At 48.2% G+C, this 72,089-nt stretch overlaps 2 non-coding genes across 2 annotated transcripts; both read left to right on the plus strand.

Annotated features, from left to right (window-relative positions):
• The first annotated feature begins 26,637 nt into the window (after window positions 1-26,637).
• Window positions 26,638-26,709, plus strand: TRNAH-GUG (transfer RNA histidin (anticodon GUG)). The gene has a single exon. It is a non-coding gene; the product is annotated as a tRNA-His (tRNA).
• Window positions 26,710-41,612: 14,903 nt separating this feature from the next.
• On the plus strand, window positions 41,613-41,684 carry TRNAH-GUG (transfer RNA histidin (anticodon GUG)). The gene has a single exon. It is a non-coding gene; the product is annotated as a tRNA-His (tRNA).
• Window positions 41,685-72,089: the final 30,405 nt, after the last annotated feature.

A 72,089-nucleotide genomic window follows, 5' to 3' on the forward strand; every position in this document is an offset into this window, starting at 1 on the left:
GGGGGGGGGTTGTGTGAGAAGGTAGCCTCTTTCTAGCCTTGTTACCCCCACTTTTGGCCTGTTTGTGAGTGTATGTCAGGGTGTTTGTCACTGTTTTCACTGTCTCACTGGGATCCTGATAGCCAGGCCCCAGTGCTCATAGTGAAAACACTATGTTTTCAGTATGGTTGTTATGTGTCACTGGGATCCTGCTGGTCAGGACCCCAGTGCTCATAGGTTTGTGGCCTATATGTATGTGTCACTGGGACCCTGTCACTCAGGGCCCCAGTGCTCATAGGTGTGCATGTACATGTTCCCTGTGTGGTGCCTAACTGTCTCACTGAGGCTCTGCTAACCAGAACCTCAGTGGTTATGCTCTCTCATTACTTTTAAATTGTCACTAACAGGCTAGTGACCATTTTTACCAATTTACATTGGCTTACTGGAACACCCTTATAATTCCCTAGTATATGGTACTGAGGTACCCAGGGTATTGGGGTTCCAGGAGATCCCTATGGGCTGCAGCATTTCTTTTGCCACCCATAGGGAGCTCTGACAATTCTTACACAGGCCTGCCACTGCAGCCTGAGTGAAATAACGTCCACGTTATTTCACAGCCATTTTACACTGCACTTAAGTAACTTATAAGTCACCTATATGTCTAACCTTTACCTGGTAAAGGTTAGGTGCAAAGTTACTTAGTGTGAGGGCACCCTGGCACTAGCCAAGGTGCCCCCACATTGTTCAGAGCCAATTCCCTGAACTTTGTGAGTGCGGGGACACCATTACACGCGTGCACTACATATAGGTCACTACCTATATGTAGCTTCACCATGGTAACTCCGAATATGGCCATGTAACATGTCTATGATCATGGAATTGCCCCCTCTATGCCATCCTAGCATAGTTGGCACAATCCCATGATCCCAGTGGTCTGTAGCACAGATCCTGGTACTGCCAAACTGCCCTTCCTGGGGTTTCACTGCAGCTGCTGCTGCTGCCAACCCCTCAGACAGGCATCTGCCCTCCTGGTGTCCAGCCAGGCCTGGCACAGGATGGCAGAACAAAGAACTTCCTCTGAGAGAGGGTGTGACACCCTCTCCCTTTGGAAAATGGTGTGAAGGCAGGGGAGGAGTAGCCTCCCCCAGCCTCTGGAAATGCTTTCTTGGGCACAGATGTGCCCAATTCTGCATAAGCCAGTCTACACCGGTTCAGGGACCCCTTAGCCCCTGCTCTGGCGCGAAACTGGACAAAGGAAAGGGGAGTGACCACTCCCCTGACCTGCACCTCCCCTGGGAGGTGTCCAGAGCTCCTCCAGTGTGCTCCAGACCTCTGCCATCTTGGAAACAGAGGTGCTGCTGGCACACTGGACTGCTCTGAGTGGCCAGTGCCACCAGGTGACGTCAGAGACTCCTGCTGATAGGCTCCTTCAGGTGTTAGTAGCCTATCCTCTCTCCTAAGTAGCCAAACCCTCTTTTCTGGCTATTTAGGGTCTCTGTCTCTGGGGAAACTTTAGATAACGAATGCATGAGCTCAGCAGAGTTCCTCTGCATCTCCCTCTTCACCTTCTGATAAGGAAACGACCGCTGACCGCGCTGGAAGCCTGCAAACCTGCAACATAGTAGCAAAGACGACTACTGCAACTCTGTAACGCTGATCCTGCCGCCTTCTCGACTGTTTTCCTGCTTGTGCATGCTGTGGGGGTAGCCTGCCTCCTCTCTGCACCAGAAGCTCCGAAGAAATCTCCCGTGGGTCGACGGAATCTTCCCCCTGCAACCGCAGGCACCAAAAAGCTGCATTACCGGTCCCTTGGGTCTCCTCTCAGCACGACGAGCGAGGTCCCTCGAATCCAGCGACGCTGTCCAAGTGACCCCCACAGTCCAGTGACTCTTCAGCCCAAGTTTGGTGGAGGTAAGTCCTTGCCTCACCTCGCTGGGCTGCATTGCTGGGAACCGCGACTTTGCAGCTACTCCGGCCCCTGTACACTTCCGGCGGAAATCCTTCGTGCACAGCTAAGCCTGGGTCCACGGCACTCTAACCTGCATTGCACGACTTTCTAAGTTGGTCTCCGGCGACGTGGGACTCCTTTGTGCAACTTCGGCGAGCACTGTTTCACGCATCCTCGTAGTGCCTGTTTCTGGCACTTCTCTGGGTGCTACCTGCTTCAGTGAGGGCTCTTTGTCTTGCTCGACGTCCCTTCTCTCTGCAGGTCCAATTTGCGACCTCCTGGTCCCTCCTGGGCCCCAGCAGCCTCCAAAAACGCCAAACGCACGATTTGCGTGTAGCAAGGCTTGTTGGCGTCCTTCCGGCGGGAAAACACTTCTGCACGACTCTCCAAGGCGAGAGGGATCCGTCCACCAAAGGGGAAGTCTCTAGCCCTTTTCGTTCCTGCAGCAACCTCAGCTTCTTCTGTACAGTCGAAGCTTCTTTGCACCCACAGCTGGCATTTCCTGGGCATCTGCCCATCTCCGACTTACTTGTGACTTTTGGACTTGGTCCCCTTGTTCCACAGGTACCCTAGATTGGAAATCCAAAGTTGTTGCATTGCTGGTTTGTATCTTTCCTGCATTATTCCTCTAACACGACTATTTTGTCCTTAGGGGAACTTTAGTGCACTTTGCACTCACTTTTCAGGGTCTTGGGGAGGGTTATTTTTCTAACTCTCACTATTTTCTAATAGTCCCAGCGACCCTCTACAAGGTCACATAGGTTTGGGGTCCATTCGTGGTTCGCATTCCACTTCTGGAGTATATGGTTTGTGTTGCCCCTATCCCTATGTTTCCCCATTGCATCCTATTGTAACTATACATTGTTTGCACTGTTTTCTAAGACTATACTGCATATTTTTGCTATTGTGTATATATATCTTGTGTATATTTCCTATCCTCTCACTGAGGGTACACTCTAAGATACTTTGGCATATTGTCATAAAAATAAAGTACCTTTATTTTTAGTATAACTGTGTATTGTGTTTTCTTATGATATTGTGCATATGACACTAAGTGGTACTGTAGTAGCTTCACACGTCTCCTAGTTCAGCCTAAGCTGCCCTGCTAAGCTACCATTATCTATCAGCCTAAGCTGCTAGACACCCTATACACTAATAAGGGATAACTGGGCCTGGTGCAAGGTGCAAGTACCCCTTGGTACTCACTACAAGCCAGTCCAGCCTCCTACAAAGATGCTCTTGTGGAAGGTGTAGTTTTGGCAGATTGTCTTACTGCTGAGCAGAAAGACCATTGCATAAATCTCCTAGGACAATTTTCAGAACTCTTCTCTACTGTGCCAGGCACCACTTCTTGGTGTGAGCACACTATAGATACTGGAGACAGTTTACCTGTCAAAAGTAAGATCTATAGGCAGCCTGACCATGTCAGGGACTGCATAAAGCAAGAAGTTCAGAAAATGTTGGAACTAGGAGTGGTTGAGCACTCTGACAGTCCATGGGCTTCTCCTGTGGTACTGGTACCAAAACCCAATTCTAAAGATGGAAAGAAAGAAATGCGGTTTTGTGTAGACTATAGAGGTCTCAACTTGGTAACCAAAACTGATGCTCACCCTATACCCAGGGCAGATGAGCTAATAGATACACTGGCATCTGCCAAGTATCTAAGCACTTTTGATTTGACTGCAGGGTATTGGCAGATCAAATTATCAGAAGATGCTAAATCTAAGACTGCATTTTCTACCATTGGAGGACATTACCAGTTTACTGTAATGCCTTTTGGTTTGAAAAATGCACCTGCCACTTTTCAGAGGTTGGTGAACACAGTCCTGCAAGGGCTGGAAGCTTTCAGTGCAGCATATTTGGACGATATAGCTGTCTTTAGCTCCAGCTGGGATGATCACCTGGTCCACCTATGGAAAGTTTTGGAGGCCCTGCAAAAGGCAGGCCTCACTATCAAGGCTTCAAAGTGCCAGATAGGGCAGGGTAAGGTGGTTTATCTGGGACACCTTGTTGGTGGGGAACAGATTGCACCACTTCAGGGGAAAATCCAAACTATTATTGATTGGGTTCCCCCTACCACTCAGACTCAGGTGAGAGCCTTCCTAGGCCTCACTGGGTATTACAGGAGGTTCATTAAGAACTATGGCTCCATTGCAGCCCCCCTTAATGACCTCACATCCAAGAAAATGCCTAAAAAGGTATTGTGGACAGCAAGCTGTCAGAAAGCTTTTGAGGAGCTCAAGCAGGCCATGTGCTCTACACCTGTCCTGAAAAGCCCTTGTTACTCTAAAAACTTCTATGTCCAAACTGATGCATCTGAATTAGGAGTAGGGGCAGTCCTATCACAACTTAATTCTGAGGGCCAGGATCAACCTGTTGCTTTTATTAGTAGGAGGTTGACCCCTAGAGAAAAGCGTTGGTCTGCCATTGAGAGGGAGGCCTTTGCTGTGGTCTGGGCTCTGAAGAAGTTGAGGCCATACCTGTTTGGCACTCACTTCATTGTTCAGACAGACCACAAACCTCTACTTTGGCTAAAACAAATGAAAGGTGAAAATCCTAAATTGTTGAGGTGGTCCATATCCCTACAGGGAATGGACTATACAGTGGAACATAGACCTGGGAGTAGCCACTCCAATGCAGATGGACTCTCCAGATATTTCCACTTAGACAATGAAGACTCATCAGGTAATGGCTAGTCTTATTGTCCTTCGTTTGGGGGGGGGTTGTGTAGGAAAGTACCATCTTGCCTGGCATGTTACCCCCATTTTTCACTGTATATATGTTGTTTTAGTTGTATGTGTCACTGGGACCCTGGTAACCCAGGGCCCCAGTGCTCATAAGTGTGCCTGGATGTGTTACCTGTGTAGTGACTAACTGTCTCACTGAGGCTCTGCTAATCAGAACCTCAGTGGTTATTGTAGGAGGCTGGACTGGCTTGTAGTGAGTACCAAGGGGTACTTGCACCTTGCACCAGGCCCAGTTATCCCTTATTAGTGTATAGGGTGTCTAGCAGCTTAGGCTGATAGATAATGGTAGCTTAGCAGAGCAGCTTAGGCTGAACTAGGAGACGTGTGAAGCTACTACAGTACCACTTAGTGTCATATGCACAATATCATAAGAAAACACAATACACAGTTATACTAAAAATAAAGGTACTTTATTTTTATGACAATATGCCAAAGTATCTTAGAGTGTACCCTCAGTGAGAGGATAGGAAATATACACAAGATATATATACACAATAGCAAAAATATGCAGTATAGTCTTAGAAAACAGTGCAAACAATGTATAGTTACAATAGGATGCAATGGGGAAACATAGGGATAGGGGCAACACAAACCATATACTCCAAAAGTGGAATGCGAACCACGAATGGACCCCAAACCTATGTGACCTTGTAGAGGGTCGCTGGGACTATTAGAAAATAGTGAGAGTTAGAAAAATAACCCTCCCCAAGACCCTGAAAAGTGAGTGCAAAGTGCACTAAAGTTCCCCTAAGGACAAAAGAGTCGTGTTAGAGGAATACTGCAGGAAAGACACAAACCAGCAATGCAACACTGTGGATTTCCAATCTAGGGTACCTGTGGAACAAGGGGACCAAGTCCAAAAGTCACAAGCAAGTCGGAGATGGGCAGATGCCCAGGAAATGCCAGCTGCGGGTGCAAAGAAGCTTCGACTGGACAGAAGAAGCTGAGGTTTCTGCAGGAACGAAAAGGGCTAGAGACTTCCCCTTTGGTGGACGGATCCCGCTCGCCTTGGAGAGTCGTGCAGAAGTGTTTTCCCGCCAGAAGGACGCCAACAAGCCTTGCTACACGCAAATCGTGCGTTTGGCGTATTTGGACGCTGCTGGGGCCCAGCAGGGTCCAGGAGGTCGCAAATCGGACCTGCAGAGAGAGGGGACGTCGAGCAAGACAAAGAGCCCTCACTGAAGCAGGTAGCACCCGGAGAAGTGCCAGAAATGGCGGCCGCTGCGAGGCAGAGGTAGCGACCACTGACCCTCGGGTAGGTCGCTCCCCTGCTCACGCAGCGCCACCAGTCCCTGACTGCCCTCCTCACCGTTCTCATCCTGTGAGTGTGTGCGAGTGTCCCCCCTCTTTACCCGTGTACCCCGAGTGCTTGTGCTGACTGACTGACCGGAATCCTCCTTTCTTCCCGTGTATCCCGTGCGTGTCCCCCTGAGTGCCGTGTGCCCCCTCCTGCCGTTCTCCCTCATTTTCAGCCCCTCCCTTTAGAGTTTTACCTGGCCTCTCGCCGTTTTCTTGCCGGCGTTCTTTTTGCCGCCTTTTTCGCTGCTTTTTCTTTTCCCGCCTCCAGATTCCCCCGCCCGCCCGCCTCCCGCCTCCCAGCTGACCCCTCCTCCCCGGCTACCCTTAAATGGCGGCCGCTGCGAGGCAGAGGTAGCGACCACTGACCCTCGGGTAGGTCGCTCCCCTGCTCACGCAGCGCCACCAGTCCCTGACTGCCCTCCTCACCGTTCTCATCCTGTGAGTGTGTGCGAGTGTCCCCCCTCTTTACCCGTGTACCCCGAGTGCTTGTGCTGACTGACTGACCGGAATCCTCCTTTCTTCCCGTGTATCCCGTGCGTGTCCCCCTGAGTGCCGTGTGCCCCCTCCTGCCGTTCTCCCTCATTTTCAGCCCCTCCCTTTAGAGTTTTACCTGGCCTCTCGCCGTTTTCTTGCCGCCGTTCTTTTTGCCGCCTTTTTCGCTGCTTTTTCTTTTCCCGCCTCCAGATTCCCCCGCCCGCCCGCCTCCCGCCTCCCAGCTGACCCCTCCTCCCCGGCTACCCTTAAATGGCGGCCGCTGCGAGGCAGAGGTAGCGACCACTGACCCTCGGGTAGGTCGCTCCCCTGCTCACGCAGCGCCACCAGTCCCTGACTGCCCTCCTCACCGTTCTCATCCTGTGAGTGTGTGCGAGTGTCCCCCCTCTTTACCCGTGTACCCCGAGTGCTTGTGCTGACTGACTGACCGGAATCCTCCTTTCTTCCCGTGTATCCCGTGCGTGTCCCCCTGAGTGCCGTGTGCCCCCTCCTGCCGTTCTCCCTCATTTTCAGCCCCTCCCTTTAGAGTTTTACCTGGCCTCTCGCCGTTTTCTTGCCGCCGTTCTTTTTGCCACCTTTTTCGCTGCTTTTTCTTTTCCCGCCTCCAGATTCCCCCGCCCGCCCGCCTCCCGCCTCCCAGCTGACCCCTCCTCCCCGGCTACCCTTAAATGGCGGCCGCTGCGAGGCAGAGGTAGCGACCACTGACCCTCGGGTAGGTCGCTCCCCTGCTCACGCAGCGCCACCAGTCCCTGACTGCCCTCCTCACCGTTCTCATCCTGTGAGTGTGTGCGAGTGTCCCCCCTCTTTACCCGTGTACCCCGAGTGCTTGTGCTGACTGACTGACCGGAATCCTCCTTTCTTCCCGTGTATCCCGTGCGTGTCCCCCTGAGTGCCGTGTGCCCCCTCCTGCCGTTCTCCCTCATTTTCAGCCCCTCCCTTTAGAGTTTTACCTGGCCTCTCGCCGTTTTCTTGCCGCCGTTCTTCTTGCCGCCTTTTTCGCTGCTTTTTCTTTTCCCGCCTCCAGATTCCCCCGCCCGCCCGCTTCCCGCCTCCCAGCTGACCCCTCCTCCCCGGCTACCCTAAAATGGCGGCCGCTGCGAGGCAGAGGTAGCGACCACTGACCCTCGGGTAGGTCGCTCCCCTGCTCACGCAGCGCCACCAGTCCCAGACTGCCCTCCTCACCGTTCTCATCCTGTGAGTGTGTGCGAGTGTCCCCCCTCTTTACCCGTGTACCCCGAGTGCTTGTGCTGACTGACTGACCGGAATCCTCCTTTCTTCCTGTGTATCCCGTGCGTGTCCCCCTGAGTGCCGTGTGCCTCGTCCTGCCGTTCTCCCTCATTTTCAGCCCCTCCCTTTAGAGTTTTACCTGGCCTCTCGCCGTTTTCTTGCCGCCGTTCTTTTTGCCGCCTTTTTCGCTGCTTTTTCTTTTCCCGCCTCCAGATTCCCCCGCCCGCCCGCCTCCCGCCTCCCAGCTGACCCCTCCTCCCCGGCTACCCTTAAATGGCGGCCGCTGCGAGGCAGAGGTAGCGACCACTGACCCTCGGGTAGGTCGCTCCCCTGCTCACGCAGCGCCACCAGTCCCTGACTGCCCTCCTCACCGTTCTCATCCTGTGAGTGTGTGCGAGTGTCCCCCCTCTTTACCCGTGTACCCCGAGTGCTTGTGCTGACTGACTGACCGGAATCCTCCTTTCTTCCCGTGTATCCCGTGCGTGTCCCCCTGAGTGCCGTGTTCCCCCTCCTGCCGTTCTCCCTCATTTTCAGCCCCTCCCTTTAGAGTTTTACCTGGCCTCTCGCCGTTTTCTTGCCGCCGTTCTTTTTGCCACCTTTTTCGCTGCTTTTTCTTTTCCCGCCTCCAGATTCCCCCGCCCGCCCGCCTCCCGCCTCCCAGCTGACCCCTCCTCCCCGGCTACCCTTAAATGGCGGCCGCTGCGAGGCAGAGGTAGCGACCACTGACCCTCGGGTAGGTCGCTCCCCTGCTCACGCAGCGCCACCAGTCCCTGACTGCCCTCCTCACCGTTCTCATCCTGTGAGTGTGTGCGAGTGTCCCCCCTCTTTACCCGTGTACCCCGAGTGCTTGTGCTGACTGACTGACCGGAATCCTCCTTTCTTCCCGTGTATCCCGTGCGTGTCCCCCTGAGTGCCGTGTGCCCCCTCCTGCCGTTCTCCCTCATTTTCAGCCCCTCCCTTTAGAGTTTTACCTGGCCTCTCGCCGTTTTCTTGCCGCCGTTCTTTTTGCCGCCTTTTTCGCTGCTTTTTCTTTTCCCGCCTCCAGATTCCCCCGCCCGCCCGCCTCCCGCCTCCCAGCTGACCCCTCCTCCCCGGCTACCCTTAAATGGCGGCCGCTGCGAGGCAGAGGTAGCGACCACTGACCCTCGGGTAGGTCGCTCCCCTGCTCACGCAGCGCCACCAGTCCCTGACTGCCCTCCTCACCGTTCTCATCCTGTGAGTGTGTGCGAGTGTCCCCCCTCTTTACCCGTGTACCCCGAGTGCTTGTGCTGACTGACTGACCGGAATCCTCCTTTCTTCCCGTGTATCCCGTGCGTGTCCCCCTGAGTGCCGTGTGCCCCCTCCTGCCGTTCTCCCTCATTTTCAGCCCCTCCCTTTAGAGTTTTACCTGGCCTCTCGCCGTTTTCTTGCCGCCGTTCTTTTTGCCGCCTTTTTCGCTGCTTTTTCTTTTCCCGCCTCCAGATTCCCCCGCCCGCCCGCCTCCCGCCTCCCAGCTGACCCCTCCTCCCCGGCTACCCTTAAATGGCGGCCGCTGCGAGGCAGAGGTAGCGACCACTGACCCTCGGGTAGGTCGCTCCCCTGCTCACGCAGCGCCACCAGTCCCTGACTGCCCTCCTCACCGTTCTCATCCTGTGAGTTTGTGCGAGTGTCCCCCCTCTTTACCCGTGTACCCCGAGTGCTTGTGCTGACTGACTGACCGGAATCCTCCTTTCTTCCCGTGTATCCCGTGCGTGTCCCCCTGAGTGCCGTGTGCCCCCTCCTGCCGTTCTCCCTCATTTTAAGCCCCTCCCTTTAGAGTTTTACCTGGCCTCTCGCCGTTTTCTTGCCGCCGTACTTTTTGCCGCCTTTTTCGCTGCTTTTTCTTTTCCCGCCTCCAGATTCCCCCGCCCGCCCGCCTCCCGCCTCCCAGCTGACCCCTCCTCCCCGGCTACCCTTAAATGGCGGCCGCTGCGAGGCAGAGGTAGCGACCACTGACCCTCGGGTAGGTCGCTCCCCTGCTCACGCAGCGCCACCAGTCCCTGACTGCCCTCCTCACCGTTCTCATCCTGTGAGTGTGTGCGAGTGTCCCCCCTCTTTACCCGTGTACCCCGAGTGCTTGTGCTGACTGACTGACCGGAATCCTCCTTTCTTCCCGTGTATCCCGTGCGTGTCCCCCTGAGTGCCGTGTGCCCCCTCCTGCCGTTCTCCCTCATTTTCAGCCCCTCCCTTTAGAGTTTTACCTGGCCTCTCGCCGTTTTCTTGCCGCCGTTCTTCTTGCCGCCTTTTTCGCTGCTTTTTCTTTTCCCGCCTCCAGATTCCCCCGCCCGCCCGCCTCCCGCCTCCCAGCTGACCCCTCCTCCCCGGCTACCCTAAAATGGCGGCCGCTGCGAGGCAGAGGTAGCGACCACTGACCCTCGGGTAGGTCGCTCCCCTGCTCACGCAGCGCCACCAGTCCCAGACTGCCCTCCTCACCGTTCTCATCCTGTGAGTGTGTGCGAGTGTCCCCCCTCTTTACCCGTGTACCCCGAGTGCTTGTGCTGACTGACTGACCGGAATCCTCCTTTCTTCCTGTGTATCCCGTGCGTGTCCCCCTGAGTGCCGTGTGCCTCCTCCTGCCGTTCTCCCTCATTTTCAGCCCCTCCCTTTAGAGTTTTACCTGGCCTCTCGCCGTTTTCTTGCCGCCGTTCTTTTTGCCGCCTTTTTCGCTGCTTTTTCTTTTCCCGCCTCCAGATTCCCCCGCCCGCCCGCCTCCCGCCTCCCAGCTGACCCCTCCTCCCCGGCTACCCTTAAATGGCGGCCGCTGCGAGGCAGAGGTAGCGACCACTGACCCTCGGGTAGGTCGCTCCCCTGCTCACGCAGCGCCACCAGTCCCTGACTGCCCTCCTCACCGTTCTCATCCTGTGAGTGTGTGCGAGTGTCCCCCCTCTTTACCCGTGTACCCCGAGTGCTTGTGCTGACTGACTGACCGGAATCCTCCTTTCTTCCCGTGTATCCCGTGCGTGTCCCCCTGAGTGCCGTGTTCCCCCTCCTGCCGTTCTCCCTCATTTTCAGCCCCTCCCTTTAGAGTTTTACCTGGCCTCTCGCCGTTTTCTTGCCGCCGTTCTTTTTGCCGCCTTTTTCGCTGCTTTTTCTTTTCCCGCCTCCAGATTCCCCCGCCCGCCCGCCTCCCGCCTCCCAGCTGACCCCTCCTCCCCGGCTACCCTTAAATGGCGGCCGCTGCGAGGCAGAGGTAGCGACCACTGACCCTCGGGTAGGTCGCTCCCCTGCTCACGCAGCGCCACCAGTCCCTGACTGCCCTCCTCACCGTTCTCATCCTGTGAGTGTGTGCGAGTGTCCCCCCTCTTTACCCGTGTACCCCGAGTGCTTGTGCTGACTGACTGACCGGAATCCTCCTTTCTTCCCGTGTATCCCGTGCGTGTCCCCCTGAGTGCCGTGTGCCCCCTCCTGCCGTTCTCCCTCATTTTCAGCCCCTCCCTTTAGAGTTTTACCTGGCCTCTCGCCGTTTTCTTGCCGCCGTTCTTTTTGCCGCCTTTTTCGCTGCTTTTTCTTTTCCCGCCTCCAGATTCCCCCGCCCGCCCGCCTCCCGCCTCCCAGCTGACCCCTCCTCCCCGGCTACCCTTAAATGGCGGCCGCTGCGAGGCAGAGGTAGCGACCACTGACCCTCGGGTAGGTCGCTCCCCTGCTCACGCAGCGCCACCAGTCCCTGACTGCCCTCCTCACCGTTCTCATCCTGTGAGTGTGTGCGAGTGTCCCCCCTCTTTACCCGTGTACCCCGAGTGCTTGTGCTGACTGACTGACCGGAATCCTCCTTTCTTCCCGTGTATCCCGTGTGTGTCCCCCTGAGTGCCGTGTGCCCCCTCCTGCCGTTCTCCCTCATTTTCAGCCCCTCCCTTTAGAGTTTTACCTGGCCTCTCGCCGTTTTCTTGCCGCCGTTCTTTTTGCCGCATTTTTCGCTGCTTTTTCTTTTCCCGCCTCCAGATTCCCCCGCCCGCCCGCCTCCCGCCTCCCAGCTGACCCCTCCTCCCCGGCTACCCTTAAATGGCGGCCGCTGCGAGGCAGAGGTAGCGACCACTGACCCTCGGGTAGGTCGCTCCCCTGCTCACGCAGCGCCACCAGTCCCTGACTGCCCTCCTCACCGTTCTCATCCTGTGAGTGTGTGCGAGTGTCCCCCCTCTTTACCCGTGTACCCCGAGTGCTTGTGCTGACTGACTGACTGGAATCCTCCTTTCTTCCCGTGTATCCCGTGCGTGTCCCCCTGAGTGCCGTGTGCCCCCTCCTGCCGTTCTCCCTCATTTTAAGCCCCTCCCTTTAGAGTTTTACCTGGCCTCTCGCCGTTTTCTTGCCGCCGTTCTTTTTGCCGCCTTTTTCGCTGCTTTTTCTTTTCCCGCCTCCAGATTCCCCCGCCCGCCCGCCTCCCGCCTCCCAGCTGACCCCTCCTCCCCGGCTACCCTTAAATGGCGGCCGCTGCGAGTCAGAGGTAGCGACCACTGACCCTCGGGTAGGTCGCTCCCCTGCTCACGCAGCGCCACCAGTCCCTGACTGCCCTCCTCACCGTTCTCATCCTGTGAGTGTGTGCGAGTGTCCCCCCTCTTTACCCGTGTACCCCGAGTGCTTGTGCTGACTGACTGACCGGAATCCTCCTTTCTTCCCGTGTATCCCGTGCGTGTCCCCCTGAGTGCCGTGTGCCCCCTCCTGCCGTTCTCCCTCATTTTCAGCCCCTCCCTTTAGAGTTTTACCTGGCCTCTCGCCGTTTTCTTGCCGCCGTTCTTTTTGCCGCCTTTTTCGCTGCTTTTTCTTTTCCCGCCTCCAGATTCCCCCGCCCGCCCGCCTCCCGCCTCCCAGCTGACCCCTCCTCCCGGCTACCCTTAAATGGCGGCCGCTGCGAGGCCGCGCAGCGGACGCGCGCAGCGGGCGCGCCGCTGGCGCGCCGAAGGCGCGCCTAAGGCAAGCCCGTCTGCGCCCGTCCGCGCCTGGACCGCGCCTAGCGCCACAACCCCTGGCCCCCGCGACCCCCACCTCCCCCGCCTGACCCACAACTCCGCCTTCCTCACTGCTCTCAACCCCGGCCGCACGCCGGCCTGCTGCCACGCCACCCCGAAGCGGACCCACGGACCCTTCACCTGCCGCAACTGCCATTTCACCTGCCTACGAACTCACACCACACCCAACAGGAACGACTCGCCCAGAAACAACCTCAACTGCATCCTGGTCAACACCAGATCCGTCCACAGGCACGCCATCGAACTGTGGAACCTCATCGACTCTACAAACCCGGACATCGCCTTCCTCACCGAGACCTGGATGAACCCCTCCTCGGCACCCGACATCGCCATAGCCATCCCCGACGGCTACAAAATCATCAGGAAAGACCGCACCAACCGCACCGGAGGAGGCATCGCCATCGCCCACAAGAGCTCCATCCGCATCTCAACCTACACCGACAACTCACTGCCCGACGCCGAGCACCTCCACTTCTCAATCAACAGCGACCCCAAGACCACCCTCAGAGGCACCCTGATATACAGACCACCAGGACCACGCACAAAGTTCAGCGAAGACATCGCAGACTTCATCAGCCCACACGCACTCCCGTCCACCAACTACATCCTCCTAGGGGACCTCAACTTCCACCTGGAGAATCGCACCGACAACAACACCACCGCCTTATTGGACAACCTCGCCAACCTGGGACTGAAACAACTAGTCAACACCCCCACCCACTACGCCGGACACACGCTGGACCCCATCTTCTCCTCCAGCAAACACATCTCTTTCAGCCACACCACTGTACTCTCCTGGACAGACCACAGCTGTGTCCACTTCAGCTTCAAGAAAACCAACGTACACCACCACGCCCAACAACCACCAAGAAGACAGTGGAACCGAATCTCCTCGGAACAACTCATATCGACCCTCTCTCAGAACCCACCCACCAGCACTACAGACCCCAACGAAGCTGCCAACAACCTCACGAGCTGGATCTCAGACTGCGCCAACCTCCTGGCCCCCCTGAAGACCCAAGCAAACAGAAACAGCCACAAGAAAAATTCCTGGTTTACCCCCGACCTCAAGGACTCCAAAAAAGAATGCCGCACCCTCGAGAAGACTTGGCGCCTCAACCAGACCGCCGAAAACATGTCTGCTCTCAAAAACGCCACCCGCAAACACCACCAACTCCTCCGCGCAGCACGAAAATCAGCCTTCCAGAACAGACTAGACAGCAACGCCCACAACAGCAAGGAACTATTTGGCATCGTCAAAGAGCTCTCCAACCCCGACGCCGAAAACAACTCCATCCCTCCCTCACAGGACCTCTGCGACTCCCTCGCAGCTTTCTTCCACCACAAGATCACCGACATCTACAACAGCTTCACCACAACCAACTCGAACCCTCCACCGGAACCCGCCACCGACAACACCACCATCCACACCTGGAACTCAACCTCCACTGAGGAAACCGCCCGCGTCATGAACTCCATCCACTCAGGATCACCATCCGACCCCTGTCCGCACCACATCTTCAACAAAGCCGACAACATCATCGCACCCCACCTCCGAGACGTCATCAACACATCTTTTTCCACCGCCACCTTCCCGGAGAACTGGAAGCACGCTGAACTGAAGGCCCTCCTAAAGAAACCAACAGCAGACCCCACCGAACTCAAAAACTTCCGGCCCATCTCGCTCCTACCGTTCCCCGCCAAAGTGATCGAGAAAATCGCCAACGCTCAACTCACCACCGCCCTGGAAACCAACGACTCACTCGACCCCTCACAGTTCGGCTTCAGAGCTAACCACAGCACCGAGACCGCCCTCATCGCAGCCACGGACGACATCAGATCCCTGACCGACAAAGGAGAAACCGTGGCCCTCATACTCCTGGACCTCTCTGCAGCATTCGACACGGTCTGCCACCGCTCCCTGATACGTCGCCTAAGCAACGCCGGCATCAGAGGCAAGGCCCTGGAATGGATCACCTCCTTCCTCTCCGGAAGAACTCAGAGAGTCCGCCTCCCCCCCTTCAGATCCACGGCTACGGAGATCATCTGCGGCGTCCCCCAGGGATCCTCCCTCAGCCCCACCCTCTTCAACATCTACATGACCCCCCTGGCGAACATCGCACGCAAACACGGACTCAACCTCATATCCTACGCAGACGACATCCAGCTCATCCTATCCCTCACCAACGACCCCACCTCAGCAAGAACCAGACTACACGAAGGCATGAAGGAAGTAGCGAACTGGATGACAGACAGCCGGCTTAAACTGAATACAGAGAAAACGGAGGTCCTCATCCTCGGCCCTACACCTACCGCCTGGGACGACTCCTGGTGGCCTCCTGCCCTAGGCAGCACTCCCCAACCCACCGACCACGCACGCAACCTCGGTTTCATCCTGGACTCTTCCCTCTCCATGACCAGACAGGTCAACTCGGTGACCTCAGCATGCTTCAACACCCTCCGCATGCTCCGCAAGATCTTCCGCTGGATCCCCACCGACACCAGGAAGACCGTCACCCACGCCCTCGTCACCAGTCGCTTGGACTATGGGAACGCTCTGTACGCCGGCATCACCATCAAGCTACAGAGGAAACTACAACGAATCCAGAACGCTGCTGCACGACTTATCCTGAACATACCCCGCCACAACCACATCTCCGGACACCTGAGGAAACTCCACTGGCTCCCAGTCAACAAGAGGATAACCTTCAGACTCCTCACCCACGCACACAAAGCCCTGCACAACCGCGGACCAGAACTCATCAACCACCGCATCTCCTTCTACACTCCTCCTCGCACCCTACGCTCGACCGGACAAGCCCTGGCAGCCGTACCACGCATTCGCAAAGCCACTGCCGGAGGCAGGTCCTTCTCTTACCTAGCAGCGAAGACCTGGAACTCCCTTCCCAGCCACCTTCGCGCCATACAAGACCACCATCACTTCAGACGGCAGCTCAAGACCTGGCTCTTCGAGCATTGAACCCCCCCCCCCCACAGCGCCTTGAGACCCTTACGGGTGAGTAGCGCGCTTTATAAATGCGACTGATTGATTGATTGAAACGGTGCTCGCCGAAGTTGCACAAAGGAGTCCCACGTCGCCGGAGACCAACTTAGAAAGTCGTGCAATGCAGGTTAGAGTGCCGTGGACCCAGGCTTGGCTGTGCACAAAAGATTTCCGCCGGAAGTGCACAGGGGCCGGAGTAGCTGCAAAGTCGCGGTTCCCAGCAATGCAGCCCAGCGAGGTGAGGCAAGGACTTACCTCCACCAAACTTGGGCTGAAGAGTCACTGGACTGTGGGGGTCACTTGGACAGCATCGCTGGATTCGAGGGACCTCGCTCGTCGTGCTGAGAGGAGACCCAAGGGACCGGTAATGCAGCTTTTTGGTGCCTGCGGTTGCAGGGGGAAGATTCCGTCGACCCACGGGAGATTTCTTCGGAGCTTCTGGTGCAGAGAGGAGGCAGACTACCCCCACAGCATGCACAAGCAGGAAAACAGTCGAGAAGGCGGCAGGATCAGCGTTACAGAGTTGCAGTAGTCGTCTTTGCTACTATGTTGCAGGTTTGCAGGCTTCCAGCGCGGTCAGCGGTCGTTTCCTTATCAGAAGGTGAAGAGAGAGATGCAGAGGAACTCGGCTGAGCTCATGCATTCGTTATCTGAAGTTTCCCCAGAGACAGAGACCCTAAATAGCCAGAAAAGAGGGTTTGGCTACTTAGGAGAGAGGATAGGCTACTAACACCTGAAGGAGCCTATCAGCAGGAGTCTCTGACGTCACCTGGTGGCACTGGCCACTCAGAGCAGTCCAGTGTGCCAGCAGCACCTCTGTTTCCAAGATGGCAGAGGTCTGGAGCACACTGGAGGAGCTCTGGACACCTCCCAGGGGAGGTGCAGGTCAGGGGAGTGGTCACTCCCCTTTCCTTTGTCCAGTTTCGCGCCAGAGCAGGGGCTAAGGGGTCCCTGAACCGGTGTAGACTGGCTTATGCAGAATTGGGCACCTCTGTGCCCAACAAAGCATTTCCAGAGGCTGGGGGAGGCTACTCCTCCCCTGCCTTCACACCCTCTCTCAGAGGAAGTTCTTTGTTCTGCCATCCTGGGCCAGGCCTGGCTGGACCCCAGGAGGGCAGATGCCTGTCTGAGGGGTTGGCAGCAGCAGCAGCTGCAGTGAAACCCCAGGAAGGGCAGTTTGGCAGTACCAGGGTCTGTGCTACAGACCACTGGGATCATGGGATTGTGCCAACTATGCTAGGATGGCATAGAGGGGGCAATTCCATGATCATAGACATGTTACATGGCCATATTCGGAGTTACCATTGTGAAGCTACATATAGGTAGTGACCTATATGTAGTGCACGCGTGTAATGGTGTCCCCGCACTCACAAAGTTCAGTGAATTGGCTCTGAACAAGGTGGGGGCACCTTGGCTAGTGCCAGGGTGCCCACACACTAAGTAACTTTGCACCTAACCTTTACCAGGTAAAGGTTAGACATATAGGTGACTTATAAGTTACTTAAGTGCAGTGTAAAATGGCTGTGAAATAACGTGGACGTTATTTCACTCAGGCTGCAGTGGCAGGCCTGTGTAAGAATTGTCAGAGCTCTCTATGGGTGGCAAAAGAAATGCTGCAGCCCATAGGGATCTCCTGGAACCCCAATATGGGTACCTCAGTACCATATACTAGGGAATTATAAGGGTGTTCCAGTAAGCCAATGTAAATTGGTAAAAATGGTCACTAGCCTGTTAGTGACAATTTGAAAGTAATGAGAGAGCATAATCACTGAGGTTCTGGTTAGCAGAGCCTCAGTGAGACAGTTAGGCACCACACAGGGAACACATACATGCATACCTATGAGCACTGGGGTCCTGTGTGACAGGGTCCCAGTGACACATACATATAGGCCACAACCTTATGAGCACTGGGGTCCTGACTAGCAGGATCCCAGTGACACATAACAAACATACTGAAAACATAGTGTTTTCACTATGAGCACTGAGGCCTGGCTATCAGGATCCCAGTGAGACAGTGAAAACAGTGACAAACACCCTGACATACACTCACAAACAGGCCAAAAGTGGGGGTAACAAGGCTAGAAAGAGGCTACCTTCTCACACAACCCCCCCCCCCCCCCCAAACGAAGGACAATAAGGCTAACCTTGGCCAGTTGAGACTTTATTGTCTAAGTGGTGATAAGTAGAGAGTAGCTCTGCAATAGACTGGTTACTCCCTTTATCATCCACTATATGGTTACTTCCCTGTAGGGATGTAAACCACCCTGTTTGAAGTTTTTTAGCTAAGCAACAATGTGAAGATGTATTTTCAGAGTTTCTATCAGTAAGTTTTAGTTTAGAGCAGTGGGAATTGTCCACTGAACCTATTTGTAGTGATGGAAATGCCAGACAGGGATGCTGTCTCAGAAAAGCCATAGCTGGGCAAAAACTTTGTCCATCTGGCTGGAAGAGAGAACAGGGATGCTGTTTCTCTTGAGTTGGAGCAGGGCAGGGATGCTGTCCTATGAGCTCCTCACTAGGGCAGGGATGCTGTCCTAAGTGTTGTGAGGTAGTGCAGGGTTTCTGCACTAAAGTTTCTCTGGGAGGGTTGGAGGGATGCTCCATGTTAACTAAAATGGTGCTGTTTTTCTCACCAATGTTAGTTATCCCACAGAGAGGTACTTCCACCTCAGGGAGTCCAGCTTTGCCAGCTGATGATTCCCTTGGAACAGGTGCCACCCCAGGAGAGGTTTCTCCCACCACAGGAATAGTATCCTGAATGGTAGGGTGGTTAGGGGATACTGTGATACCCTTTTTACCTGTTGATGGAGAGGGATCCTGAGTTTTCAGGCCTTCTCTCCTTTGCTTTTTCATTTCACTTGAAATGAGAGGGAACAATTCCTCAGGGATGCCCAGCATGGCTGCATGGGCATAAAACTCTACATCAGCCCAACCTGAGGCCTCTAGGTCATTACCTAAGAGACAGTCTACAGGTAAGCTAGGTGATACCACCACCTGCTTAGGGCCAGTAACTCCACCCCAACTAAACTGAATTATAGCTAAGGGAAGAAACTTAGTGGAGTTATGGACATCAATAATCTTATACTGTTGTCCAATGATGTGTTGTTCAGGAGGCACTAGGTTTTCAGTCACCAAAGTGAAACTGGCACCTGTGTCCCTGTAGGCCAAGGCCTCAACACCATTTATTGAAACTGTCTGCCTGTACTTATCCATTGTAAGGGGACAAGCAGCCAGTGTGGCAAGGCCAATGCCACTAGGTGTGACAGAAACTGTCTTGGGACTGATTACATCAGTTTCCACTATGGACCCATAAGTGAACCCAACTACACCCTTTGCTTGACTGTTGCCAGCAGTCCCACCACTAGTACCACTACTGCTAGGGGCACTAGAGCTTGATGTATTAGTGGTGGTAGGCTCAGGGGGTTTACCTGGACAGGACTTATCCCCTGGCCCATGGCCTCTATTTTTACACACAAAGCACCAAGGCTTTTTAATGTGTGCAGGTTGGGAAGAAGAGGAAGAATTTGTTTTATCCCCACCCTCTGAAGAGTGTTTAAGATTTGAAGTGGGATCTTTGGTTTTACCCTTATCCCCATGCTTATCTTGAGATTTTTCACCATCTTTCTTCTTATTGCCATCTTTGTCACCCCCTGTATGAACTTTTCTGTTCACCCTTGTTCTGACCCATTTGTCTGCCTTCTTTCCCAATTCTTGGGGAGAGGTCAGATCAGAGTCTACCAGGTACTGGTGCAACAAATCAGACACACAATTATTAAGTATATGCCCTGTCAGGATTGTGTTATACAGGCTTTCATAATCAGTAACTTTACTGCCATGTAACCACCCCTCCAAGGCCTTCACTGAATGGTCAATGAAATCAACCCAGTCTTGTGAAGACTCCTTTTTGGTCTCTCTGAACTTTATCCTGTACTGTTCAGTGGTTAAGCCATAACCATCCAGGAGTGCATTCTTAAGAACTTGGAAATTATTAGCATCATTTTCTTTCACAGTAAGGAGCCTATCCCTACCTTTTCCACTAAATGATAGCCATAGGATAGCAGCCCACTGCCTTTGAGGGACATCCTGTACAACACAGGCCCTCTCAAGTGCAGCAAACCACTTGTTAATGTCATCCCCCTCCTTATAAGGGGGAACTATCTTGTGCAGATTCCTGGAATCATGCTCTTTTGCAGGATGACTATGGGGAATACTGCTGCTGCCACCATGGGTATCTAAACCCAACTTCTGTCTTTCCTTCTCTAATTCAAAAGACTGTCTATCCAAATCCAGCTGTTGCCTTTTAAGCTTCAGTCTGGTTTGTTCCACCCTCAACTTATTGAGTTCCCTCTCTAACATTCTGTCATCAGGGTTGGTGGGAGGGACATTTCTAGAAACAGAGCTATGATGGGAATGAACAGAAGGAGACCTGTCCCTTACAGAAGCCAACTTAACAGCTTGGTTTACAGAAACATTACTACCAGTATGGTGAGAATACATGCTTTTGCTATGATGCGAGACAACACTATTTCTTTGGTGTGGCTCATCATCATTACCATCTATGCTAGATTGTCTAGTAATGGGCAGGCTAGAAAGTTTCTTTCCTGAATCTTTTCCTGGGGGAGTCCCTGAATCAGATTGGGAACTATTAGGTACTTTTTCAACAGATGGGCCACCTCTGGCCTTATCCTGTTCTCTAAGCATGTTAATTAACAGTTCCAAGGCAGGATTCTTCCCTACACTCAAACCTCTCTCTATACAGAGACTCCTTGCTCTTTTCCAGCTAAGGTTGTCATATGCAAGTTTGGACAGATCAACACTTTGGCCTGTGCCAGACATTTTTTAGAGAGAGTTAAAGTGATAGAGAAAGAGACAAAAGTTTTCAGAACTTTTTGGAAAGACAGAAAAAAACTTTTTAAACTTTTAAGAACTTTTTGAAAGTTTAGGAGTACTTTTCAGCACTTAGAAAAGAGTAAAAAGAGGAAATGCAAAACTTTTTGGCTATGTGTATATACACTGACCTTGTTTTGTATATTTTTCTCTTATGAAAAGTAAAATGACAAGAGTGGTAAGCAGTCCCTAGCACTTATCCCACCACTGCACAACCAATGTAGGAGGCTGGACTGGCTTGTAGTGAGTACCAAGGGGTACTTGCACCTTGCACCAGGCCCAGTTATCCCTTATTAGTGTATAGGGTGTCTAGCAGCTTAGGCTGATAGATAATGGTAGCTTAGCAGAGCAGCTTAGGCTGAACTAGGAGACGTGTGAAGCTACTACAGTACCACTTAGTGTCATATGCACAATATCATAAGAAAACACAATACACAGTTATACTAAAAATAAAGGTACTTTATTTTTATGACAATATGCCAAAGTATTTTAGAGTGTACCCTCAGTGAGAGGATAGGAAATATACACAAGATATATATACACAATAGCAAAAATATGCAGTATAGTCTTAGAAAACAGTGCAAACAATGTATAGTTACAATAGGATGCAATGGGGAAACATAGGGATAGGGGCAACACAAACCATATACTCCAAAAGTGGAATGCGAACCACGAATGGACCCCAAACCTATGTGACCTTGTAGAGGGTCGCTGGGACTATTAGAAAATAGTGAGAGTTAGAAACATAACCCTCCCCAAGACCCTGAAAAGTGAGTGCAAAGTGCACTAAAGTTCCGCTAAGGACAAAAGAGTCGTGTTAGAGGAATACTGCAGGAAAGACACAAACCAGCAATGCAACACTGTGGATTTCCAATCTAGGGTACCTGTGGAACAAGGGGACCAAGTCCAAAAGTCACAAGCAAGTCGGAGATGGGCAGATGCCCAGGAAATGCCAGCTGCGGGTGCAAAGAAGCTTCGCCTGGACAGAAGAAGCTGAGGTTTCTGCAGGAACGAAAAGGGCTAGAGACTTTCCCTTTGGTGGACGGATCCCTCTCGCCTTGTAGAGTCGTGCAGAAGTGTTTTCCCGCCGGAAGGACGCCAACAAGCCTTTCTACACGCAAATCGTGCGTTTGGCGTATTTGGACGCTGCTGGGGCCCAGGAGGGTCCAGGAGGTCGTAAATTGGACCTGCAGAGAGAGGGGACGTCGAGCAAGACAAAGAGCCCTCACTGAAGCAGTTAGCACCCGGGTAAGTGCCAGAAACAGGCACTACGAGGATGCGTGAAACGGTGCTCGCCGAAGTTGCACAAAGAAGTCCCACGTCGCCGGAGACCAACTTAGAAAGTCGTGCAATGCAGGTTAGAGTGCCGTGGACCCAGGCTTGGCTGTGCACAAAGGATTTCCGCCGGAAGTGCACAGGGGCCGGAGTAGCTGCAAAGTCGCGGTTCCCAGCAATGCAGCCCAGCGAGGTGAGGCAAGGACTTACCTCCACCAAACTTGGGCTGAAGAGTCACTGGACTGTGGGGGTCACTTGGACAGCGTCGCTGGATTCGAGGGACCTCGCTCGTCGTGCTGAGAGGAGACCCAAGGGACCGGTAATGCAGCTTTTTGGTGCCTGCGGTTGCAGGGGGAAGATTCCGTCGACCCACAGGAGATTTCTTCGGAGCTTCTGGTGCAGAGAGGAGGCAGACTACCCCCACAGCATGCACAAGCAGGAAAACAATCGAGAAGGCGGCAGGATCAGCGTTACAGAGTTGCAGTAGTCGTCTTTGCTACTATGTTGCAGGTTTGCAGGCTTCCAGCGCGGTCAGCGGTCGTTTCCTTATCAGAAGGTGAAGAGAGAGATGCAGAGGAACTCGGCTGAGCTCATGCATTCGTTATCTGAAGTTTCCCCAGAGACAGAGACCCTAAATAGCCAGAAAAGAGGGTTTGGCTACTTAGGAGAGAGGATAGGCTACTAACACCTGAAGGAGCCTATCAGCAGGAGTCTCTGACGTCACCTGGTGGCACTGGCCACTCAGAGCAGTCCAGTGTGCCAGCAGCACCTCTGTTTCCAAGATGGCAGAGGTCTGGAGCACACTGGAGGAGCTCTGGACACCTCCCAGGGGAGGTGCAGGTCAGGGGAGTGGTTACTCCCCTTTCCTTTGTCCAGTTTCGCGCCAGAGCAGGGGCTAAGGGGTCCCTGAACCGGTGTAGACTGGCTTATGCAGAATTGGGCACCTCTGTGCCCAACAAAGCATTTCCAGAGGCTGGGGGAGGCTACTCCTCCCCTGCCTTCACACCATTTTCCAAAGGGAGAGGGTGTCACACCCTCTCTCAGAGGAAGTTCTTTTTACCAATTTACATTGGCTTACTGGAACACCCTTATAGTTCCCTAGTACATGGTACTGAGGTACCCAGGGTATTGGGGTTCCAGGAGATCCCAATGGGCTGCAGCATTTCTTTTGCCACCCATAGGGAGCTCTGACAATTCTTACACAGGCCTGCCACGTTATTTTACAGCCATTTTACACTGCACTTAAGTAACTTATAAGTCACCTATATGTCTAACCTTTACCTGGTAAAGGTTAGGTGCAAAGTTACTTAGTGTGAGGGCACCCTGGCACTAGCCAAGGTGCCCCCACATTGTTCAGAGCCAATTCCCTGAACTTTGTGAGTGCGGGGACACCATTACACGCGTGCACTACATATAGGTCACTACCTATATGTAGCTTCACCATGGTAACTCCGAATATGGCCATGTAACATGTCTATGATCATGGAATTGCCCCCTCTATACCATCCTGGCATAGTTGGCACAATCCCATGATCCCAGTGGTCTGTAGCACAGACCCTGGTACTGCCAAACTGCCCTTCCTGGGGTTTCACTGCAGCTGCTGCTGCTGCCAACCCCTCAGACAGGCAGCTGCCCTCCTGGGGTCCAGCCAGGTCTGGCCCAGGATGGCAGAACAAAGAACTTCCTCTGAGAGAGGGTGTGACACCCTCTCCCTTTGGAAAATGGTGTGAAGGCAGGGGAGGAGTAGCCTCCCCCAGCCTCTGGAAATGCTTTGTTGGGCACAGATGTGCCCAATTCTGCATAAGCCAGTCTACACCGGTTCAGGGACCCCTTAGCCCCTGCTCTGGCGCGAAACTGGACAAAGGAAAGGGGAGTGACCACTCCCCTGACCTGCACCTCCCCTGGGAGGTGTCCAGAGCTCCTCCAGTGTGCTCCAGACCTCTGCCATCTTGGAAACAGAGGTGCTGCTGGCACACTGGACTGCTCTGAGTGGCCAGTGCCACCAGGTGACGTCAGAGACTCCTGCTGATAGGCTCCTTCAGGTGTTAGTAGCCTTTCCTCTCTCCTAGGTAGCCAAACCCTCTTTTCTGGCTATTTAGGGTCTCTGACTCTGGGGAAACTTTAGATAACGAATGCATGAGCTCAGCCGAGTTCCTCTGCATCTCTCTCTTCACCTTCTGATAAGGAAACGACCGCTGACCGCGCTGGAAGCCTGCAAACCTGCAACATAGTAGCAAAGACGACTACTGCAACTCTGTAACGCTGATCCTGCCGCCTTCTCGACTGTTTTCCTGCTTGTGCATGCTGTGGGGGTAGCCTGCCTCCTCTCTGCACCAGAAGCTCCGAAGAAATCTCCCGTGGGTCGACGGAATCTTCCCCCTGCAACCGCAGGCACCAAAAAGCTGCATTACCGGTCCCTTGGGTCTCCTCTCAGCACGACGAGCGAGGTCCCTCGAATCCAGCGACTCTGTCCAAGTGACCCCCACAGTCCAGTGACTCTTCAGTCCAAGTTTGGTGGCCTAAGTCATTGCCTCACCTCGCTGGGCTGCATTGCTGGGAACCGCGACTTTGCAGCTACTCCGGCCCCTGTGCACTTTCGGCGGAAATCCTTTGTGCACAGCCAAGCCTGGGTCCACGGCACTCTAACCTGCATTGCACGACTTTCTAAGTTGGTCTCCGGCGACGTGGGACTCCTTTGTGCAACTTCGGCGAGCACCGTTTCACGCATCCTCGTAGTGCCTGTTTCTGGAACTTCTCCGGGTGCTACCTGCTTTAGTTAGGGCTCTTTGTCTTGCTCAACGTCCCCTCTCTCTTCAGGTCCAATTTGCGACCTCCTGGGCCCCAGCAGCGTCCAAAAACGCCAAACGCACGATTTGCATGTAGCAAGGCTTGTTGGCATCCTTCCGGCGGGAAAACACTTCTGCACGACTCTCCAAGGCGAGAGGGATCCGTCCACCAAAGGGGAAGTCTCTAGCCCTTTTCGTTCCTGCAGAAACCTCAGCTTCTTCTGTCCAGTCGAAGCTTCTTTGCACCCGCAGCTGGCATTTCCTGGGCATCTGCCCATCTCCGACTTGCTTGTGACTTTTGGACTTGGTCCCCTTGTTCCACAGGTACCCTAGATTGGTAATTCACAGTGGTTGCATTGCTGGTTTGTGTCTTTCCTGCATTATTCCTCTAACACGACTACTTTGTCCTTAGGGGAACTTTAGTGTACTTTGCACTCACTTTTCAGGGTCTTGGGGAGGGTTATTTTGCTAACTCTCACTATTTTCTAATAGTCCCAGCGACCCTCTACAAGGTCACATAGGTTTGGGGTCCATTCGTGGTTCGCATTCCACTTTTGGAGTATATGGTTTGTGTTGCCCCTATCCCTATGTTTCCCCATTGCATCCTATTGTAACTATACATTGTTTGCACTGTTTTCTAAGACTATACTGCATATTTTTGCTATTGTGTATATATATCTTGTGTATATTTCCTATCCTCTCACTGAGGGTACACTCTAAGATACTTTGGCATATTGTCATAAAAATAAAGTACCTTTATTTTTAGTATAACTGTGTATTGTGTTTTCTTATGATATTGTGCATATGACACTAGGTGGTACTGTAGTAGCTTCACACGTCTCCTAGTTCAGCCTAAGCTGCTCTGCTAAGCTACCATTATCTATTAGCCTAAGCTGCTAGACACCCTATACACTAATAAGGGATAACTGGGCCTGGTGCAAGGTGCAAGTACCCCTTGGTACTCACTACAAGCCAGTCCAGCCTCCTACATCCACTCCACTCCATCTCACACAATATCACTCAATGGCACTACATGCGCTCTACTCTATGCCACTCTACTGCACACTACTCTATGCTGTGCCACTCTACACTACTCTCCTGTAGGCCTTTCTACTCTATGCCACTTTTTTCTCTGCTCCTCTCTACACCACAGTGTCACTCCATGCAACGCGACAGTATGCTACTCAACTCCACAACACTCTACTTCATGCAGTCCGACTCCACTCCTCCTAATTCTTTGCCACGCCTCTCCATGACACACTGTTCTCTGACTCTATGCCATTCCATGCCACTTCACTCTACACCACACTATGCCACTCTACACCACACTACTTTACTCAATGCTACTCTATGCCATTCTATGCAACCTCACTCCTCTCTACCCCACTCTGCTCTATGCCACTCCATTCCTCACAATGCTATTCAACGCCATGCCAAGGCACACCACTTCATTATATTCCACTGTATTCTATGACACATTACGTCACTCTACTCTTTGCACTTCAATCTACTCCCTTCTATGACCCTTCATTCATCACCACTCCATTGTTTGCTAGTCAAGTTTACGCCACTTCATTCCACACAATGCAACTCTAAAGCAGTATGCACCAAGCAGCTGAATGTGTCTGAAGAGACATCCAGAAAAGAAAAAAACAACAATATGTGGGGGCCTGTTCCGAACCCCTCCTGGCCTGGAGGAGTTTGGTCGGCCGTGGATTAAGTTTTTGCAGTGTTCACTTCCCCGACCCAGCACTCATAGAACACTTGAGACTTGCAGGGCAGAGTGGTGGATCTTGTTAAGAAGTCTGGGCTTCTTGGTTTATGGGGAGTCTTGTCACTGGAAGCAGAGAGGTAAATATTTGCTGTGATCTGCTACTCAAAGAAAAGACCCTGATCTAACTTGAAAAGATGGGTTTTAAACAAATGCTAAATCTATCCACTCCACGGACACTGTGACCTTTTTTAAGCCTATCAGAGCCACACCAGGGTAGTCTTTTCAGAGCCCAAGTAGCTCGCCGTGATCGTATAGTGGTTAGTACTCTGTGTTGTGGTCGCAGCAACCTCGGTTCGAATCCGAGTCACGGCATTGCGGGTGGAAATGTTACGGCAGTTGGGCAGCATTTTTATTCTCACTTCTTAATATTTACATGAGTTAAGAGCTTGAACCTAATTTCAACGGTGAAATTAAATGTCTTTGAAGAACGCGTTAACAATGTTATTATTTATTTCACCTTTCTGCGCTTTTACGTTTGTGGCGGTCCTGATGTGAAAAGTATAAGCTACAGTTTGGTTTCACGGGACCCGGTCAGCAAGAGGGATGGATGTCTGTGTCTCCTGTACCTGCAGCGCCGAGGCTCCTGTACTGACGCGGAGTAGCTTTCAATGTTGAAAGGGATCCTGCTAGTCAAATATCAGTTTTTGCAGCAATTCAGGCCGCGAAGAAAAAAGGTCTAAAAATAAATATTTGTATAGAAAGTAAGACTGAGCTCCCAAGGGTCTGAAAGAAAGAGGCGACGGAGAAGGACACTGAGAGGCGCAGTCACCCAATCAGCGTTTGGCTTCATCATCCCGCACCCGACGGATCACCGGGCAGCTAGAGGGAAAGTTTTAAAACTTAAGCCAAGTTTATTAGTCGTGGTCGAATCGTGAATTACACAATTACGCTCCTTTGTGGAATTTGGAGTAATGTGGGGAAAGACATCTACCCAAGAGCGGAGGAAAAGAGCGCAAGCAGCGGCTGTTGTGCCAGTTCTGTTGCATTTAGAGCGATTTTCTTGTGCAAAGTGTATATCAGGTTCCTTTCGGATCTGAGCGTGTATTTTGCACCAGGAAAATAGCCTTGTGTAATTCTGTACAACCTCGCATAATGTTGCTGTAATTTCGCGTAATTACACTGCAGTGAGTTACACTGGTTACGCCCATCCCTACATTTGACTCATGTTTAACAGAGAGGTCCGTCCATCCATTGATCCATTCATCTGTCCATCCATCTTTTTGCCCGTGTGCCTGCTTATCTATCTGCTCACCTACCTGTGCGTGACTGTGAACCTGTCTAACACAGTGTTGATGCCTGGCTGCATGCTTTGTTAACACTATAACGCTCATAGGGACATTGAGGAGGACACCTTGGCGCTATGTTTTTTTTTGGTATGAAGCAACCGTTTTCAAATCCTGACAGTCCACACAAAGTTGATCATATCTGATCCCATTTTCGTACCAACAGCTGCTTCTCTATATACTTATCGGTCCACGTCTATTACTACATGTGCTTTCTATTTACCTTTCTATTTCAATCTGGGTATCTGCCTTACTGCCTATTTCTGCCCATCTCTGTTTATTTTAACACTTTAAAGCCTACATGCTGACTACCAAGGTCTTTGTGGCGTGGTTCTTTCTAAAGCAGGCGCGTGTGATTTACAGCGGTTTCTGTGAAGCTGATTATATCTCATCCATGATTTACTAACAGCTACATACCTGCCTTTCTGTCTACAAACCTGTACAGATGCATCGGTGCATGTGGCTTATTTATGACGATCTGTTAAACCTTCTATCCGTCCTTCTATCTGTGCAACTGTCTTACAGTTCCCCCTCTTTTATGTTGTTACAACACTATTTGTTAAACAAACCTTCACAGTCAGAAGGGCTTCCAGGCGCTGTTATTTATTAAAAAAAACTGCAAAGAACACCAGTTTATGCAATGTTGATGACATTTACTTCACCCCTTTATTGTTGCATTAATGGGTTTTCAAGTCACAAAACGGGTCCCTGATGAAGCCCAAGTGGACTTCTGAGCTGCTGTAGCTCTGTGGGGTCTCCAGCTCTCCTAGGGCCTCAGATCTACCACTACAACAACAGCCATACCCTAAGTTGTGCAGTAGATTTTTTATTTTTTTTATTTATTGGTATTTCAGATGGTACATATTATTCACAGGATTGTAACAGGTTGCAGAGCTGTATGAATCTCCTTTCCATGACAACTTTTGAACAGTTACCCATTACTGCTATTATATTATGTTACCACCACGCTGAGGGCTGTTCCTTGCATAAATCTGTAAGCAGGCTTGTGATCTGTAGTGTGGGCCTCCTGTGGGTCTCCGGTTCAGTGCTGTATGCCCATGGAGCAGGGTGGTCGGATCCCACCATTTCCAGCTCTGGCACGTCAGGTACTCATCATCTCTTATTACAACAAATAACAAGCAAGCCAAACAACTTGCCCAGAAACCGAGACCTAACTATGCATCGTGTGAGTGTGTCTACAGCTGTATGGGGCCCAGCCGGGGGGGGGGAAGGGACCCAGGGGAACCCTCCCCAGTGTATGACCTTCCAGGGAGGTCTAGGAGAGGTGTGTTTGTCGTGCTCCTAACTCCGCAAGTTAAGAGGCCCATCTGCATCGTCATCATAGTCATATCAGGAGTGTTCCATGCTCCCGCCACCTCTGCCCATAGGGGAGCTATCTGTCTGTTCCTCAGCCCTCTCATTTCTTCCCTCTGAAGTGCCCTTTCTTCTGCCTTGCCAAGGAAGTGATGTCTGCTTATAGCACGTGTCCTACTTTTATAATGTTTTCAGGGCACTTCGCCCACTTCATATCTAGCCAAAATCCTTTAGCACTGGGAGACCACGTGTCTGCTGAATATCTTACCTCCACCATTGGGGGTATAAAAGGTGTACTTTGGCTCTGTTGTAAATTATTATATAGGGCTCAATTTGGTTGGGTTGTGAATTGCTGTCAAGCTCTAAATCTCAGAATTCTCTTAGTCACACCTTTTTATGTCTTGCGTACACAGTGAATGTGCTGTGAGACATATTGTTTAGAATTCAGTGGGCTTACCACACGCCCATAGCTTACTTACCATTAATTGTCTTCTATGTCACTCACATTTGCAATATTTCGATTGCTTAGCTCCCATAGACTGAATCTTCCTTTCTTGTGTTCATTCCTCCATGGAGGATGGACCAAGTACATGTGTTCTTTTCGTCTTTCTACAGTACGCTATTTTTTATATTTTAAAAGTGTTTTCGTATCATTCTTGGATGTGCAATGTGCTTTCCAACATTCATGACAAGCATACAGCTTATTTTTCACCCTAAACACCGTCTCTATTGACACTTTAGTTACTTTCTCACACTGTATTCCTCTGCATGACTATACTCGACTCCCCTCAGTGCCACTGTACTCTACACTGTGCAACTCTATACCACTCCACTCTACTCAGTTCTACTCCACTCTAATCTACATTGTTCCACTCTATCACTCCACTCTATGCCACTCTAATCTATGCCACTCCACTATACGCCACTTCACTCCACTTTATGCTACTCCATTCTATGCCACTCCACCTGTCACTCTCTGCTATGCCCCTCTACTCCACTCCACTCCACTCTACTCTATGCCACTTCCCTTCATTCCTCTCTACGCCACCCTACTTCATAGAATGCCACTTTATGTGACTCTATGCCACTCTGCTCTACATCACTCTAGAATACTCAACTGAACTCTACTCTATACAATTCCACTCTACTTTACTCCTCTCCACTCTATGCCTCTCCACTCTATGCTACTCTACTCCAGTCTACTGTACGCCACTTTATTTGATCCCATTCTACTCTACGCCACTGTACACCACTCAACTCTATGCCACTCTACTCCGTTACACCCCTCTCTACTCTACGCTACTCTACTCCATGCTACTGTACTCCACTCTAAGCCACTGTACTCTCCACCACTAAGCTCTATTCCACTCTACTATATGCCACTCCATGCCACTCTAATCCACCCCACAGAATGCCACTCTACTCTATGCCACTCCACTCAACTCCATGCCATTCCACACTTTTGCACTCTACCCTACTCTGTGCCTCTCCATTCCACTCCATGCCACTCCACTCTATCCCACTACGCTCTACTCTAGTTCACTCTATGCCATTCCACTTTACTCTCTCCCACTCTACTCTATACTACTTCATTCCATGCCACTTCACTGTACTCCACTCCACTCCATGTCACACAATATCACTCAATGGCACTACATGCGCTCTACTCTATGCCACTCTACTGCACACTACTCTATGCTGTGCCACTCTACACTACTCTCCTGTAGGCCTTTCTACTCTATGCCACTTTTTACTCTGCTCCTCTCTACACCAAAGTGTCACTCCATGCAACGCGACTGTATGCTACTCAACTCCACAACACTCTACTTCATGCAGTCCGACTCCACTCCTACTAATTCTTTGCCACCCCTCTCCATGACACACTGTTCTCTGACTCTATGTCATTCCATGCCACTTCACTCTACACCACACTATGCCACTCTACACCACACTACTTTACTCTATGCTACTCTATGCCATTCTATGCAACCTCACTCCTCTCTACCCCACTCTGCTCTATGCCACTCCATTCCTCACAATGCTATTCAACGCCATGCCAAGGCACACCACTTCAATATATTCTACTGTATTCTATGACACATTACGTCACTCTACTCTTTGCACTTCAATCTATTCCCTTCTATGACCCTCCATTCATCACCACTCCATTGTTTGCTAGTCAAGTTTACGCCACTTCATTCCACACAATGCAACTCTAAAGCAGTATGCACCAAGCAGCTGAATGTGTCTGAAGAGACACCCAGAAAAGAAAAAAACAACAATATGTGGGGGCCTGTTCCGAGCCCCTCCTGGCCTGGAGGAGTTTGGTCGGCCGTGGATTAAGTTTTTGCAGTGTTCACTTCCCCGACCCCAGCACTCATAGAACACTTGAGACTTGCAGGGCAGAGTGGTGGATCTTGTTAAGAAGTCTGGGCTTCTTGGTTTATGGGGAGTCTTGTCACTGGAAGCAGAGAGGTAAATATTTGCTGTGATCTGCTACTCAAAGAAAAGACCCTAATCTAACTTGAAAAGATGGGTTTTAAACAAACGCTAAATCTATCCACTCCACGGACACTTTGACCTTTTAAAAGCCTATCAGAGCCACACCAGGGTAGTGTTTTCAGAGCCCAAGTAGCTCGCCGTGATCGTATAGTGGTTAGTACTCTGTGTTGTGGCCGCAGCAACCTCGGTTCGAATCCGAATCACGGCATTGCGGGTGGCAATGTCACGGCAGTTGGGCAGCATTTTTATTCTCACTTCTTAATATTTACATGAGTTAAGAGCTTGAACCTAATTTCAACGGTGAAATTAAATGTCTTTGAAGAACGCGTTAACAATGTTAATATTTATTTCACCTTTCTGCGCTTTTACGTTTGTGGCGGTCCTGATGTGAAAAGTATGAGCTACAGTTTGGTTTCACGGGACCCGGTCAGCAAGAGGGGTGGATGTCTCTGTCTCCTGTACCTGCAGCGCCGAGGCTCCTGTACTGACGCGGAGTAGCTTTCAATGTTGAAAGGGATCCTGCTAGTCAAATATCAGTTTTTGCAGCAATTCAGGCCGCGAAGAAAAAAGGTCTAAAAATAAATATTTGTATAGAAAGTAAGACTGAGCTCCCAAGGGTCTGAAAGAAAGAGGCGACGGAGAAGGACACTGAGAGGCGCACTCACCCAATCAGCGTTTGGCTTCATCATCCCGCACCCGACGGATCACCGGGCAGCTAGAGGGAAAGTTTTAAAACTTAAGCCAAGTTTATTAGTCGTGGTCGAATCGTGAATTACACAATTACGCTCCTTTGTGGAATTTGGAGTAATGTGGGGAAAGACATCTACCCAAGAGCGGAGGAAAAGAGTGCGAGCAGCGGCTGTTGTGCCAGTTCTGTTGCATTTAGTGCGATTTTCTTGTGCAAAGTGTATATTAGGTTCCTTTCGGATCTGAGCGTGTATTTTGCACCAGGAAAATTGCCTTGTGTAATTCTGTACAACCTCGCATAATGTTGCTGTAATTTCGCGTAATTACACTGCAGTGAGTTACACTGGTTACGCCCATCCCTACATTTGACTCATGTTTAACAGAGAGGTCCGTCCATCCATTGATCCATTCATCTGTCCATCCATCTTTTTGCCTGTGTGCCTGCTTATCTATCTGCTCACCTACCTGTGCGTGACTGTCAACCTGTCTAACAGAGTGTTGATGCCTGGCTGTATGCTTTGTTAACACTATAACGCTCATAGGGACATTGAGGAGGACATCTTGGCGCTATGGTTTTTTTTGGTATGAAGCAACCGTTTTCAAATCCTGACAGTCCACACAAAGTTGATCATATGTGATCCCATTTTCGTACCAACAGCTGCTTCTCTATATACTTATCGGTCCACGTCTATTACTACATGTGCTTTCTATTTACCTTTCTATTTCAATCTGGGTATCTGCCTTACTGCCTATTTCTGCCCATCTCTGTTTATGTTAACACTTTAAAGCCTACATGCTGACTACCAAGGTCTTTGTGGCGTGGTTCATTCTAAAGCAGGCGCGTGTGATTTACAGCGGTTTCTGTGACGCTGATTATATCTCATCCATGATTTACTAACAGCTACATACCTGCCTTTCTGTCTACAAACCTGTACAGATGCATCGGTGCATGTGGCTTATTTATGACGATCTGTTTAACCTTCTATACGTCCTTCTATCTGTGCAACTGTCTTACAGTTCCCCCTCTTTTATGTTGTTACAACACTATTTGTTAAACAAACCTTCACAGTCAGAAGGGCTTCCAGGCGCTGTTATTTATTTAAAAAACTGCAAAGAACACCAGTTTATGCAATGTTGATGACATTTACTTCACCCCTTTATTGTTGCATTAATGGGTTTTCAAGTCACAAAACGGGTCCCTGATGAAGCCTAAGTGGACTTCTGAGCTGCTGTAGCTCTGTGGGGTCTCCAGCTCTCCTAGGGCCTCAGATCTACCACTACAACACCAGCCTTACCCTAAGTTGTGCAGCAGATTTTTTATTTTTTTTATTTATTGGTATTTCAGATGGTACATATTATTCACAGGATTGTAACAGGTTGCAGAGCTGTATGAATCTCATTTCCATGACAACTTTTGAACAGTTACCCATTACTGCTATTATATTATGTTACCACCATGCTGAGGGCTGTTCCTTGCATAAATCTGTAAGCAGGCTTGTGATCTGTGGTGTGGGCCTCCTGTGGGTCTCCGGTTCAGCGCTGTATGCCCATGGAGCAGGGTGGTCGGTTGCCACCATTTCCAGCTCTGGCACGTCAGGTACTCATCATCTCTTATTACAACAAATAACAAGCAAGCCAAACAACTTGCCCAGAAACGAGACCTAACTACGCATTGTGTGAGTGTGTCTACAGCTGTATGGTGCCCAGCCGGGGGGGGGAAGGGACCCAGGGGAACCCTCCCCAGTGTATGATCTTCCAGGGAGGTCTAGGAGAGGTGTGTTTGTCGTGCTCCTAACTCCGCAAGTTAAGAGGCCCATCTGCATCATCATCATAGTCATGTCAGGAGTGTTCCATGCTCCCGCCACCTCTGCCCATAGGGGAGCTATCTGTCTGTTCCTCAGCCCTCTCATTTCTTCCCTCTGAAGTGCCCTTTCTTCTGCCTTGCCAAGGAAGTGATGTCTTCTTATAGCACGTGTCCTACTTTTATAATGTTTTCAGGGCACTTCGCCCACTTCATATCTAGCCAAAATCCTTTAGCACTGGGAGACCACGTGTCTGCTGAATATCTTACCTCCACCATTGGGGGTATAAAAGGTGTACTTTGGCTCTGTTGTAAATTATTATATAGGGCTCAGTTTGGTTGGGTTGTGAATTGCTGTCAAGCTCTAAATCTCAGAATTCTCTTAGTCACACCTTTTTATGTCTTGCGTACACAGTGAATGTGCTGTGAGACATATTGTTTAGAATTCAGTGGGCTTACCACACGCCCATAGCTTACTTACCATTAATTGTTTTCTATGTCACTCACATTTGCAATATTTCGATTGCTTAGCTCCCATAGACTGAATCTTCCTTTCTTGTGTTCATTCCTCCATGGAGGATGGACCAAGTACATGTGTTCTTTTCGTCTTCCTACAGTACGCTATTTTTTATATTTTAAAAGTGTTTTCGTATCATTCTTGGATGTGCAATGTGCTTTCCAACATTCATGACAAGCATACAGCTTATTTTTCACCCTAAACGCCGTCTCTATTGACACTTTAGTTACTTTCTCACACTGTATTCCTCTACATGACTATACTCTACTCCCCTCAGTGCCACTGTACTCTACACTGTGCAACTCTATACCACTCCACTCTACTCAGTTCTACTCCACTCTAATCTACATTGTTCCACTCTATCACTCCACTCTATGCCACTCTAATCTATGCCACTCCACTATACGCCACTTCACTCCACTTTATGCTACTCCATTCTATGCCACTCCACCCTGTCACTCTCTGCTATGCCCCTCTACTCCACTCCACTCTACTCTATGCCCCTTCCCTTCATTCCTCTCTACGCCACCCTACTTCATAGAATGCCACTTTATGTGACTCTATGTCACTCTGCTCTACATCACTCTAGAATACTCAACTGAACTCTACTCTATACAATTCCACTCTACTTTACTCCTCTCCACTCTATGCCTCTCCACTCTATGCTACTCTACTCCAGTCTACTGTACGCCACTTTATTTTATCCCATTCTACTCTACGCCACTGTACACCACTCAACTCTATGCCACTCTACTCCGTTGCACCCCTCTCTACTCTACGCTACTCTACTCCATGCTACTATACTCCACTCTAAGCCACTGTACTCTCCACCACTAAGCTCTATTCCACTCTACTGTATGCCACTCCATGCCACTCTAATCCACCCCACAGAATGCCACTCTACTCTATGCCACTCCACTCAACTCCATGCCATTCCACACTTTTGCACTCTACCCTACTCTGTGCCTCTCCATTCCACTCCATGCTACTCCACTCTATCCCACTACGCTCTACTCTAGTTCACTCTATGCCACTCCACTTTACTCTCTCCCACTCTACTCTATACTACTTCATTCCATGCCACTTCACTGTACTCCACTCCACTCCATCTCACACAATATCACTCAATGGCACTACATGCGCTCTACTCTATGCCACTTTACTGCACACTACTCTATGCTGTGCCACTCTACACTACTCTCATATAGGCCTTTCTACTCTATGCCACTTTTTTCTCTGCTCCTCTCTACACCACAGTGTCACTCCATGCAACCGACTGTATGCTACTCAACTCCACAACACTCTACTTCATGCAGTCCGACTCCACTCCTCCTAATTCTTTGCCACCCCTCTCCATGACACACTGTTCTCTGACTCTATGCCATTCCATGCCACTTCACTCTACACCACACTATGCCACTCTACACCACACTACTTTACTCTATGCTACTCTATGCCATTCTATGCAACCTCACTCCTCTCTACCCCACTCTGCTCTATGCCACTCCATTCCTCACAATGCTATTCAACGCCATGCCAAGGCACACCACTTCATTATATTCCACTGTATTCTATGACACATTACGTCACTCTACTCTTTGCACTTCAATCTACTCCCTTCTATGACCCTCCATTCATCACCACTCCATTGTTTGCTAGTCAAGTTTACGCCACTTCATTCCACACAATGCAACTCTAAAGCAGTATGCACCAAGCAGCTGAATGTGCCTGAAGAGACACCCAGAAAAGAAAAAAACAACAATATGTGGGGGCCTGTTCCGAGCCCCTCCTGGCCTGGAGGAGTTTGGTCGGCCGTGGATTAAGTTTTTGCAGTGTTCACTTCCCCGACTCCAGAACTCATAGAACACTTGAGACTTGCAGGGCAGAGTGGTGGATCTTGTTAAGAAGTCTGGGCTTCTTGGTTTATGGGGAGTCTTGTCACTGGAAGCAGAGAGGTAAATATTTGCTGTGATCCGCTACTCAAAGAAAAGACCCTGATCTAACTTGAAAAGATGGGTTTTAAACAAACGCTAAATCTATCCACTCCACGGACACTGTGACCTTTTTTCAGCCTATCAGAGCCACACCAGGGTAGTCTTTTCAGAGCCCAAGTAGCTCGTCATGATCGTATAGTGGTTAGTACTCTGCGTTGTGGCCGCAGCAACCTCGGTTCGAATCCGAATCACAGCATTGCGGGTGGCAATGTCACGGCAGTTGGGCAGCATTTTTATTCTCACTTCTTAATATTTACATGAGTTAAGAGCTTGAACCTAATTTCAACGGTGAAATTAAATGTCTTTGAAGAATGCGTTAACAATGTTATTATTTATTTCACCTTTCTGCGCTTTTACGTTTGTGGCGGTCCTGATGTGAAAAGTATGAGCTACAGTTTGGTTTCACGGGACCCGGTCAGCAAGAGGGATGGATGTCTGTGTCTCCTGTACCTGCAGCGCCGAGGCTCCTGTACTGACGCGGAGTAGCTTACAATGTTGAAAGGGATCCTGCTAGTCAAATATCAGTTTTTGCAGCAATTCAGGCCGCGAAGAAAAAAGGTCTAAAAATAAATATTTGTATAGAAAGTAAGACTGAGCTCCCAAGGGTCTGAAAGAAAGAGGCGACGGAGAAGGACACTGAGAGGCGCGCTCACCCAATCAGCGTTTGGCTTCATCATCCCGCACCCGACGGATCACCGGGAAGCTCGAGGGAAAGTTTTAAAACTTAAGCCAAGTTTATTAGTCGTGGTCGAATCGTGAATTACACAATTACGCTCCTTTGTGGAATTTGGAGTAATGTGGGGAAAGACATCTACCCAAGAGCGGAGGAAAATAGCGCGAGCAGCGGCTGTTGTGCCAGTTCTGTTGCATTTAGAGCGATTTTCTTGTGCAAAGTGTATATCAGGTTCCTTACGGATCTGAGCGTGTATTTTGCACCAGGAAAATAGCCTTGCGTAATTCTGTACAACCTCGCATAATGTTGCTGTAATTTCGCGTAATTACAATGCAGTGAGTTACACTGGTTACGCCCATCCCTACCTTTGACTCATGTTTAACAGAGAGGTCCGTCCATCTATTGATCCATTCATCTGTCCATCCATCTTTTTGCCTGTGTGCCTGCTTATCTATCTGCTCACCTACCTGTGCGTGACTGTGAACCTGTCTAACAGAGTGTTGATGCCTGGCTGTATGCTTTGTTAACACTATAACGCTCATAGGGACATTGAGAAGGACATCTTGGCGCTATTGTTTTTTTTGGTATGAAGCAACCGTTTTCAAATCCTGACAGTCCACACAAAGTTGATCATATGTGATCCCATTTTCGTACCAACAGCTGCTTCTCTATATACTTATCGGTCCACGTCTATTACTACATGTGCTTTCTATTTACTTTCTATTTCAATCTGGGTATCTGCCTTACTGCCTATTTCTGCCCATCTCTGTTTATGTTAACACTTTAAAGCCTATATGCTGACTGCCAAGGTCTTCGTGGCGTGGTTATTTCTAAAGCAGGCGCGTGTGATTTACAGCGGTTTCTGTGAAGCTGATTATATCTCATCCATGATTTACTAACAGCTACATACCTGCCTTTCTGTCTACAAACCTGTACAGATGCATCGGTGCATGTGGCTTATTTATGACGATCTGTTTAACCTTCTATCCGTCCTTCTATCTGTGCAACTGTCTTACAGTTCCCCCTCTTTTATGTTGTTACACCACTATTTGTTAAACAAACCTTCACAGTCAGAAGGGCTTCCAGGCGCTGTTATTTATTAAAAAAACTGCAAAGAACACCAGTTTATGCAATGTTGATGACATTTACTTCACCCCTTTATTGTTGCATTAATGGGTTTTCAAGTCACAAAACGGGTCCCTGATGAAGCCTAAGTGGACTTCTGAGCTGCTGTAGCTCTGTGGGGTCTCCAGCTCTCCTAGGGCCTCAGATCTACCACTACAACACCAGCCTTACCCTAAGTTGTGCAGCAGATTTTTTATTTTTTTTATTTATTGGTATTTCAGATGGTACATATTATTCACAGGATTGTAACAGGTTGCAGAGCTGTATGAATCTCCTTTCCATGACAACTTTTGAACAGTTACCCATTACTGCTATTATATTATGTTACCACCACGCTGAGGGCTGTTCCTTGCATAAATCTGTAAGCAGGCTTGTGATCTGTGGTGTGGGCCTCCTGTGGGTCTCCGGTTCAGCGCTGTATGCCCATGGAGCAGGGTGGTCGGTTGCCACCATTTCCAGCTCTGGCACGTCAGGTACTCATCATCTTTTATTACAACAAATAACAAGCAAGCCAAACAACTTGCCCAGAAACGAGACCTAACTACGCATCGTGTGAGTGTGTCTACAGCTGTATGGGGCCCAGCCGGGGGGGGGGAAAGGACCCAGGGGAACCCTCCCCAGTGTATGATCTTCCAGGGAGGTCTAGGAGAGGTGTGTTTGTCGTGCTCCTAACTCCGCAAGTTAAGAGGCCCATCTGCATCGTCATCATAGTCATGTCAGGAGTGTTCCATGCTCCCGCCACCTCTGCCCATAGGGGAGCTATCTGTCTGTTCCTCAGCCCTCTCATTTCTTCCCTCTGAAGTGCCCTTTCTTCTGCCTTGCCAAGGAAGTGATGTCTGCTTATAGCACGTGTCCTACTTTTATAATGTTTTCAGGGCACTTCGCCCACTTCATATCTAGCCAAAATCCTTTAGCACTGGGAGACCACATGTCTGCTAAATATCTTACCTCCACCATTGGGGGTATAAAAGGTGTACTTTGGCTCTGTTGTAAATTATCATATAGGGCTCAATTTGGTTGGGTTGTGAATTGCTGTCAAGCTCTAAATCTCAGAATTCTCTTTGTCACAACTTTTTATGTCTTGGGTACACAGTGAATGTGCTGTGAGACATATTGTTTAGAATTCAGTGGGCTTACCACACGCCCATAGCTTACTTACCATTAATTGTTTTCTATGTCACTCACATTTGCAATATTTCGATTGCTTAGCTCCCATAGACTGAATCTTCCTTTCTTGTGTTCATTCCTCCATGGAGGATGGACCAAGTACATGTGTTCTTTTCGTCTTTCTACAGTACGCTATTTTTTATATTTGAAAAGTGTTTTCGTATCATTCTTGGATGTGCAATGTGCTTTCCAACATTCATGACAAGCATACAGCTTATTTTTCACCCTAAACGCCGTCTCTATTGACACTTTAGTTACTTTCTCACACTATAGTCCTCTGCATGACTATACTCTACTCCCCTCAGTGCCACTGTACTCTACACTGTGCAACTCTATACCACTCCACTCTACTCAGTTCTACTCCACTGTAATCTACATTGTTCCACTCTATCACTCCACTCTATGCCACTCTAATCTATGCCACTCCACTATACGCCACTTCACTCCACTTTATGCTACTCCATTCTATGCCACTCCACCCTGTCACTCTCTGCTATGCCCCTCTACTCCACTCCACTCCACTCTACTCTATGCCACTTCCCTTCATTCCTCTCTACGCCACCCTACTTCATAGAATGCCACTTTATGTGACTCTATGCCACTCTGCTCTACATCACTCTAGAATACTCAACTGAACTCTACTCTATACAACTCCACTCTACTTTACTCCTCTCCACTCTATGCCTCTCCACTCTATGCTACTCTACTCCAGTCTACTGTACGCCACTTTATTTTATCCCATTCTACTCTACGCCACTGTACACCACTCAACTCTATGCCACTCTACTCCGTTGCACCCCTCTCTACTCTACGCTACTCTACTCCATGCTACTATACTCCACTCTAAGCCACTGTATTCTCCACCACTAAGCTCTATTCCACTCTACTGTATGCCACTCCATGCCACTCTAATCCACCCCACAGAATGCCACTGTACTCTATGCCACTCCACTCAACTCCATGCCATTCCACACTTTTGCACTCTACCTTACTCTGTGCCTCTCCATTCCACTCCATGCCACTCCACTCTATCCCACTACGCTCTACTCTAGTTCACTCTATGCCACTCCACTTTACTCTCTCCCACTCCACTCTATACTACTTCATTCCATGCCACTTCACTGTACTCCACTCCACTCCATCTCACACAATATCACTCAATGGCACTACATGCGCTCTACTCTATGCCACTCTACTGCACACTACTCTATGCTGTGCCACTCTACACTACTCTCCTGTAGGCCTTTCTACTCTATGCCACTTTTTACTCTGCCCCTCTCTACACCACAGTGTCACTCCATGCAACGCGACTGTATGCTACTCAACTCCACAACACTCTACTTCATGCAGTCCGACTCCACTCCTCCTAATTCTTTGCCACCCCTCTCCATGAAACACTGTTCTCTGACTCTATGCCATTCCATGCCACTTCACTCTACACCACACTATGCCACTCTACACCACACTACCTTACTCTATGCTACTCTATGCCATTCTATGCAACCTCACTCCTCTCTACCCCACTCTGCTCTATGCCACTCCATTCCTCACAATGCTATTCAACGCCATGCCAAGGCACACCACTTCATTATATTACACTGTATTCTATGACACATTACGTCACTCTACTCTTTGCACTTCAATCTACTCCCTTCTATGACCCTCCATTCATCACCACTCCATTGTTTGCTAGTCAAGTTTACGCCACTTCATTCCACACAATGCAACTCTAAAGCAGTATGCACCAAGCAGCTGAATGTGTCTGAAGAGACACCCAGAAAAGAAAAGAACATCAATATGTGGGGGCCTGTTCCGAGCCCCTCCTGGCCTGGAGGAGTTTGGTCGGCCGTGGATTAAGTTTTTGCAGTGTTCACTTCCCCGACCCCAGCACTCATAGAACACTTGAGACTTGCAGGGCAGAGTGGTGGATCTTGTTAAGAAGTCTGAGCTTCTTGGTTTATGGGGAGTCTTGTCACTGGAAGCAGAGAGGTAAATATTTGCTGTGATCTGCTACTCAAAGAAAAGACCCTGATCTAACTTGAAAAGATGGGTTTTAAACAAACGCTAAATCTATCCACTCCACGGACACTGTGACCTTTTTTCAGCCTATCAGAGCCACACCAGGGTAGTCTTTTCAGAGCCCAAGTAGCTCGCTGTGATCGTATAGTGGTTAGTACTCTGCGTTGTGGCCGCAGCAACCTCGGTTCGAATCCGAGTCACGGCATTGCGGGTGGCAATGTCACGGCAGTTGGGCAGCATTTTTATTCTCACTTCTTAATATTTACATGAGTTAAGAGCTTGAACCTAATTTCAACGGTGAAATTAAATGTCTTTGAAGAACGCGTTAACAATGTTATTATTTATTTCACCTTTCTGCGCTTTTACGTTTGTGGCGGTCCTGATGTGAAAAGTATGAGCTACAGTTTGGCTTCACGGGACACGGTCAGCAAGAGGGATGGATGTCTGTGTCTCCTGTACCTGCAGCGCCAAGGCTCCTGTACTGACGCGGAGTAGCTTTCAATGTTGAAAGGGATCCTGCTAGTCAAATATCAGTTTTTGCAGCAATTCAGGCCGCGAAGAAAAAAGGTCTAAAAATAAATATTTGTATAGAAAGTAAGACTGAGCTCCCAAGGGTCTGAACGAAAGAGGCGACGGAGAAGGACACTGAGAGGCGCGCTCACCCAATCAGCGTTTGGCTTCATCATCCCGCACCCGACGGATCACCGGGCAGCTAGAGGGAAAGTTTTAAAACTTAAGCCAAGTTTATTAGTCGTGGTCGAATCGTGAATTACACAATTACGCTCCTTTGTGGAATTTGGAGTAATGTGGGGAAAGACATCTACCCAAGAGCGGAGGAAAAGAGCGCGAGCAGCGGCTGTTGTGCCAGTTCTGTTGCATTTAGAGCTATTTTCTTGTGCAAAGTGTATATCAGGTTCCTTTCGGATCTGAGCGTGTATTTTGCACCAGGAAAATAGCCTTGTGTAATTCTGTACAACCTCGCATAATGTTGCTGTAATTTCGCGTAATTACACTACAGTGAGTTACACTGGTTACGCCCATCCCTACATTTGACTCATGTTTAACAGAGAGGTCCGTCCATCTATTGATCCATTCATCTGTCCATCCATCTTTTTGCCAGTGTGCCTGCTTATCTATCTGCACACCTACCTGTGCGTGACTGTGAACCTGTCTAACAGAGTGTTGATGCCTGGCTGTATGCTTTGTTAACACTATAACGCTCATAGGGACATTGAGGAGGACATCTTGGCGCTATGGTTTTTTTTGGAATGAAGCAACCGTTTTCAAATCCTGACAGTCCACACAAAGTTGATCATATCTGATCCCATTTTCGTACCAACAGCTGCTTCTCTATATACTTATCGGTCCACGTCTATTACTACATGTGCTTTCTATTTACTTTCTATTTCAATCTGGGTATCTGCCTTACTGCCTATTTCTGCCCATCTCTGTTTATGTTAACACTTTAAAGCCTACATGCTGACTACCAAGGTCTTTGTGGCGTGGTTATTTCTAAAGCAGGCGCGTGTGATTGACAGCGGTTTCTGTGAAACTGATTATATCTCATCCATGATTTACTAACAGCTACATACCTGCCTTTCTGCCTACAAACCTGTACAGATGCATCGGTTCATGTGGCTTATTTATGACGATCTGTTTAACCTTCTATCCGTCCTTCTATCTGTGCAACTGTCTTACAGTTCCCCCTCTTTTATGTTGTTACAACACTATTTGTTAAACAAACCTTCACAGTCAGAAGGGCTTCCAGGCACTGTTATTTATAAAAAAAACTGCAAAGAACACCAGTTTATGCAATGTTGATGACATTTACTTCACCCCTTCATTGTTGCATTAATGGGTTTTTAAGTCACAAAACGGGTCCCTGATGAAGCCTAAGTGGACTTCTGAGCTGCTGTAGCTCTGTGGGGTCTCCAGCTCTCCTAGGGCCTCAGATCTACCACTACAACACCAGCCTTACCCTAAGTTGTGCAGCAGATTTTTTATTTTTTTTATTTATTGGTATTTCAGATGGTACATATTATTCACAGGATTGTAACAGGTTGCAGAGCTGTATGAATCTCCTTTCCATGACAACTTTTGAACAGTTACCCATTACGGCTATTATATTATGTTACCACCACGCTGAGGGCTGTTCCTTGCATAAATCTGTAAGCAGGCTTGTGATCTGTGGTGTGGGCCTCCTGTGGGTCTCCGGTTCAGCGCTGTATGCCCATGGAGCAGGGTGGCCGGTTGCCACCATTTCCAGCTCTGGCACGTCAGGTACTCATCATCTCTTATTACAACAAATAACAAGCAAGCCAAACAACTTGCCCAGAAACGAGACCTAACTACGCATCGTGTGAGTGTGTCTACAGCTGTATGGGGCCCAGCCGGGGGGGGGAAGGGACCCAGGGGAACCCTCCCCAGTGTATGATCTTCCAGGGAGGTCTAGGAGAGGTGTGTTTGTCGTGCTCCTAACTCCGCAAGTTAAGAGGCCCATCTGCATCGTCATCATAGTCATGTCAGGAGTGTTCCATTCTCCCGCCACCTCTGCCCATAGGGGAGCTATCTGTCTGTTCCACAGCCCTCTCATTTCTTCCCTCTGAAGTGCCCTTTCTTCTGCCTTGCCAAGGAAGTGATGTCTGCTTATAGCACGTGTCCTACTTTTATAATGTTTTCAGGGCACTTCGCCCACTTCATGTCTAGCCAAAATCCTTTAGCACTGGGAGACCACGTGTCTGCTGAATATCTTACCTCCACCATTGGGGGTATAAAAGGTGTACTTTGGCTCTTTTGTAAATTATTATATAGGGCTCAGTTTGGTTGGGTTGTGAATTGCTGTCAAGCTCTAAATCTCAGAATTCTCTTAGTCACACCTTTTTATGTCTTGCGTACACAGTGAATGTGCTGTGAGACATATTGTTTAGAAGTCAGTGGGCTTACCACACGCCCATAGCTTACTTACCATTAATTGTGTTGTGGCCGCAGCAACCTCGGTTTGAATCCGAGTCACGGCATTGCGGGTGGCAATGTCACGGCAGTTGGGCAGCATTTTTATTCTCACTTCTTAATATTTACATGAGTTAAGAGCTTGAACCTAATTTCAACGGTGAAATTAAATGTCTTTGAAGAACGCGTTAACAATGTTATTATTTATTTCACCTTTCTGCGCTTTTACGTTTGTGGCGGTCCTGATGTGAAAAGTATGAGCTACAGTTTGGCTTCACGGGACACGGTCAGCAAGAGGGATGGATGTCTGTGTCTCCTGTACCTGCAGCGCCAAGGCTCCTGTACTGACGAGGAGTAGCTTTCAATGTTGAAAGGGATCCTGCTAGTCAAATATCAGTTTTTGCAGCAATTCAGGCCGCGAAGAAAAAAGGTCTAAAAATAAATATTTGTATAGAAAGTAAGACTGAGCTCCCAAGGGTCTGAACGAAAGAGGCGACGGAGAAGGACACTGAGAGGCGCGCTCACCCAAGCAGCGTTTGGCTTCATCATCCCGCACCCGACGGATCACCGGGCAGCTAGAGGGAAAGTTTTAAAACTTAAGCCAAGTTTATTAGTCGTGGTCGAATCGTGAATTACACAATTACGCTCCTTTGTGGAATTTGGAGTAATGTGGGGAAAGACATCTACCCAAGAGCGGAGGAAAAGAGCGCGAGCAGCGGCTGTTGTGCCAGTTCTGTTGCATTTAGAGCTATTTTCTTGTGCAAAGTGTATATCAGGTTCCTTTCGGATCTGAGCGTGTATTTTGCACCAGGAAAATAGCCTTGTGTAATTCTGTACAACCTCGCATAATGTTGCTGTAATTTCGCGTAATTACACTACAGTGAGTTACACTGGTTACGCCCATCCCTACATTTGACTCATGTTTAACAGAGAGGTCCGTCCATCTATTGATCCATTCATCTGTCCATCCATCTTTTTGCCAGTGTGCCTGCTTATCTATCTGCTCACCTACCTGTGCGTGACTGTGAACCTGTCTAACAGAGTGTTGATGCCTGGCTGTATGCTTTGTTAACACTATAACGCTCATAGGGACATTGAGGAGGACATCTTGGCGCTATGTTTTTTTTTGGTATGAAGCAACCGTTTTCAAATCCTGACAGTCCACACAAAGTTGATCATATGTGATCCCATTTTCGTACCAACAGCTGCTTCTCTATATACTTATCGGTCCACGTCTATTACTACATGTGCTTTCTATTTACTTTCTATTTCAATCTGGGTATCTGCCTTACTGCCTATTTCTGCCCATCTCTGTTTATGTTAACACTTTAAAGCCTACATGCTGACTACCAAGGTCTTTGTGGCGTGGTTATTTCTAAAGCAGGCGCGTGTGATTGACAGCGGTTTCTGTGAAACTGATTATATCTCATCCATGATTTACTAACAGCTACATACCTGCCTTTCTGCCTACAAACCTGTACAGATGCATCGGTTCATGTGGCTTATTTATGACGATCTGTTTAACCTTCTATCCGTCCTTCTATCTGTGCAACTGTCTTACAGTTCCCCCTCTTTTATGTTGTTACAACACTATTTGTTAAACAAACCTTCACAGTCAGAAGGGCTTCCAGGCACTGTTATTTATTTAAAAAACTGCAAAGAACACCAGTTTATGCAATGTTGATGACATTTACTTCACCCCTTGCGGGTGGCAATGTCGCGGCAGTTGGGCAGCATTTTTATTCTCACTTCTTAATATTTACATGAGTTAAGAGCTTGAAACTAATTTCAACTGTGAAATTAAATGTCTTTGAAGAACGCGCTAACAATGTTATTATTTATTTCGCCTTTCTGCGCTTTTACGTTTGTGGCGGTCCTGATGTGAAAAGTATGAGCTACAGTTTGGTTTCACGGGACCCGGTCAGCAAGAGGGATGGATGTCTGTGTCTCCTGTACCTGCAGCGCCGAGGCTCCTGTACTGACGCGGAGTAGCTTTCAATGTTGAAAGGGATCCTGCTAGTCAAATATCAGTTTTTGCAGCAATTCAGGCCGCGAAGAAAAAAGGTCTAAAAATAAATATTTGTATAGAAAGTAAGACTGAGCTCCCAAGGGTCTGAAAGAAAGAGGCGACGGAGAAGGACACTGAGAGGCGCACTCACCCAATCAGCGTTTGGCTTCATCATCCCGCACCCGACGGATCACCGGGCAGCTAGAGGGAAAGTTTTAAAACTTAAGCCAAGTTTATTAGTCGTGGTCGAATCGTGAATTACACAATTACGCTCCTTTGTGGAATTTGGAGTAATGTGGGGAAAGACATCTACCCAAGAGCGGAGGAAAAGAGCGCGAGCAGCGGCTGTTGTGCCAGTTCTGTTGCATTTAGAGCTATTTTCTTGTGCAAAGTGTATATCAGGTTCCTTTCGGATCTGAGCGTGTATTTTGCACCAGGAAAATAGCCTTGTGTAATTCTGTACAACCTCGCATAATGTTGCTGTAATTTCGCGTAATTACACTGCAGTGAGTTACACTGGTTACGCCCATCCCTACATTTGACTCATGTTTAACAGAGGTCCGTCCATCCATTGATCCATTCATCTGTCCATCTATTTTTTGCCTGTGTGCCTGCTTATCTATCTGCTCACCTACCTGTGCGTGACTGTGAACCTGTCTAACAGAGTGTTGATGCCTGGCTGTATGCTTTGTTAACACTATAACGCTCATAGGGACATTGAGGAGGACATCTTGGCGCTATGTTTTTTTTTGGTATGAAGCAACCGTTTTCAAATCCTGACAGTCCACACAAAGTTGATCATATGTGATCCCATTTTCGTACCAACAGCTGCTTCTCTATATACTTATCGGTCCACGTCTATTACTACATGTGCTTTCTATTTACCTTTCTATTTCAATCTGGGTATCTGCCTTACTGCCTATTTCTGCCCATCTCTGTTTATGTTAACACTTTAAAGCCTACATGCTGACTACCAAGGTCTTTGTGGCGTGGTTCTTTCTAAAGCAGGCGCGTGTGATTTACAGCGGTTTCTGTGACGCTGATTATATCTCATCCATGATTTACTAACAGCTACATACCTGCCTTTCTGTCTACAAACCTGTACAGATGCATCGGTGCATGTGGCTTATTTATGACGATCTGTTTAACCTTCTATACGTCCTTCTATCTGTGCAACTGTCTTACAGTTCCCCCTCTTTTATGTTGTTACAACACTATTTGTTAAACAAACCTTCACAGTCAGAAGGGCTTCCAGGCGCTGTTATTTATTTAAAAAACTGCAAAGAACACCAGTTTATGCAATGTTGATGACATTTACTTCACCCCTTTATTGTTGCATTAATGGGTTTTCAAGTCACAAAACGGGTCCCTGATGAAGCCTAAGTGGACTTCTGAGCTGCTGTAGCTCTGTGGGGTCTCCAGCTCTCCTAGGGCCTCAGATCTACCACTACAACACCAGCCTTACCCTAAGTTGTGCAGCAGATTTTTTATTTTTTTTATTTATTGGTATTTCAGATGGTACATATTATTCACTGGATTGTAACAGGTTGCAGAGCTGTATGAATCTCCTTTCCATGACAACTTTTGAACAGTTACCCATTACTGCTATTATATTATGTTACCACCACGCTGAGGGCTGTTCCTTGCATAAATCTGTAAGCAGGCTTGTGATCTGTGGTGTGGGCCTCCTCTGGGTCTCCGGTTCAGCGCTGTATGCCCATGGAGCAGGGTGGTCGGTTGCCACCATTTCCAGCTCTGGCACGTCAGGTACTCATCATCTCTTATTACAACAAATAACAAGCAAGCCAAACAACTTGCCCAGAAACGAGACCTAACTACGCATCGTGTGAGTGTGTCTACAGCTGTATGGGGCCCAGCCGGGGGGGGGAAGGGACCCAGGGGAACCCTCCCCAGTGTATGATCTTCCAGGGAGGTCTAGGAGAGGTGTGTTTGTCGTGCTCCTAACTCCGCAAGTTAAGAGGCCCATCTGCATCATCATCATAGTCATGTCAGGAGTTTTCCATGCTCCCGCCACCTCTGCCCATAGGGGAGCTATCTGTCTGTTCCTCTGCCCTCTCATTTCTTCCCTCTGAAGTGCCCTTTCTTCTGCCTTGCCAAGGAAGTGATGTCTGCTTATAGCACGTGTCCTACTTTTATAATGTTTTCAGGGCACTTCGCCCACTTCATATCTAGCCAAAATCCTTTAGCACTGGGAGACCACGTGTCTGCTGAATATCTTACCTCCACCATTGGGGGTATAAAAGGTGTACTTTGGCTCTGTTGTAAATTATTATATAGGGCTCAATTTGGTTGGGTTGTGAATTGCTGTCAAGCTCTAAATCTCAGAATTCTCTTAGTCACACCTTTTTATGTCTTGCGTACACAGTGAATGTGCTGTGAGACATATTGTTTAGAATTCAGTGGGCTTACCACATGCCCATAGCTTACTTACCATTAATTGTTTTCTATGTCACTCACATTTGCAATATTTCGATTGCTTAGCTCCCATAGACTGAATCTTCCTTTCTTGTGTTCATTCCTCCATGGAGGATGGACCAAGTACATGTGTTCTTTTCGTCTTTCTACAGTACGCTATTTTTTATATTTTAAAAGTGTTTTCGTATCATTCTTGGATGTGCAATGTGCTTTCCAACATTCATGACAAGCATACAGCTTATTTTTCACCCTAAACGCCGTCTCTATTGACACTTTAGTTACTTTCTCACACTATATTCCTCTGCATGACTATACTCTACTCCCCTCAGTGCCACTGTACTCTACACTGTGCAACTCTATACCACTCCACTCTACTCAGTTCTACTCCACTGTAATCTACATTGTTCCACTCTATCACTCCACTCTATGCCACTCTAATCTATGCCACTCCACTATACGCCACTTCACTCCACTTTATGCTACTCCATTCTATGCCACTCCACCCTGTCACTCTCTGCTATGCCCCTCTACTCCACTCTACTCTATGCCACTTCCCTTCATTCCTCTCTACGCCACCCTACTTCATAGAATGCCTCTTTATGTGACTCTATGCCACTCTGCTCTACATCACTCTAGAATACTCAACTGAACTCTACTCTATACAACTCCACTCTACTTTACTCCTCTCCACTCTATGCCTCTCCACTCTATGCTACTCTACTCCAGTCTACTGTACGCCACTTTATTTTATCCCATTCTACTCTACGCCACTGTACACCACTCAACTCTATGCCACTCTACTCCGTTGCACCCCTCTCTACTCTACGCTACTCTACTCCATGCTACTATACTCCACTCTAAGCCACTGTATTCTCCACCACTAAGCTCTATTCCATTCTACTGTATGCCACTCCATGCCACTCTAATCCACCCCACAGAATGCCACTCTACTCTATGCCACTCCACTCAACTCCATGCCATTCCACACTTTTGCACTCTACCCTACTCTGTGCCTCTCCATTCCACTCCATGCCACTCCACTCTATCCCACTACGCTCTACTCTAGTTCACTCTATGCCACTCCACTTTACTCTCTCCCACTCTACTCTATACTACTTCATTCCATGCCACTTCACTGTACTCCACTCCACTCCATCTCACACAATATCACTCAATGGCACTACATGCGCTCTACTCTATGCCACTCTACTGCACACTACTCTATGCTGTGCCACTCTACACTACTCTCCTGTAGGCCTTTCTACTCTATGCCACTTTTTACTCTGCTCCTCTCTACACCACAGTGTCACTCCATGCAACGCGACTGTATGCTACTCAACTCCACAACACTCTACTTCATGCAGTCCGACTCCACTCCTCCTAATTCTTTGCCACCCCTCTCCATGACACACTGTTCTCTGACTCTATGCCATTCCATGCCGTTTCACTCTACACCACACTATGCCACTCTACACCACACTACTTTACTCTATGCTACTCTATGCCATTCTATGCAACCTCACTCCTCTCTACCCCACTCTGCTCTATGCCACTCCATTCCTCACAATGCTATTCAACGCCATGCCAAGGCACACCACTTCATTATATTCCACTGTATTCTATGACACATTACGTCACTCTACTCTTTGCACTTCAATCTACTCCCTTCTATGACCCTCCATTCATCACCACTCCATTGTTTGCTAGTCAAGTTTACACCACTTCATTCCACACAATGCAACTCTAAAGCAGTATGCACCAAGCAGCTGAATGTGTCTGAAGAGACACCCAGAAAAGAAAAGAACAACAATATGTGGGGGCCTGTTCCGGGCCCCTCCTGGCCTGGAGGAGTTTGGTCGGCCGTGGATTAAGTTTTTGCAGTGTTCACTTCCCCGACCCCAGCACTCATAGAACACTTGAGACTTGCAGGGCAGAGTGGTGGATCTTGTTAAGAAGTCTGAGCTTCTTGGTTTATGGGGAGTCTTGTCACTGGAAGCAGAGAGGTAAATATTTGCAGTGATCTGCTACTCAAAGAAAAGACCCTGATCTAACTTGAAAAGATGGGTTTTAAACAAACGCTAAATCTATCCACTCCACGGACACTGTGACCTTTTTTCAGCCTATCAGAGCCACACCAGGGTAGTGTTTTCAGAGCCCAAGTAGCTCGCTGTTATCATATAGTGGTTAGTACTCTGCGTTGTGACCGCAGCAACCTCGGTTTGAATCCGAGTCACGGTATTGCGGGAGTCAATGTCACGGCAGGTGGGCAGCATTTTTATTCTCACTTCTTAATATTTACATGAGTTAAGAGCTTGAACCTAATTTCAACGGTGAAATTAAATGTCTTTGAAGAACGCGTTAACAATGTTATTATTTATTTCACCTTTCTGCGCTTTTACGTTTGTGGCGGTCCTGATGTGAAAAGTATGAGCTACAGTTTGGTTTCACGGGACCCGGTCAGCAAGAGGGATGGATGTCTGTGTCTCCTGTACCTGCAGCGCCGAGGCTCCTGTACTGACGCGGAGTAGCTTTCAATGTTGAAAGGGATCCTGCTAGTCAAATATCAGTTTTTGCAGCCATTCAGGCCGCGAAGAAAAAAGGTCTAAAAATAAATATTTGTATAGAAAGTAAGACTGAGCTCCCAAGGGTCTGAACGAAAGAGGCGACGGAGAAGGACACTGAGAGGCGCGCTCACCCAATCAGCGTTTGGCTTCATCATCCCGCACCCGACGGATCACCGGGCAGCTAGAGGGAAAGTTTTAAAACTTAAGCCAAGTTTATTAGTCGTGGTCGAATCGTGAATTACACAATTACGCTCCTTTGTGGAATTTGGAGTAATGTGGGGAAAGACATCTACCCAAGAGCGGAGGAAAAGAGCGCGAGCAGCGGCTGTTGTGCCAGTTCTGTTGCATTTAGAGCTATTTTCTTGTGCAAAGTGTATATCAGGTTCCTTTCGGATCTGAGCGTGTATATGGCACCAGGAAAATAGCCTTGTGTAATTCTGTACAACCTCGCATAATGTTGCTGTAATTTCGCGTAATTACACTGCAGTGAGTTACACTGGTTACGCCCATCCCTACATTTGACTCATGTTTAACAGAGAGGTCCGTCCATCTATTGATCCATTCATCTGTCCATCCATCTTTTTGCCAGTGTGCCTGCTTATCTATCTGCTCACCTACCTGTGCGTGACTGTGAACCTGTCTAACAGAGTGTTGATGCCTGGCTGTATGCTTTGTTAACACTATAACGCTCATAGGGACATTGAGGAGGACATCTTGGCGCTATGGTTTTTTTTGGTATGAAGCAACCGTTTTCAAATCCTGACAGTCCACACAAAGTTGATCATATGTGATCCCATTTTCGTACCAACAGCTACTTCTCTATATACTTATCGGTCCACGTCTATTACTACATGTGCTTTCTATTTACTTTCTATTTCAATCTGGGTATCTGCCTTACTGCCTATTTCTGCCCATCTCTGTTTATGTTAACACTTTAAAGCCTACATGCTGACTACCAAGGTCTTTGTGGCGTGGTTATTTCTAAAGCAGGCGCGCGTGATTTACAGCGGTTTCTGTGAAGCTGATTATATCTCATCCATGATTTACTAACAGCTACATACCTGCCTTTCTGTCTACAAACCTGTACAGATGCATCGGTGCATGTGGCTTATTTATGACGATCTGTTTAACCTTCTATCTGTCCTTCTATCTGTGCAACTGTCTTACAGTTCCCCCTCTTTTATGTTGTTACAACACTATTTGTTAAACAAACCTTCACAGTCAGAAGGGCTTCCAGGCGCTGTTATTTATTAAAAAAACTGCAAAGAACACCAGTTTATGCAATGTTGATGTCATTTACTTCACCCCTTTATTGTTGCATTAATGGGTTTTCAAGTCACAAAACGGGTCCCTGATGAAGCCTAAGAGACTTCTGAGCTGCTGTAGCTCTGTGGGGTCTCCAGCTCTCCTAGGGCCTCAGATCTACCACTACAACACCAGCCTTACCCTAAGTTGTGCAGCAGATTTTTTTTATTTTTTATTTATTGGTATTTCAGATGGTACATATTATTCACAGGATTGTAATAGGTTGCAGAGCTGTATGAATCTCCTTTCCATGACAACTTTTGAACAGTTACCCATTACTGCTATTATATTATGTTACCACCACGCTGAGGGCTGTTCCTTGCATAAATCTGTAAGCAGGCTTGTGATCTGTGGTGTGGGCCTCCTGTGGGTCTCCGGTTCAGCGCTGTATGCCCATGGAGCAGGGTGGTCGGTTGCCACCATTTCCAGCTCTGGCACGTCAGGTACTCATCATCTCTTATTACAACAAATAACAAGCAAGCCAAACAACTTGCCCAGAAACGAGACCTAACTACGCATCATGTGAGTGTGTCTACAGCTGTATGGGGCCCAGCCAGGGGGGGGAAAGGACCCAGGGGAACCCTCCCCAGTGTATGATCTTTCAGGGAGGTCTAGGAGAGGTGTGTTTGTCGTGCTCCTAACTCCGCAAGTTAAGAGGCCCATCTGCATCGTCATCATAGTCATGTCAGGAATGTTCCATTCTCCCGCCACCTCTGCCCATAGGGGAGCTATCTGTCTGTTCCACAGCCCTCTCATTTCTTCCCTCTGAAGTGCCCTTTCTTCTGCCTTGCCAAGGAAGTGATGTCTGCTTATAGCACGTGTCCTACTTTTATAATGTTTTCAGGGCACTTCGCCCACTTCATATCTAGCCAAAATCCTTTAGCACTGGGAGACCACGTGTCTGCTGAATATCTTACCTCCACCATTGGGGGTATAAAAGGTGTACTTTGGCTCTGTTGTAAATTATTATATAGGGCTCAGTTTGGTTGGGTTTTGAATTGCTGTCAAGCTCTAAATCTCAGAATTCTCTTAGTCACACCTTTTTATGTCTTGCGTACACAGTGAATGTGCTGTGAGACATATTGTTTAGAATTCAGGGGGCTTACCACACGCCCATAGCTTACTTACCATTAATTGTTTTCTATGTCACTCACATTTGCAATATTTCGATAGCTTAGCTCCCATAGACTGAATCTTCCTTTCTTGTGTTCATTCCTCCATGGAGGATGGACCAAGTACATGTGTTCTTTTCGTCTTTCTACAGTACGCTATTTTTTATATTTTAAAAGTGTTTTCGTATCATTCTTGGATGTGCAATGTGCTTTCCAACATTCATGACAAGCATACAGATTATTTTTCACCCTAAACGCCGTCTCTATTGACACTTTAGTTACTTTCTCACACTGTATTACTCTACATGACTATACTCTACTCCCCTCAGTGCCACTGTACTCTACACTGTGCAACTCTATACCACTCCACTCTACTCAGTTCTACTCCACTCTAATCTACATTGTTCCACTCTATCACTCCACTCTATGCCACTCTAATCTATGCCACTCCACTCTACGCCACTTCACTCCACTTTATGCTACTCCATTCTATGCCACTCCACCCTGTCACTCTCTGCTATGCCCCTCTACTCCACTCCACTCCACTCTACTCTATGCCACTTCCCTTCATTCCTCTCTACGCCACCCTACTTCATAAATGCCACTTTATGTGACTCTATGCCACTCTGCTCTACATCACTCTAGAATACTCAACTGAACTCTACTCTATACAATTCCACTCTACTTTACTCCTCTCCACTCTATGCCTCTCCACTCTATGCTACTCTACTCCAGTCTACTGTACGCCACTTTATTTTATCACATTCTACTCTACGCCACTGTACACCACTCAACTCTATGCCACTCTACTCCGTTGCACCCCTCTCTACTCTACGCTACCCTACTCCATGCTACTATACTCCACTTTAAGCCACTGTACTCTCCACCACTAAGCTCTATTCCACTCTACTGTATGCCACTCCATGCTACTCTAATCCACCCCACAGAATGCCACTCTACTCTATGCCACTCCACTCAACTCCATGCCATTCCACACTTTTGCACTCTACCCTACTCTGTGCCTCTCCATTCCACTCCATGCTACTCCACTCTATCCCACTACGCTCTACTCTAGTTCACTCTATGCCACTCCACTTTACTCTCTCCCACTCTACTCTATACTACTTCATTCCATGCCACTTCACTGTACTCCACTCCACTCCATCTCACACAATATCACTCAATGGCACTACATGCGCTCTACTCTATGCCACTCTACTGCACACTACTCTATGCTGTGCCACTCTACACTACTCTCCTGTAGGCCTTTCTACTCTATGCCACTTTTTTCTCTGCTCCTCTCTACACCACAGTGTCACTCCATGCAACACGACTGTATGCTACTCAACTCCACAACACTCTACTTCATGCAGTCCGACTCCACTCCTCCTAATTCTTTGCCACCCCTCTCCATGACACACTGTTCTCTGACTCTATGCCATTCCATGCCACTTCACTCTACACCACACTATGCCACTCTACACCACACTACTTTACTCTATGCTACTCTATGCCATTCTATGCAACCTCACTCCTCTCTACCCCACTCTGCTCTATGCCACTCCATTCCTCACAATGCTATTCAACGCCATGCCAAGGCACACCACTTCATTATATTCCACTGTATTCTATGACACATTACGTCACTCTACTCTTTGCACTTCAATCTACTCTCTTCTATGACCCTCCATTCATCACCACTCCATTGTTTGCTAGTCAAGTTTACGCCACTTCATTTCACACAATGCAACTCTAAAGCAGTATGCACCAAGCAGCTGAATGTGTCTGAAGAGACACCCAGAAAAGAAAAAAACAACAATATGTGGGGGCCTGTTCCGAGCCCCTCCTGGCCTGGAGGAGTTTGGTCGGCCGTGGATGAAGTTTTTGCAGTGTTCACTTCCCCAACCCCAGCACTCATAGAACACTTGAGACTTGCAGGGCAGAGTGGTGGATCTTGTTAAGAAGTCTGGGCTTCTTGGTTTATGGGGAGTCTTGTCACTGGAAGCAGAGAGGTAAATATTTGCTGTGATCTGCTACTCAAAGAAAAGACCCTGATCTAACTTGAAAAGATGGTTTTTAAACAAACGCTAAATCTATCCACTCCACGGATACTTTGACCTTTTTTAAGCCTATCAGAGCCACACCAGGGTAGTCTTTTCAGAGCCCAAGTAGCTCGCCGTGACCGTATAGTGGTTAGTACTCTGCGTTGTGGCCGCAGCAACCTCTGTTCGAAACCGAGTCACGGCAGTTGGGCAGCATTTTTATTCTCACTTCTTAATATTTACATGAGTTAAGAGCTTGAACCTAATTTCAACGGTGAAATTAAATGTCTTTGAAGAACGCGTTAACAATGTTATTATTTATTTCACCTTTCTGCACTTTTACGTTTGTGGCGGTCCTGATGTGAAAAGTATGAGCTACAGTTTGGTTTCACGGGACCCGGTCAGCAAGAGGGATGGATGTCTGTGTCTCCTGTACCTGCAGCGCCGAGGCTCCTGTACTGACGCGGAGTAGCTTTCAATGTTGAAAGGGATCCTGCTAGTCAAATATTAGTTTTTGCAGCAATTCAGGCCGCGAAGAAAAAAGGTCTAAAAATAAATATTTGTATAGAAAGTAAGACTGAGGTCCCAAGGGTCTGAAAGAAAGAGGCGACGGAGAAGGACACTGAGAGGCGCACTCACCCAATCAGCGTTTGGCTTCATCATCCCGCACCCGACGGATCACCGGGCAGCTAGAGGGAAAGTTTTAAAACTTAAGCCAAGTTTATTAGTCGTGGTCAAATCGTGAATTACACAATTACGCTCCTTTGTGGAATTTGGAGTAATGTGGGGAAAGACATCTACCCAAGAGCGGAGGAAAAGAGCGTGAGCAGCGGCTGTTGTGCCAGTTCTGTTGCATTTAGAGCGATTTTCTTGTGCAAAGTGTATATCAGGTTCCTTTTGGATCTGAGCGTGTATTTTGCACCAGGAAAATAGCCTTGTGTAATTCTGTACAACCTTGCATAATGTTGCTGTAATCTCGCGTAATTACACTGCAGTGAGTTACACTGGTTACGCCCATCCCTACCTTTGACTCATGTTTAACAGAGAGGTCCATCCATCCATTGATCCATTCATCTGTCCATCCATCTTTTTGCCTGTGTGCCTGCTTATCTATCTGCTCACCTGCCTGTGCGTGACTGTGAACCTGTCTAACAGAGTGTTGATGCCTGGCTGTATGCTTTGTTAACACTATAACGCTCATAGGGACATTGAGGAGGACATCTTGGCGCTATGTTTTTTTTTTATATGAAGCAACCGTTTTCAAATCCTGACAGTCCACACAAAGTTGATCATATGTGATCCCATTTTCGTACCAACAGCTGCTTCTCTATATACTTATCGGTCCACGTCTATTACTACATGTGCTTTCTATTTACCTTTCTATTTCAATCTGGGTATCTGCCTTACTGCCTATTTCTGCCCATCTCTGTTTATGTTAACACTTTAAAGCCTACATGCTGACTACCAAGGTCTTTGTGGCGTGGTTCTTTCTAAAGCAGGCGCGTGTGATTTACAGCGGTTTCTGTGACGCTGATTATATCTCATCCATGATTTACTAACAGCTACATACCTGCCTTTCTGTCTACAAACCTGTACAGATGCATCAGTGCATGTGGCTTATTTATGACGATCTGTTTAACCTTCTATCGGTCCCTCTATCTGTGCAACTGTCTTACAGTTCCCCCTCTTTTATGTTGTTACAACACTATTTGTTAAACAAACCTTCACAGTCAGAAGGGCTTCCAGGCGCTGTTATGTATTTAAAAAACTGCAAAGAACACCAGTTTATGCAATGTTGATGACATTTACTTCACCCCTTTATTGTTGCATTAATGGGTTTTCAAGTCACAAAACGGGTCCCTGATGAAGCCCAAGTGGACTTCTGAGCTGCTGTAGCTCTGTGGGGTCTCCAGCTCTCCTAGGGCCTCAGATCTACCACTACAACACCAGCCTTACCCTACGTTGTGCAGTAGATTTTTTATTTTTTTTATTTATTGGTATTTCAGATGGTACATATTATTCATAGGATTGTAACAGGTTGCAGAGCTGTATGAATCTCCTTTCCATGACAACTTTTGAACAGTTACCCATTACTGCTATTATATTATGTTACCACCACGCTGAGGGCTGTTCCTTGCATAAATCTGTAAGCAGGCTTGTGATCTGTGGTGTGGGCCTCCTGTGGGTCTACGGTTCAGCGCTGTATGCCCATGGAGCAGGGTGGTCGGTTCCCACCATTTCCAGCTCTGGCACGTCAGGTACTCATCATCTCTCATTACAACAAATAACAAGCAAGCAAAACAACTTGCCCAGAAACCGAGACCTAACTACGCATCGTGTGAGTGTGTCTACAGCTGTATGGCACCCAGCCGGGGGGGGGAAGGGACCCAGGGGAACCCTCCCCAGTGTATGATCTTCCAGGGAGGTCTAGGAGAGGTGTGTTTGTCGTGCTCCTAACTCCGCAAGTTAAGAGGCCCATCTGCATCGTCATCATAGTCATGTCAGGAGTGTTCCATGCTCCCGCCACCTCTGCCCATAGGGGAGCTATCTGTCTGTTCCTCAGCCCTCTCATTTCCTCCCTCTGAAGTGCCCTTTCTTCTGCCTTGCCAAGGAAGTGATGTCTGCTTATAGCACGTGTCCTACTTTTATAATGTTTTCAGGGCACTTCGCCCACTTCATATCTAGCCAAAATCCTTTAGCACTGGGAGACCACGTGTCTGCTAAATATCTTACCTCCACCATTGGGGGTATAAAAGGTGTACTTTGGCTCTGTTGTAAATTATTATATAGGGCTCAATTTGGTTGGGTTGTGAATTGCTGTCAAGCTCTAAATCTCAGAATTCTCTTAGTCACACCTTTTTATGTCTTGCGTACACAGTGAATGTGCTGTGAGACATATTGTTTAGAATTCAGTGGGCTTACCACACGCCCATAGCTTACTTACCATTAATTGTTTTCTATGTCACTCACATTTGCAATATTTCGATTGCTTAGCTCCCATAGACTGAATCTTCCTTTCTTGTGTTCATTCCTCCATGGAGGATGGACCAAGTACATGTGTTCTTTTCGTCTTTCTACAGTACGCTATTTTTTATATTTTAAAAGTGTTTTCGTATCATTCTTGGATGTGCAATGTGCTTTCCAACATTCATGACAAGCATACAGCTTATTTTTCACCCTAAACGCCGTCTCTATTGACACTTTAGTTACTTTCTCACACTGTATTCCTCTGCATGACTATACTCTACTCCCCTCAGTGCCACTGTACTCTACACTGTGCAACTCTATACCACTCCACTCTACTCAGTTCTACTCCACTCTAATCTACATTGTTCCACTCTATCACTCCACTCTATGCCACTCTAATCTATGCCACTCCACTATACGCCACTTCACTCCACTTTATGCTACTCCATTCTATGCCACTCCACCCTGTCACTCTCTGCTATGCCCCTCTACTCCACTCCACTCTACTCTATGCCAGGTCCCTCCATTCCTCTCTACGCCACCCTACTTCATAGAATGCCACTTTATGTGACTCTATGCCACTCTGCTCTACATCACTCTAGAATACTCAACTGAACTCTACTCTATACAATTCCACTCTACTTTACTCCTCTCCACTCTATGCCTCTCCACTCTATGCTACTCTACTCCAGTCTACTGTACGCCACTTTATTTTATCCCATTCTACTCTACGCCACTGTACACCACTCAACTCTATGCCACTCTACTCCGTTGCACCCCTCTCTACTCTACGCTACTCTACTCCATGCTACTATACTCCACTCTAAGCCACTGTACTCTCCACCACTAAGCTCTATTCCACTCTAGTATATGCCACTCCATGCCACTCTAATCCACCCCACAGAATGCCACTCTACTCTATGCCACTCCACTCAACTCCATGCCATTCCACACTTTTGCACTCTACCCTACTCTGTGCCTCTCCATTCCACTCCATGCCACTCCACTCTATCCCACTACGCTCTACTCTAGTTCACTCTATGCCACTCCACTTTACTCTCTCCCACTCTACTCTATACTACTTCATTCCATGCCACTTCACTGTACTCCACTCCACTCCATCTCACACAATATCACTCAATGGCACTACATGCGCTCTACTCTATGCCACTCTACTGCACACTACTCTATGCTGTGCCACTCTACACTACTCTCCTGTAGGCCTTTCTACTCTATGCCACTTTTTACTCTGCTCCTCTCTACACCACAGTGTCACTCCATGCAACGCGACTGTATGCTACTCAACTCGACAACACTCTACTTCATGCAGTCCGACTCCACTCCTCCTAATTCTTTGCCACCCCTCTCCATGACACACTGTTCTCTGACTCTGTGCCATTCCATGCAACTTCACTCTACACCACACTATGCCACTCTACACCACACTACTTTACTCTATGCTACTCTATGCCATTCAATGCAACCTCACTCCTCTCTACCCCACTCTGCTCTATGCCACTCCATTCCTCACAATGCTATTCAACGCCATGCCAAGGCACACCACTTCATTATATTCCACTGTATTCTATGACACATTACGTCACTCTACTCTTTGCACTTCAATCTACTCCCTTCTATGACCCTCCATTCATCACCACTCCATTGTTTGCTAGTCAAGTTTACGCCACTTCATTCCACACAATGCAACTCTAAAGCAGTATGCACCAAGCAGCTGAATGTGTCTGAAGAGACACCCAGAAAAGAAAAAAACAACAATATGTGGGGGCCTGTTCCGAGCCCCTCCTGGCCTGGAGGAGTTTGGTCGGCCGTGGATTAAGTTTTTGCAGTGTTCACTTCCCCGACCCCAGCACTCATAGAACACTTGAGACTTGCAGGGCAGAGTGGTGGATCTTGTTAAGAAGTCTGGGCTTCTTGGTTTATGGGGAGTCTTGTCACTGGAAGCAGAGAGGTAAATATTTGCTGTGATCTGCTACTCAAAGAAAAGACCCTGATCTAACTTGAAAAGATGGGTTTTATACAAACGCTAAATCTATCCACTCCACGGACACTGTGACCTTTTTTAAGCCTATCAGAGCCACACCAGGGTAGTCTTTTCGTAGCCCAAGTAGCTCGCCGTGATCGTATAGTGGTTAGTACTCTGCGTTGTGGCCGCAGCAACCTTGGTTCGAATCCGAGTCACTGCGTTGCAGGTGGCAATGTCACGGTGTAGGAGGCTGGACTGGCTTGTAGTGAGTACCAAGGGGTACTTGCACCTTGCACCAGGCCCAGTTATCCCTTATTAGTGTATAGGGTGTTTAGCAGCTTAGGCTGATAGATAATGGTAGCTTAGCAGAGCAGCTCAGGCTGAACTAGGAGACGTGTGAAGCTACTACAGTACCACTTAGTGTCATATGCACAATATCATAAGAAAACACAATACACAGTTATACTAAAAATAAAGGTACTTTATTTTTATGACAATATGCCAAAGTATCTTAGAGTGTACCCTCAGTGAGAGGATAGGAAATATACACAAGATATATATACACAATAGCAAAAATATGCAGTATAGTCTTAGAAAACAGTGCAAACAATGTATAGTTACAATAGGATGCAATGGGGAAACATAGGGATAGGGGCAACACAAACCATATACTCCAAAAGTGGAATGCGAACCACGAATGGACCCCAAACCTATGTGACCTTGTAGAGGGTCGCTGGGACTATTAGAAAATAGTGAGAGTTAGAAAAATAACCCTCCCCAAGACCCTGAAAAGTGAGTGCAAAGTGCACTAAAGTTCCCCTAAGGACAAAATAGTCGTGTTAGAGGAATAATGCAGGAAAGACACAAACCAGCAATGCAACAACTGTGGATTTCCAATCTAGGGTACCTGTGGAACAAGGGGACCAAGTCCAAAAGTCACAAGCAAGTCGGAGATGGGCAGATGCCCAGGAAATGCCAGCTGCGGGTGCAAAGAAGCTTCAACTGGACAGAAGAAGCTGAGGTTTCTGCAGGAACGAAAAGGGCTTGAGACTTCCCCTTTGGTGGACGGATCCCGCTCGCCTTGGAAAGTCATGCAAAAGTGTTTTTCCGCCGGAAGGACGCCAACAAGCCTTGCTACACGCAAATCGTGCGTTTGGCGTTTTTGGACGCTGCTGGGGCTCAGGAGGGACCAGGAGGTCGCAAATTGGACCTGCAGAGAGAGGGGACGTCGAGCAAGACAACGAGCCCTCACTGAAGCAGGTAGCACCCGGAGAAGTGCCAGAAACAGGCTCTACGAAGATGCGTGAAATGGTGCTCGCCGAAGTTGCACAAAGGAGTCCCACGTCACCGGAGACCAACTTAGAAAGTCGTGCAATGCAGGTTAGAGTGCCGTGGACCCAGGCTTGGCTGTGCACAAAGGATTTCCGCCGGAAGTGCACAGGGGCCGGAGTAGCTGCAAAGTCGCGGTTCCCAGCAATGCAGCCCAGCGAGGTGAGGCAAGGACTTACCTCCACCAAACTTGGGCTGAAGAGTCACTGGACTGTGGGGATCACTTGGACAGCGTCGCTGGATTCGAGGGACCTCGCTCGTCGTGCTGAGAGGAGACCCAAGGGACCGGTAAAGCAGCTTTTTGGTGCCTGCGGTTGCAGGGGGAAGATTCCGTCGACCCACGGGAGATTTCTTCGGAGCTTCTGGTGCAGAGAGGAGGCAGGCTACCCCCACAGCATGCACAAGCAGGAAAACAGTCGAGAAGACGGCAGGATCAGCGTTACAGAGTTGCAGTAGTCGTCTGTGCTACTATGTTGCAGGTTTGCAGGCTTCCAGCGCGGTCAGCGGTCGTTTCCTTATCAGAAGGTGAAGAGGGAGATGCAGAGGAACTCGGCTGAGCTCATGCATTCGTTATCTAAAGTTTCCCCAGAGACAGAGACCCTAAATAGCCAGAAAAGAGGGTTTGGCTACCTAGGAGAGAGGAAAGGCTACTAACACCTGAAGGAGCCTATCAGCAGGAGTCTCTGACGTCACCTGGTGGCACTGGCCACTCAGAGCAGTCCAGTGTGCCAGCAGCACCTCTGTTTCCAAGATGGCAGAGGTCTGGAGCACACTGGAGGAGCTCTGGACACCTCCCAGGGGAGGTGCAGGTCAGGGGAGTGGTCACTCCCCTTTCCTTTGTCCAGTTTCGCGCCAGAGCAGGGGCTAAGGGGTCCCTGAACCGGTGTAGACTGGCTTATGCAGAATTGGGCACATCTGTGCCCAACAAAGCATTTCCAGAGGCTGGGGGAGGCTACTCCTACCCTGCCTTCACACCATTTTCCAAAGGAAGAGGGTGTCACACCCTCTCTCAGAGGAAGTTCTTTGTTCTGCCATCCTGGGCCAGGCCTGGCTGGACCCCAGGAGGGCAGCTGCCTGTCTGAGGGGTTGGCAGCAGCAGCAGCTGCAGTGAAACCCCAGGAAGGGCAGTCTGGCAGTACCAGGGTCTGTGCTACAGACCACAGGGATCATGGGATTGTGCCAACTATGCCAGGATGGCATAGAGGGGGCAATTCCATGATCATAGACATGTTACATGGCCATATTCGGAGTTACCATTGTGAAGCTACATATAGGTAGTGACCTATATGTAGTGCACGCGTGTAATGGTGTCCCCGCACTCACAAAGTTCAGGGAATTGGCTCTGAACAATGTGGGGGCACCTTGGCTAGTGCCAGGGTGCCCTCACACTAAGTAACTTTGCACCTAACCTTTACCAGGTAAAGGTTAGACATATAGGTGACTTATAAGTTACTTAAGTGCAGTGTAAAATGGCTGTGAAATAACGTGGACGTTATTTCACTCAGGCTGCAGTGGCAGGCCTGTGTAAGAATTGTCAGAGCTCCCTATGGGTGGCAAAAGAAATGCTGCAGCCCATAGGGATCTCCTGGAACCCCAATACCCTGGGTACCTCAGTACCATATACTAGGGAATTATAAGGGTGTTCCAGTAAGCCAATGTAAATTGGTAAAATTGGTCACTAGCCTGTTAGTGACAATTTGAAAGTAATGAGAGAGCATAACCACTGAGGTTCTGGTTAGCAGAGCCTCAGTGGGACAGTTAGGCACCACACAGGGAACATATACATGCACACCTATGAGCACTGGGGCCCTGTGTGACAGGGTCCCAGTGACACATACATATAGGCCACAAACCTATGAGCACTGGGGTCCTGACCAGCAGGATCCCAGTGACACATAACAAACATACTGAAAACATAGTGTTTTCACTATGAGCACTGAGGCCTAGCTATCAGGATCCCAGTGAGACAGTGAAAACAGTGACAAACACCCTGACATACACTCACAAACAGGCCAAAAGTGGGGGTAACAAGGCTAGAAAGAGGCTACCTTCTCACACACGGCAGTTGGGCAGCATTTTTATTCTCACTTCTTAATATTTACACGAGTTAAGAGCTTGAACCTAATTTCAACGGTGAAATTAAGTGTCTTTGAAGAACGCGTTAACAATGTTATTATTTATTTCACCTTTCTGTGCTTTTACGTTTGTGGCGGTCCTGATGTGAAAAGTATGAGCTACAGTTTGGTTTCACGGGACCCGGTCAGCAAGAGGGATGGATGTCTGTGTCTCCTGTACCTGCAGTGCCGAGGCTCCTGTACTGACGCGAAGTAGCTTTCAATGTTGAAAGGGATCCTGCTAGTCAAATATCAGTTTTTGCAGCAATTCAGGCCGCGAAGAAAAAAGGTCTAAAAATAAATATTTGTATAGAAAGTAAAACTGAGCTCCCAAGGGTCTGAAAGAAAGAGGCGACGGAGAAGGACACTGAGAGGCGCACTCACCCAATCAGCGTTTGGCTTCATCATCCCGCACCCGACGGATCACCGGGCAGCTAGAGGGAAAGTTTTAAAACTTAAGCCAAGTTTATTAGTCTTGGTCGAATCGTGAATTACACAATTTCGCTCCTTTGTGGAATTTGGAGTAATGTGGGGAAAGACATCTACCCAAGAGCGGAGGAAAAGAGCGCGAGCAGCGGCTGTTGTGCCAGTTCTGTTGCATTTAGAGCGATTTTCTTGTGCAAAGTGTATATCAGGTTCCTTTCGGATCTGAGTGTGTATTTTGCACCAGGAAAATAGCCTTGTGTAATTCTGTACAACCTCGCATGATGTTGCTGTAATTTCGCGTAATTACACTGCAGTGAGTTACACTGGTTACGCCCATCCCTACATTTGACTCATGTTTAACAGAGAGGTCCGTCCATCCATTGATCCATTCATCTGTCCATCCATCTTTTTGCCCGTGTGCCTGCTTATCTATCTGCTCACCTACCTGTGCGTGACTGTGAACCTGTCTAACAGAGTGTTGATGCCTGGCTGTATGCTTTGTTAACACTATAACGCTCATAGGGACATTGAGGAGGACATCTTGGCGCTATGGTTTTTTTTGGTATGAAGCAACCGTTTTCAAATCCTGACAGTCCACACAAAGTTGATCATATGTGATCCCATTTTCGTACCAACAGCTGCTTCTCTATGTACTTATCAGTCCACGTCTATCACTACATGTGCTTTCTATTTACCTTTCTATTTCAATCTGGGTATCTGCCTTACTGCCTATTTCTGCCCATCTCTGTTTATGTTAACACTTTAAAGCCTACATGCTGACTACCAAGGTCTTTGTGGCGTGGTTCTTTCTAAAACAGGCGCGTGTGATTTACAGCGGTTTCTGTGAAGCTGATTATATCTCATCCATGATTTACTAACAGCTACATACCTGCCTTTCTGTCTACAAACCTGTACAGATGCATCGGTGCATGTGGCTTATTTATGACGATCTGTTTAACCTTCTATCCGTCCTTCTATCTGTGCAACTGTCTTACAGTTCCCCCTCTTTTATGTTGTTACAACACTATTTGTTAAACAAACCTTCACAGTCAGAAGGGCTTCCAGGCGCTGTTATTTATTAAAAAAACTGCAAAGAACACCAGTTTATGCAATGTTGATGACATTTACTTCACTCCTTTATTGTTGCATTAATGGGTTTTCAAGTCACAAAACGGGTCCCTGATGAAGCCTAAGTGGACTTCTGAGCTGCTGTAGCTCTGTGGGGTCTCCAGCTCTCCTAGGGCCTCAGATCTACCACTACAACACCAGCCTTACCCTAAGTTGTGCAGCAGATTTTTTATTTTTTTTATTTATTGGTATTTCAGATGGTACATATTATTCACAGGATTGTAACAGGTTGCAGAGCTGTATGAATCTCCTTTCCATGACAACTTTTGAACAGTTACCCATTACTGCTATTATATTATGTTACCACCACGCTGAGGGCTGTTCCTTGCATAAATCTGTAAGCAGGCTTGTGATCTGTGGTGTGGGCCTCCTGTGGGTCTCCGGTTCAGCGCTGTATGCCCATGGAGCAGGGTGGTCGGTTCCCACCATTTCCAGCTCTGGCACGTCAGGTACTCATCATCTCTTATTACAACAAATAACAAGCAAGCCAAACAACTTGCCCAGAAACCGAGACCTAACTACGCATCGTGTGAGTGTGTCTACAGCTGTATGGGGCCCAGACGGGGGGGGGAGGGACCCAGGGGAACCCTCCTCAGTGTATGATCTTCCAGGGAGGTCTAGGAGAGGTGTGTTTGTCGTGCTCCTAACTACGCAAGTTAAGAGGCCCATCTGCATTGTCATCATAGTCATGTCAGGAGTGTTCCATGCTCCCGCCACCTCTGCCCATAGGGGAGCTATCTGTCTGTTCCTCAGCCCTCTCATTTCTTCCCACTGAAGTGCCCTTTCTCCTGCCTTGCCAAGGAAGTGATGTCTGCTTATAGCACGTGTCCTACTTTTATAATGTTTTCAGCGCACTTCGCTCAATTCATATCTATCCAAAATCCTTTAGCACTGGGAGACCACGTGTCTGCTGAATATCTTACCTCCACCATTGGGGGTATAAAAGGTGTACTTTGGCTCTGTTGTAAATTATTATATAGGACTCAATTTGGTTGGGTTGTGAATTGCTGTCAAGCTCTAAATCTCAGAATTCTCTTAGTCACACCTTTTTATGTCTTGCGTACACAGAGAATGTGCTGTGAGACATATTGTTTAGAATTCAGTGGGCTTACCACACGCCCATAGTTTACTTACCATTAATTGTTTTCTATGTCACTCACATTTGCAATATTTCGATTGCTTAGCTCCCATAGACTGAATCTTCCTTTCTTGTGTTCATTCCTCCATGGAGGATGGACCAAGTACATGTGTTCTTTTCGTCTTTCTCCAGTACGCTATTTTTTATATTTTAAAAGTGTTTTCGTATCATTCTTGGATCTGCAATGTGCTTTCCAACATTCATGACAAGCATACAGCTTATTTTTCACCCTAAACGCGTCTCTATTGACACTTTAGTTACTTTCTCACACTGTATTCCTCTACATGACTATACTCTACTCCCCTCAGTGCCACTGTACTCTACACTGTGCAACTCTATACCACTCCACTCTACTCAGTTCTACTCCACCCTAATCTACATTGTTCCACTCTATCACTCCACTCTATGCCACTCTAATCTATGCCACTCCACTATACGCCACTTCACTCTACTTTATGCTACTCCATTCTATGCCACTCCACCCTGTCACTCTCTGCTATGCCCCTCTACTCCACTCCACTCCACTCTACTCTATGCCACTTCCCTTCATTCCTCTCTACGCCACCCTACTTCATAGAATGCCACTTTATGTGACTCTATGCCACTCTGCTCTACATCACTCTAGAATACTCAACTGAACTCTACTCTATACAATTCCACTCTACTTTACTCCTCTCCACTCTATGCCTCTCCACTCTATGCTACTCTACTCCAGTCTACTGTACGCCACTTTATTTTATCCCATTCTACTCTACGCCACTGTACACCACTCAACTCTATGCCACTCTACTCCGTTGCACCCCTCTCTACTCTACGCTACTCTACTCCATGCTACTATACTCCACTCTAAGCCACTGTACTCTCCACCACTAAGCTCTATTCCACTCTACTGTATGCCACTCCATGCCACTCTAATCCACCCCACAGAATGCCACTCTACTCTATGCCACTCAACTCCATGCCATTCCACACTTTTGCACTCTACCCTACTCTGTGCCTCTCCATTCCACTCCATGCTACTCCACTCTATCCCACTACGCTCTACTCTAGTTCACTCTATGCCACTTCACTTTACTCTCTCCCACTCTACTCTATACTACTTCATTCCATGCCACTTCACTGTACTCCACTCCACTGCATCTCACACAATATCACTCAATGGCACTACATGCGCTCTACTCTATGCCACTCTACTGCACACTACTCTATGCTGTGCCACTCTACACTACTCTCCTGTAGGCCTTTCTACTCTATGCCACTTTTTTCTCTGCTCCTCTCTACACCACAGTGTCACTCCATGCAACGCGACTGTATGCTACTCAACTCCACAACACTCTACTTCATGCAGTCCGACTCCACTCCTCCTAATTCTTTGCCACCCCTCTCCATGACACACTGTTCTCTGACTCTATGCCATTCCATGCCACTTCACTCTACACCACACTATGCCACTCTACACCACACTACTTTACTCTATGCTACTCTATGCCATTCTATGCAACCTCACTCCTCTCTACCCCACTCTGCTCTATGCCACTCCATTCCTCACAATGCTATTCAACGCCATGCCAAGGCACACCACTTCATTATATTCCACTGCATTCTATGACACATTACGTCACTCTACTCTTTGCACTTCAATCTACTCCCTTCTATGACCCTCCATTCATCACCACTCCATTGTTTGCTAGTCAAGTTTACGCCACTTCATTCCACACAATGCAACTCTAAAGCAGTATGCACCAAGCAGCTGAATGTGTCTGAAGAGACACCCAGAAAAGAAAAAAACAACAATATGTGGGGGCCTGTTCCGAGCCCCTCCTGGCCTGGAGGAGTTTGGTCGGCCGTGGATTAAGTTTTTGCAGTGTTCACTTCCCCGACCCCAGCACTCATAGAACACTTGAGACTTGCAGGGCAGAGTGGTGGATCTTGTTAAGAAGTCTGGGCTTCTTGGTTTATGGGGAGTCTTGTCACTGGAAGCAGAGAGGTAAATATTTGCTGTGATCTGCTACTCAAAGAAAAGACCCTGATCTAACTTGAAAAGATTGGTTTTAAACAAACGCTAAATCTATCCACTCCACGGACACTTTGACCTTTTTTAAGCCTATCAGAGCCACACCAGGGTAGTCTTTTCAGAGCCCAAGTAGCTCGCTGTGATCGTATAGTGGTTAGTACTCTGCGTTGTGGCCGCAGCAACCTCAGTTCGAATCCAAGTCACGGCATTGAGGGTTGCAATGTCACGGCAGTTGGGCAGTGTTTTTATTCTCACTTCTTAATATTTACATGAGTTAAGAGCTTGAACCTAATTTCAACGGTGAAATTAAATGTCTTTGAAGAACGCGTTAACAATGTTATTATTTATTTCACCTTTCTGCGCTTTTACGTTTGTGGCGGTCCTGATGTGAAAAGTATGAGCTACAGTTTGGTTTCACGGGACCCTGTCAGCAAGAGGGATGGATGTCTGTGTCTCCTGTACCTGCAGCGCCGAGGCTCCTGTACTGACGCGGAGTAGCTTTCAATGTTGAAAGGGATCCTGCTAGTCAAATATCAGTTTTTGCAGCAATTCAGACCGCAAAGAAAAAAGGTCTAAAAATAAATATTTGTATAGAAAGTAAGACTGAGCTCCCAAGGTTCTGAAAGAAAGAGGCGACGGAGAAGGACACTGAGAGGCGCACTCACCCAATCAGCGTTTGGCTTCATCATCCCGCACCCGACGGATCACCGGGCAGCTAGAGGGAAAGTTTTAAAACTTAAGCCAAGTTTATTAGCCGTGGTCGAATCGTGAATTACACAATTACGCTCCTTTGTGGAATTTGGAGTAATGTGGGGAAAGACATCTACCCAAGAGCGGAGGAAAAGAGCGCGAGCAGCGGCTGTTGTGCCAGTTCTGTTGCATTTAGAGCGATTTTCTTGTGCAAAGTGTATATCAGGTTCCTTACGGATCTGAGCGTGTATTTTGCACCAGGAAAATAGCCTTGTGTAATTCTGTACAACCTCGCATAATGTTGCTGTAATTTCGCGTAATTACACTGCAGTGAGTTACACTGGTTACGCCCATCCCTACATTTGACTCATGTTTAACAGAGAGGTCCGTCCATCTATTGATCCATTCATCTGTCCATCCATCTTTTTGCCTGTGTGCCTGCTTATCTATCTGCTCACCTACCTGTGTTTGACTGTGAACCTGTCTAACAGAGTGTTGATGCCTGGCTGTATGCTTTGTTAACACTATAACGCTCATAGGGACATTGAGGAGGACATCTTGGCGCTATTGTTTTTTTTGGTATGAAGCAACCGTTTTCAAATCCTGACAGTCCACACAAAGTTGATCATATGTGATCCCATTTTCGTACCAACAGCTGCTTCTCTATATACTTATAGGTCCACGTCTATTACTACATGTGCTTTCTATTTACTTTCTATTTCAATCTGGGTATCTGCCTTACTGCCTATTTCTGCCCATCTCTGTTTATGTTAACACTTTAAAGCCTATATGCTGACTGCCAAGGTCTTCGTGGCGTGGTTATTTCTAAAGCAGGCGCGTGTGATTTACAGCGGTTTCTGTGAAGCTGATTATATCTCATCCATGATTTACTAACAGCTACATACCTGCCTTTCTGTCTACAAACCTGTACAGATGCATTGGTGCATGTGGCTTATTTATGACGATCTGTTTAACCTTCTATCCGTCCTTCTATCTGTGCAACTGTCTTACAGTTCCCCCTCTTTTATGTTGTTACAACACTATTTGTTAAACAAACCTTCACAGTCAGAAGGGCTTCCAGGCGCTGTTATTTATTAAAAAAAACTGCAAAGAACACCAGTTTATGCAATGTTGATGACATTTACTTCACCCCTTTATTGTTGCATTAATGGGTTTTCAAGTCACAAAACGGGTCCCTGATGAAGCCTAAGTGGACTTCTGAGCTGCTGTAGCTCTGTGGGGTCTCCAGCTCTCCTAGGGCCTCAGATCTACCACTACAACACCAGCCTTACCCTAAGTTGTGCAGCAGATTTTTTATTTTTTTTATTTATTGATATTTCAGATGGTACATATTATTCACAGGATTGTAACAGGTTGCAGAGCTGTATGAATCTCCTTTCCATGACAACTTTTGAACAGTTACCCATTACTGCTATTATATTATGTTACCAACACGCTGAGGGCTGTTCCTTGCATAAATCTGTAAGCAGGCTTGTGATCTGTAGTGTGGGCCTCCTGTGGGTCTCCAGTTCAGCGCTGTATGCCCATGGAGCAGGGTGGTCGGTTGCCACCATTTCCAGCTCTGGCACGTCAGGTACTCATCATCTCTTATTACAACAAATAACAAGCAAGCCAAACAACTTGCCCAGAAACGAGACCTAACTACGCATCGTGTGAGTGTGTCTACAGCTGTATGGGGCCCAGCCGGGGGGGGGAAAGGACCCAGGGGAACCCTCCCCAGTGTATGATCTTCCAGGGAGGTCTAGGAGAGGTGTTTGTCGTGCTCCTAACTCCGCAAGTTAAGAGGCCCATCTGCATCGTCATCATAGTCATGTCAGGAGTGTTCCATGCTCCCGCCACCTCTGCCCATAGGGGAGCTATCTGTCTGTTCCTCAGCCCTCTCATTTCTTCCCTCTGAAGTGCCCTTTCTTCTGCCTTGCCAAGGAAGTGATGTCTGCTTATAGCACGTGTCCTACTTTTACAATGTTTTCAGGGCACTTCGCCCACTTCATATCTAGCCAAAATCCTTTAGCACTGGGAGACCACGTGTCTGCTAAATATCTTACCTCCACCATTGGGGGTATAAAAGGTGTACTTTGGCTCTGTTGTAAATTATTATATAGGGCTCAATTTGGTTGGGTTGTGAATTGCTGTCAAGCTCTAAATCTCAGAATTCTCTTAGTCACACCTTTTTATGTCTTGCGTACACAGTGAATGTGCTGTGAGACATACTGTTTAGAATTCAGTGGGCTTACCACACGCCCATAGCTTACTTACCATTAATTGTTTTCTATGTCACTCACATTTGCAATATTTCGATTGCTTAGCTCCCATAGACTGAATCTTCCTTTCTTGTGTTCATTCCTCCATGGAGGATGGACCAAGTACATGTGTTCTTTTCGTC

Source organism: Pleurodeles waltl, chromosome 12 (genome assembly GCF_031143425.1).
Source record: "Pleurodeles waltl isolate 20211129_DDA chromosome 12, aPleWal1.hap1.20221129, whole genome shotgun sequence".
Lineage (NCBI taxonomy): Eukaryota > Metazoa > Chordata > Amphibia > Caudata > Salamandridae > Pleurodeles > Pleurodeles waltl.